At 38.1% G+C, this 72,089-nt stretch overlaps 1 protein-coding gene across 2 annotated transcripts; it reads left to right on the top strand.

Moving 5' to 3' along the window:
- The first annotated feature begins 38,893 nt into the window (after positions 1–38,893).
- C1GALT1 (core 1 synthase, glycoprotein-N-acetylgalactosamine 3-beta-galactosyltransferase 1) lies at positions 38,894–71,020 on the top strand. Of its 2 annotated transcripts, none has more exons than XM_090287206.1 (4): positions 38,894–39,055; positions 61,028–61,264; positions 64,488–65,155; positions 70,319–71,020. In XM_090287206.1, exons 1-4 carry the CDS (start codon positions 39,049–39,051, stop codon positions 70,520–70,522), a joined length of 1,116 nt encoding a protein of 371 aa, XP_090143332.1. In that variant the 5' UTR covers positions 38,894–39,048; the 3' UTR covers positions 70,523–71,020. The 2 variants fall into 2 exon arrangements, with proteins under 2 accessions (XP_090143332.1, XP_090143333.1); XM_090287207.1 differs by having other exon boundaries at positions 38,894–39,600.
- Positions 71,021–72,089: the final 1,069 nt, after the last annotated feature.

Raw genomic sequence — 72,089 nt, 5'->3', positions numbered from 1 at the left:
TGTGGCAGGGGCAATAGCTTCCCTGGCAAATCTGTTTGATAGTTATCTCCTGGGAATTATTTCTGGAGGCTCAATTTACAGACTGCTCCTCTAGCTCTCCAATTATTTGACAAGCATCCAATTATCTGTATTAAATCTCTTTCCACTTGTAATTGTTTGATTAATTTGTTTTCCTGGAACTATACACTGACATCATGAAAGACAGAGTGGGTTTTCAGTCATAATGGTAACTAAAATAATTACCAACATCATCAGATTAATAGCAACTCTTGCTGAATACTGACTTTCTGCCAGGATAAATGCAATGAGGTACATGCAGAGGGCAGCTTGATTCCTTTCTCCATCCCACTCAAACTCTGTGAGTAGATCTGTTCACCACTCTCTGAGTAAAATGAGGCAGATCTTCTAACTTTTTCAGTCACTCTCAGATCACAAAAAGTCCTCCAATTAATTTCAGCCCTCCAAATGCTCTCATTTCAGCCATTAAGATGTCCATTCCATTAGCATAGAACCCAATGCTCTCATTCAGTTTAAAGCTACCTCCCCTCTAGCTTGAGCTTTCTTGGGGTTGGAAAGCCTGTCATTCTGAGGAAGAGGACATGTTTGGCTTCTGCTCCATTTCTCTGGAAGATGTTTCTTCGTTTCCCTTCTCCTTCCCATGTCCTCTCCTCTGATAGACTCCTTGGGATCCTCTGGGGTTACAGTGCGGCAGGGAAAAGGTAAAGCTAATCTCTAAAAAAGTCTCTAAACTGGCCTGGCTATCATCTGGCATGGGAGCTCTCTGTGTATGGCAGATCCCAGAACTGATTTTTGCTCTCCTGTCCATGGGGCAACATTTGGGCCCAGACAGGCAACTTCAGCCACAGCCTTCCACATTTAATCTCCAAGACATGAGTCAAATGTCGATTCCTACTTCCCTTGAGTTCTCTGTGGGGTCCCTGTCAGCTAACTTGAGGTGAGACGGAAGCACTCCTCTCACTTCCCACATGAGGAACAGAAGGAAAATTCTCTCAAAAAGACACCTGTCTTTTCTGGCCTTATCAGTAGAAAATGGGTGATTGCTGCTGCCACCTCGAAAAGACTCATATTCTGTAGCATGTCTTACATGTGCAGTTCAGCAACTCACTTCAGAATGTGGAAATACTTTGCAGTTACTTACTTTGTTTTTGGTCTTTGAAGCCATGAAATTTTGGTCTTCATGGCCAAAATTGAGATAGAATGTCACTTAAGCATCACAACAACACTATAAGGTAATTTTAGAGACAAATTAAAGTTCAAATGGCAGAAAAGGGCATTCCAACACAAATGAGTATGACTCCAAGGTCTTTGCTGTTAACTGTTATGATTATACAGGGTGAGCAAAAGTAAGTTTACAGTTGTGAGTGACATTGAGTTAATAAGGCTATTGTAATAATCCTAACCTGCATGTCTTTTCATATATGAATGCTGGACAACAGAAAATTGAGTTGGTCATCAGGAGCCTTTGGACAGGCTGTTAAAGAGAAAGCTTCTAAATTAATTTCATTTCCCTAACAATAAAAGGTTACTAAATTTACCTTGAAAAACTTTTAAGAAAAGAAAAACCTCATACCAGAATGTTGCATAATTGTTTCTGGGAAAGCCTAAAGATATTTAGAGTGGGTAGACTAACAGGAAGTTGTACCTGTATCTTAATTCAAGAACTAGGAGTAAATGAAAGGGCAACACAGTATAAGCTTATATTTAATAGTTAATGTTCTTGATGGCTTTGAGAATAGGAATGCTAAGATGCAGGAATATTTTAATAAAATCCATTTATACATTCACAGGGCCACCAAACATATAAACAATTATAGAGATTTTTGAATTGCAATTCATACAGAATGTGAAGACATATTTGCATGTCCTAAATGAATACACACACACACATACACACACACATTGTTTTATAGACTTTAGATTTTAATTTCCAAAACTATTGACAGATACGCAATTAAATATTAATAAAAATATCCCAAGACCTCAGTGGCTTATAACCACATACTCTTACTTTTCACTCACACCCATTCAGTGTGGATCAGATGGCCCTCCTGCAGACTGTAGCTATGGCACCTGGAAAGCTTGGCTTCCACTGAAGGAAAGGGAGGGACAGAAAAAGTACACTGGCTCTTAATTGCCTCAGTTGAAGAGAGCGGCATACCACTTATGCTCATAGATCATTGGCCAGAGCAAGTTAAATGGCCCAACCTAAGTGTAAGTGAGGCTGGGAAATGTAGGAGAACACCTGGAATATGAGAGGAACACTAATTATCTCTGCCGTGAAACTATACAGGGAATAAATATATAAAATGCACTAAATCCAATGAGAATCTAATCTTATTAATCTTAACAAGAGGACTCTCTGGTGGCTTCCCAGGTATATGCAAATTATTACAGCATGACTAATTGCTAAAGTTAAGTGATGTTCAAGAGCCCCCCATTACTTCTGGTAGTTCCCAGAGGAGTGCCCCATATGTGACCCCTTCCACCAAACTAAATAAAACAAAAAGGAAGTAGGAGTTTCCAGGGCTTGGAAGAGAAGCAAAAAGCAGGGGAAGAGGGTCTCAACAGAGGGAAGGAGGTCTAGTCAGACAGCAGCCAGCAGGGGCTCTGGAGAAAAGGGCGGCTTATGATACGTCCCCCAGTCAGGGCAGTGATACTTAACATTCAAGTTTAAATCATTTACAATTCTTTCCTGAGCTGTAGTCCTGTCTCTCAGCCTCAATAATACTAAAAGTCTGCTATCCTAGAGGAAGGGTCTGGCATTCAGAATTAAAAAGGGTCAGTCCCATATTTTACAAAAATTCACTTCTCAGACCATGTGTCCCAACTCTTAAAAAACATATTGTCACTGCATAAGTCATCCCTGTAGGAAAATAGAAAAGAAAGGATTTTTCAGGGCAAGAGGAAAAGGCCTCGTAGAGTGAATGACAGCACAAATTTGAAAGCAGGTCCAGGCAGCATATTTTTCATAGCTTTTGCTAGCAATGTTCTATGAAAGGAAAAAAACACTTTCCATATTTTCATTGTATTGTATTTGTATAAATAAATCCTAAAGGGATACCAAAGAGGGTAATAAAATAGCTCCTTTGAGACTTCCGGCCAAGATGGAGGCCTAGACTGACACGCTCCATCTCCCTCCACAACTAAGAAGGACTACAACTACTGCAAAACCAGAAATAGCCAGAAATTCCGGAAAATAAAGCTACATGGAAGTCCAACATATGAAGTTATAAACAAGTGGTACTCATCCGGAGGGGTAGGAGGGGTGAAGTCGGGGTGGAGAAATCAAGCTGTGCTGGCGGCGGCAGCAGCGGCGATGTCGGCAGGACAGTGGTAAGCACAGACACCCATATCTAAGGGGAGGAGAGAAGCGTCTGGGGAGCACCCCTGGCTACAGACCAGACCCATCAGCTTGTGATTCCAACACCAGGGAAGGCAGACCTCCATTGCCTTGGACTGTGAGGCCTGGAGGGGTGGGGACAGAGGAGGCTCCTGGTCTCTCAGCAGAGAGTGAATGGCAGGAATCCATCTTGGACCCCTGCCCCACACAAAGTGCCACAGTGTGGTGAGAAGGGTCACCCAGTAATGACGAGTGCACAGGGCTCTGCCCCCTATACTGTAAAAGGTGTGACAGCCCTGCCCAAGAAGGAAAGGTAAACAATCATGTAGCTGACCAGAAAACAAATACACGAATTAATGGACAAACAGATAGATAATCTTTCTGAGGCTCAGTTCAGAGCTATAGTTATAAGACAGCTTACAGAAATAACAGTGGGACTTAATCAAGACAGGGAAGAAATGAAGGCTAGTCCTGCTGAAATGAACAAAAACACATATGAAACAAGTGGTGAGGGAAGGAAAACTAGGGATCAAATAAACAAATCGGAATATAGGGAAGGCACAAACAGTCAACCAGTGCAGAAAGAGGAAACAAAAAGTGAAGAAAATGAGGAGAAGCTCAGAAACCTCTGGGACAACTATAAGAGAGCGAACATCCGAATTATAGGGTTGCCAGAAGGTGAAGAAGAACTGGAAATTGAAAAATTATGTGAAAAAATAATGAAGCAGAACTTTCCTAACTTGGGGAAGGAAATAGACTTACAGATCCAGGAAGCACAGAGAGTTCCAGATAAACTGGACCCAGGGAGAACCACACCAAGGCACATTATCATCAAAATGTCAAAAATTAAAGATAAAGAGAGAATCTTAAAAGCAGCAAGAGAGAAGAGAAGAATTATGTACAAAGGGGTCCCAATTAGACTATCAACTAATTTCTCAGAGGAGACTCTGCAGGCAAGAAGGGACTGAAAAGAAATATTCAAAGTAATGAAAATCAAAAGCTACAGCCATGATTACTCTATCCAGTGAAGCTGTCATTCAGAATAGAAGGGCAGAGAAAGTGCTTCCAGGACAAAGTAAAACTGAAGGAGTTCATTAGATCCAAACCATTGTTATATGAGATGTTAAAGGGACTGGTTTAGAAGAAGGAGGATCAAAACTATGAACATCAAAATGAAACTATTTTATAACTATTTTAAAATGAAAACTGTATTACAACAACCAACAATAGAAGCTAGGGAATCAAAACAAAGGCAAACTAAGTAGGCAACGAGAGTGGAAAAAGAACTATAGGTATGGGGAACATTTTGGGGGGAGGTCAGCGGGGAGGGGGGAGGGGGAAGGGAAGGAGATGATGCAGGAATTAAGAAGCATAGTAGGAGGGAGTGGAGTAGACAGGAAGATGTTGAAAAGAACTATATGCACAACCAATAAGCATGGACTAAGGGGAGGGCTTCTGGAGGGAGAAGGGGCACTGGGTGGAGGGGAGAAGAGGGAAAAGAAATTGGGACAACTGTAACAGCATAATCAATAAAACATATTTAAAAATATAGCTCCTTCATATGGGGGAAGGGGGGAAAGAGGGAAGACAAGGCTAGGGGTAGGAGTGAAAATTTTCACTCTCTACCCTTTTATATCATTTGATTTTCAAACCATGTGAATATATTATCTATTTCAAACTATTAAAGCAATTAGGGAAAAAAGTCTAATCACCACAGCTTTGTGTTGAAGCTACCATGGGAGAACAAAAGAATCAAATCAGAATCCATCAAGAGTGAAACAGGGTAGAGAGTGGACATTAGCCACAAGAGAATGAACCTGCCAGCACAACCAGGCAATGAGAGCAAGAGGGGGTGAAGGGAACTGGGAGCTGCTGATTCAACTCCTCACTCCTTAAAGCTCCAGAGATATTTGGGGAAGAACCCAAGGAAGAGGATGGTGAAGTTGAGCTTTCCCTACAACACGGAACAGGAGTTTGAATCTGAAAATTTTGACATCAGAGGAAAGAGTGGTCCCAGAAGAATGGGAGAACTTGGGGACATCTAGGTGATTGACACTAGGATTACACCACCATGACATTCAAGGTTCTTGACAATTTGACTTGATCCTTTGGGGCTCTCACTTGTCTCCTTTACTGGAGCACTTCCATTAAGCACCAGCCCAGGGGACACACTGGATAAGTACAGAATTAAGAAGCTCACAGTCTGGTTGATAAAAGCTGACTTACGGACAACAAGGTGTTACTGATGTTCTACTAAGAAAGTGCACAGCTTCAGTGGGGGCACAGTGAAGGGTGGTCAACTGAGCCTCGGGGAGACCAGGTAATCAGGCTTCATAGCCAAGGCAAAGCTTGAGCTAAGTCCTGGACAATTAATGGATATACCGGGAGGTGGGGGAGGTGAGGAGGACATTCCTGGTACAGCAAGCTGTGCATAGGCTTGGAGGGATGACACAAAATGGGGTTTCAAATCTGTGCTGTGCAAGTAACTCCACACGGTGAAAAGATAAATAAAGGAAATGCTGAGATGGAGAAGCAAGAAGAGGCTTTGTTTGTGATGGACTTTATCCTATAGACAGTGGGGTATTTTAAGAGTGAGTGAAAGATCCTGTAGACATTTGATAACACGGGCTTCAGTAGTGGGAACTGATGGGATCTACTGTAGGGATGTTAGACGTGAAGTTCATGAGACGAGTTAGAAGACCACAGCCAGAGAGCGAAGAAAGTCGGAGGGAGCCTGAAATGAGGCATTTACATTACACCTTACCATTCTGCTGTGACAGTGCTACCTGTGAGCCCTTGAGCAAGTTAACTAACTTCTCTGAAGTTCATATTTTTCCTCTGCCAAATTACCTGCTTTACAGGGCTAAACAAAACAACATATATAAAATTCCAGGCACATAGAAAATGCTTGATTAATGGTAAAAACTATTGCTCCCCAAATACACTATAAGGCAAGGATCTCAATACCCTCAGTTTTTGTTGCAAGCTCTGGGTATTTCAGTTACCTATTGCTGCATAGTAACAAGTTATCCAAAAATGTAATGGCTTAAAACAACATCCATGATTCTGTGGGCTGTCTGGGTGGTTTTACTGCTTGTCTTAATGTGACTCCCTCATAGGGCTGCATTCAGCTGGTGACTAGGCTGTGCTAGGAGCTCTAGCACATATCTGAGGCCTTTGCAGAGAAGGTTGGAAGGCCGGGACTTAACTTTATCCACATGATCTCTCATTATTCCATTGTCTAATCCAAGCTTTTATATATGGTGGCTGGCTTCCAAGACAGTGAAAAGGAAGCTGCAAACCTTCTTATGTTTCATGGATTTATTGCTATGAAACAAACTATCCCCATATAATTCAACCATTTATTTGATTTACTTACTTATGATTCTACAATTTGGGCAAGAATCAGCAAGTTAACAGGAGTTGGCTGGGGCAGCTCAACAAAAACTACAGGATTTAGGGTGCGAGGCTTACTCACATGACTGACACCCTAGCTTGGGTGACTGAAATGTTGGGAGACTGGCTGGGTTTCTCTCTCTCCACTCCCTGTCTTATCTTTCAGTAACCTAGCCTTAGGTTTTTTATATGGAAGCCAGAACCTAAGAAGTCAAAAAAGGAATGTGCAAGGCCTCTTAAGATCTAGAACTGCTTAGTCATGCTCCTCATTTTCATGATACTCTGTTGATCAAAGCAAGTCCCATAGCTAGCCCAAATTCAAGGTAAGGGAAATAGACACCACCTCTTGGTGGGAGGACTGGAGAAGTCATGTTGCAAAAGGTCAAGAAGAAAGGGAGTGGTTAGCTGGCTATCTGGAAATGATCTACCCAAGTGCAAAAGCACTAGTTTATAAGATCTACATACTTGGCTACAGATTCTCATGCCATCACTCATTATCCATTTGATCCCAAATTGGGTGGACTCAGATTGACTACCCAATCTGTGGACTAAGTATGGGGTATAACCCCCTTGTGAGCACCTTAAGGGAAGGATTCTGTGGTAGCCATCCCTCTATATTCAGAATTTAGCAGGATGCCTGGCACTTACTATCAGAGTAAAACACTAAGTATATGCATTGAATTAACAAATAAGGAGGTAATACATAAATAAATAAATAACAATATTAGCTATTTACTGGGTACTTACCATATATCAGAAACTATTCTAAACACTTTATAGACATATTGATGACCCATCTGAGTATTATAATCCTATGTGGTAGTCACTGTTATTCCCTACATTCAGATTAGGAATCCGAGACACAAAAGGCGAAATAGTTTGGCCCCACTTGATCTGGTTCCAGAGCTTTGTCCAGAACTACCAGGCTTTGCTGCCTTCACGAAAGTGTAAATAACTAGAGTGAACACAGGATTAAAAATTGAAGAAATACTGGACTTGGGAAGGGATAATTATCCCAGACATAAATCTTCTAGAAGCATCACAGTATGCTGGTTAAGACCACAGTATATAGACTTCTGAGTCAGACACATTGATTTAAATTTCAGCTCCTCCAAGTACTATGCTATTTCTTTGGATGGGACACTCTCCAAGTTTTAGTTTTCCTCATCTGAAAAATAAATCTAAAAATAGTACCTATCTCACAGGATTGCAGTGAGGTTCAAAAGAGATAGGAAAAGTACAGTCCTTATCTCAGTGTTCATACCTAATGAAGGCTCTGTGAACATTTACCATTGATCACGCATTAAGGAATATGGAAGTTAAATGGTAAGGCAATGCTTAAAAGAAAAAATTAGGGTCAAATGCAGGTATATGTATATTATACGTGATAAAATTTCCCCAAAAAGTTTAAAACTTTTTTAATACAAAGAAATCTAAGAAGTGGGAAAAGGAAAAAACAAAACTCTTCATTAGAAAGCCAAGAAAAGTTTGAGTATTAAATATGTCATTCAAGTGTTAAAAATGTCATTCTTTGGTCAAGAATGCTGGGTTGATCTTTTGAAAGAGGTAGATTATATCAAAAATTTTTGAAAGGACTACCACAAGCAGAAAAAAGGCAGGGCTAGGTAAAATAGTAAAGTATTACAAATCCCAAGAGTCAAGAGTGCTACCCAAAGAGCAAAATGCAGAAAGTGATTGATCTTTATAAGAAAGGAAAAGAAAGAAAACCTTAGAATGCTAAAAAGCTAATGTCAGTTTCAATTTAAGGTTCAAGAACACCATAAAGAAAATCAATATGTAAATACCAAGTGATGAAAGGACTGAAACTTATTGACAAAGGTTTTATTAAAAGAAGATATGCTAGCTAAGTTGAATAAGCCTGTGATTGATATCTGATGAAAGAAAAGTTACATATATGGTCACTGGGGTTGTCTAAATCTTTTTATTTTTTATTTTTGCACATCAATGAAGCCTTTATTTGAAAATTAGCAAACAACTGCTATGGAAATAAAAAATGATGCATTTTATTAAATCTCATTGACAAAGACGACAGTTGAGAAAATCCTTCTGTAATCTTTTCCTCAGCCTACTGTGGCTTACCCTTCTCCTTTTTCTACCCTTATTTCCCTCCCTCGGGTGAGAAGGGGCAGTGGGAAGGAGAAAAATCCGAGTGGCAACAGCTGTGGTGAGGAGAAGATGGGTAGAAGCTTCTGAGGCTACTGTTTCCTTGTTTCTATCCTATATATAAAGCTACCAAAAACCAGGGTTTGTTTTTCATGTAGAAACTATATAATTTTTTGCTTCAAATGATAAATACAAATTGAATTAGAAGATTATAAAACTGCATAGATCTTTCATAGGAGGACTTTCATAAAAGAATTGGCTCTGCAAGGCCCTAGAAGACTAGAGACTCTTGTACAAGGTGTGCTGTGTTCCTTTTTTACATCAAGTGTTTGTTATATGGCTCTATAAATGATGCAGACTATAAATGATGCAGCACTATAAGCACTTTTGGGAAAAGAGGCAGAAAAAGCATCATTTATTTTAAGTATAAAAAATAAGGGTACTTCAGAAAGAGAAGATAAAGCAATATACAAGGCTACTTGGTTTTCATTGACTAAAACAATGAGATGCATTCATTTATTCAGCAATATTTGTGACACACATGATAATATGTACCAGACACTGGGGAGTCAGAAACGAACAAGATGAAGTTCCCGATCTCTTGGGCCTTTCACTCTAATGGGTGAAACACACAATAAACAAAGAGACGTATGAGTATAATACACAATTGAGTTCTATGAAGAAAGTAAGTCAGGGTAAAGAATAGAGGGGAAAAATTATGAACCGTTTTAGGTTTTGTCCTCCCTGTTTCAAAGGTCTAATCCCAGATGAAGAACTTGATGTATATTAAGAACACAATAAGGGACTTCCGGCCAAGATGGAGGCTTAGACGGACACGCTAGGTCTCCCTCTACAACTATACAGGAATAAAACTACTTCAAAACAAAGGATAACTAGAAATTCCAGAAAATAAAACTACACGGAAGTCCAACATATGAAGTTATAAACCAACGGTGCCATTTGGGCAGGTAAGAGTTAAAGTGGGCAGTGCTGTTTGCGGTGGCACCCGGAGCGGCGGGCGGCGAGGAGTCCCGGTGGCCAAGCCCCTGGCGGTGCGCGACCCCGGCGAGGAGTCCCGGTGGCCAAGTCCCTGGCGGTGCGCGACTCCGGAGCTGGGGAGAGCGGCCGCCGCATCGCCTTGAACAGTGAGGCCCAGGGGGGCGGGAGGACGGATCCCGGTCTCCTAGCTGAATAACTGTGTGAATCCATCTTGGACCCCCGCCCCCACAGAAAGCACCACAGGGCTGCGAAATAGGTCGCGGACAAGCAGGCGCCGGTCGCTAATTTGTGACGCGTACGCAGGCACTGCCCCCACAGCCAGCCCAAGAAAACAAAAAGCATCTGTCAAAATGAGGCAGGCAACTTTAGAAATACCGGTAACACAACTCACCAGGCAGCAGATAGAGAACCTGACAGATGAACAGATAAGAAACCTGTCAGAGGCTCAGTTCTGGGCCATTGTTATCAGGTGGCTTACAGAATTCACAAAAGAGCAGGAAAAAGATATGAAAGAAGCGAAAAACTTTCATAACGAAAGGAACAAAACCGCATACGAGATAGAAGGAAAGGAAATAAAATCCAGAGTTCATTTCAACAAACTGGAATTTGGAGAAGGAACAAGCAGTCAACCAATGCAGAGAGAGGAAATGGGAAGCAACAACGAAAGGATCAGAAACCTCTGGGACAGCTATAAAAGGCCCAACATAAGAATCATTGGTTTGCCAGAGAATGAGGAAGATGAACTAGAACTTGAAAAATTGAGTGAAAATATAATAAAGGAGAACTTCCCAGACTTGGGAAAGGGAATAGACCTGCAGGTCCAGGAAGCAAGGAGAGTTCCCAAGAGACTGGACCCAGGGAGAACCACTCCAAGACACATTATAATCAGAATGTCAAAAATTAAAGATAAAGAGAGAATCTTAAAAGCAGCAAGAGAGAAGAAAAGAATTATGTACAAAGGGGTCCCAATTAGACTATCAGCTGACTTCTCAAGGGAAACCCTACAGGCAAGAAGAAACTGGCAAGAAATATTCAAAGTAATGAAAATCCAAAACCTACAACCACGAATACTCTATCCAGCGAAATTGTCATTCAGAATAGAAGGACAGAGAAAGTGTTTCCAGGACAAAATAAAACTGAAAGAGTTCATTAGATCCAAACCACTGTTATATGAGATGTTAAAGGGACTGGTTTAAAAAAAAAACAACAGAAGCTAGGGAGATGAAACAAAGGCAAACTAAATAGGCAACGAGAGGGAAAGAGGAACTGTGGGTACGGGAAGCATATTGGGGGGAGGTCAACAGGGAGGGGGAATGGGGAAAGGGAGGGAGATGATATAGGAATTGGGGATCAAGGTAGGAGGGAATGGAATAGACGGAGAGAGGTTGGGAGGAACTGTATGCACAACTAATGGACATAATCTAAAAGGGGGGGACAACTGTAGGGAGGGGGGCCACCGGGTGGAGGGGAGCAGAGGGAAGGGAAATTGGCACAAATGTAATAATTTAATCAATAAAACACATTAAATCAAAAAAAAAAAAAAGAACACAATAAATCTTTGTTGGATGACTGCTCTAGCTGTCATTGGTCCCTGGTCAGCATGAGCCTCCAGGGTATTGGCTGGTGAGAATGCTAGAGTGTGACAGGTCACAGGGATCAGTGGAATCAAAGAACCTACAAAGGAAACATACAACTTCTGGGGTCCTTCTCATTCAGTTCCTGCCTGATGAAGACATCCCTCTACTGCCAAAAGTAACTCCAGGAATACAGGGCTGGGTAAGCCTCCTCATCTGGCCACCACATGGGGCATAAAGCAATACTCAGAGAAGTTATTTTTATTGTGCATAAATCCTGACACTTCCTGGGCCTCAAATAATTCCTAGGACATCCTGTCCTCCCTCCTATATGCCCTTAGGCACAAAGGATTTCCTATTTCCTGGAAAATAGAATTATACCACCTTTGGGAAAGGGCCCAGAACTTAGGAAAGCTGGTTTCTCCTCCTGGGATGGGGAGTTGGTAAAAGGGACTAGTATTTAGAAACTTTGAAAGACAAAGACCTTTTATCCTTTGTCAATACTTTGTGTGTGTGTGTGTGTGTGTGTGTGTGTGTGTGTACCTACAATTCCTCCCCTGGAGTCACCTGTTCCTTCTTTCTTCAAAATTTTAAGTTAATTCTATAAACTAACCAACATTAATTCCATAAATAGATATATAATATGCATTAATATTCAAACCAAGCAACTCTGGTCCCTATCTATCACAAAAACAAATGTTTTTGTTTCTTCCCAAAGAGGTTTACTCAGGATTGGGTACACATTTGAAATAAGAAAACCTAAAAATCTGATCTCTCAGCAAAAGATTTTCTAGATGTAATTTTATTTGTTTTTGCATCACATGTGGTATTGCCGTGGTCCAACAGTTAGGTGGCACTGTCCATAACAACGTCTAAGAGATAGAGTGACAGGAGGCACTATGTAATAGTGGGGCAGACTCAAGAGTCGGTTGCAGAAGTTTCCTATCCATTGCATTGGGCATTATAGGCACAGTGCCCAGGCCCCCAAGTATTTTAAGAGTACAAAATGACTTTGATGCTTGAAAAAGAAAAAAAAAAGTTATTGGGCCCACAATACATAAAAGAAAATATTGAAATTGATTAATATTTATTAACTATCTATAAAGGCAACATCAAGTCAAGTTTGTCAACTGCAGCTAAACCTTCATTTGGTTATATGAAAACATCTGTGGTGAGGAATGATTGCCTTTTAATATGTTTCATGTGATGTGAGGTGGAGCCAACACAGGAAAAGGGTCTGAATGGTGTTCCTCTAACCCAGCCTCTAAGAAGCCAGGCCTATGCTGCTCTCTGTAGCTACCTCTGACTTCTCCAGCCCCAGGCCTTCGGTAGGAAGCCTCTTTCCCAGAGCATCTCCATAAGAGGCTTGATCTACAAGGCCAAATATACTTTATTTCCAGTTTACTAGTTTCCTTATAGCTACTTTGCCCTCAGCACACAGCAGCCCTTTTCCCCTCTCATTTTCTCTCACTTTTCCCCATCCAAAGAGAAACTCCATCTGATGACACTGTCTTCAGGTTTTGAGAGGTGCTACGGAGTTGTAACTCATCAGCTTGGCAAGTTGAAGACTTATAACAACCAAATATAAAAGGAAAACATAAACTAAGGACAGACAAAATTTATACTATATATAAATGACATTGAATGAACTGAAATTATAAAATGCTAAGGAAAATAAAACATATGGTAAAAATTAAAATTTACATTTCCATTGAAATAAGACCCTTAAAGTTTTTTCATGTGATTTAGTTCTATATTTATTGATAATGAAAGATGACGATGATATATTTAGTAAAAGAGACTACAAAACAATATGACATGATTCTAGTTTTGTTTTAAACACTAGTGTACATTCGTTCAAAGAATGAAAAAGTATAAAAAGGTCAAGTCAAAAATGTTTATAAACAATAGTTTTGTCTGGGTGATGGGATTACAGACAAAGGATTTTTGTCCTAATATTTTTAAATTGCTATTGCAAATTTTAAAAAGTTAATGAAAAAAAAAATAGCTGTGGCCCAGTCTTCAAGAAACATTTTACTATGGAATAGAGAAAACAGAATTAATTTCTTTTGGGGAAAAGATAAATAATGCTATTCAAAGGTTATACTTTGTCAGTGAATACGTTGTTTTTTTTTTAAAGTTCACTAAGTGTTAGGGAACTCTGAATCAATTTCCTGGCTCACCCATTGGCCATTTGTGTATCTTAGGCAAATCACTAAAACACAGTGTGTTCATCTTTATCTAATAAATTTACCTAGGACTAATGTTCTTTGACTTTACATTCCTAGTTCGGTGGCCCTTTCCTTTTCCCTACCAGGTATATCCTGAAATTCATAAATTTATTCTTTAACTCATGTATCTGAATATCTATCCATTTGTTCAACTAACATTTATTGGCATGCTGTTATGGGCCTGAAACTTAGCTACGCATCTCCTATGATTTCTTGGTTGTCTGAAGCTTGGTTTCTAGGTAGATTTCTCAGGGAACACTATTCCATGAGTTATTGTATGTTCACAACTGCTTTATTTCTCTGCAGTTTTTATACTTAAAAAAACAAGTTTGAGTGTGTATAAAAATCATTGTTTCATGTTTTCTTTTCTTAAGTACCTTAACAATATTGCTCTATTGTTTTATGCTCTGGATTAATCTGATGAAAATATGGTTTTATTTTTCTTTTATAAGTGACTTGGTCTTTATGTCTAGATGGCTAAAGAGTTTATTCTCTATTGTCCAGTTTTACTAGAATATATCTTGCTGTTAGCAATTCTGGGTTAATTTTCCAAGGTCATCTCAATAGAGATGTTCAATTTATTTTAATTTTAAGAAAATCTTCTTGTATTATAAATTTTGTATTTGCTTTGTTCTATTGGTTTCATTGGTTTCAAGCTGGACTAGGTTATTTCAGAACAATGTGGAGGTATTGAGAATTCTTGTCCTGTCAGGTGTGGCTCAGTTGGTTGGACCATTGACCCATAACTGAAAGACTGTGTGCTTGATTCCCAGTCAGGACACATAGCTGGGTTGTGGGTTTGATCCCCAGTCCAGGTACCTATGATCCCCAGGCTGGGGATCTGGCACATACAACAGGCAACCAATTGATGCTTCTCTCTCACATTAATATTCCTTTCTCACCCTTCCTCTTTCCCTTCCTCTCTTTTTAAAAGCAATAAAAAAAAATGTCCTGAGGTGAGGATAAAAAAAAATTTTTTTTTAAATTCTCACTCAGGCAGTAAGGATTTATGGGGACATGATCCAGAAGATACAGGAATCCCATAGGGCTGAACTTGGCATGTGGTGTTGCTTTCAGACTTGAGGCACTTGCCTATTAGAGAATCTTTTTTGAAAGATTCAGGGGGTTGGGGGAAAATTGGAGTTCAGGGACATGTAGGGAAAAGGAAATCCATAAATTTGAATTGGGACCAAAAAGGGTAAATTGGAAAAGACCTGCTCTCACAGTGACTTAAGCCCAGTCTGAATCATCTCAGTCCCCAACTGAGTTCAGTCATTGCATTTCTGAGTTTCCTAGATCTAATACATGCTGTTCTCTTATAGTTTCTATTGTTTTCTTGAATTCTTTCAGATAATTCTATTATGTTAGTTAGGTTTTTATCTGCTTTTTTATTATATATTTTCTGGTATGCATTAATTATTCATTGCTGCATTGTTTCTTTTCTTTTCTTTTTTTATAATAGTACATTTGGTGTTCAATGATATTCTTTTCTGTAGTTCATGGAGAATCAAATTTGAATGTTCTGTGCTTTCAGGAAGTGGTTCCCTTATAGGGGATTGTGATGCAGTATAGTAGCTTTCTTAGTTTCACTGCTTGAGAGCTTTCTCCTCTTGCTAGTACAAGGTAGATAGATGATAGATAGATAGATAGATAGATAGATAGATAGATAGATAGATAGATAGATATAGACAGGCAAATATAAATGTAGACAACCTTCCTGTGTAGTCACACCTGCTTTCTGAAATCTCCATTCTCTGGAGTTCACCTCTTCCCTACAGTGTTTGATCCTTTTCTCCCCTTTGCTCTCAGAGTTCCTGTCCTGTATTCAGTTTGAATACTCTTCACAGTAGCATTTTCCTTAGGAAGGGAGTTTTATTAGCTAGCTCAGCTCTTTGAGGACTTAAGCCACTGCAGTGCCTTTGATCTCTCCATAGTCCCTTAGTGTGTAGCTGTGCTCTTTATATTCCATGCTTCCAAAATTGGAGTCTGTACCTTTCCTTTTTCACCGTTATTCTCACAATATTCACTTGCTGAGAATTCCATTCAAGGAGGGATCCTTTCTTCTCGAGCATTTGTTAGCAACTGAAGTATTGTGCTTATCAAACCATCAAAAGTCTCTTTCTCTCCCTTCTAATACCTCTGCATAGCTGCTAAACCTAGGTATGTCCTATATGGGTCCTGCACTGTCTGTGGTTTGGGGGAGAGCAAAATCCGGTGGTGTTATGAGGTTCATGGGGATGTTCTGTTGGTTGATTTTCTGGATGATGTTGTAAGTGGAATTGTTCTATTGCTACCCTAGTTATTTAGTATGTTTTTATGAAGGGATTGGAGAAATTCAAAACTATGCATCATGATCTTGTCAAGAAGGGTTTATTTTTAAATCATGACCCTATCGATCAGGTTAACAAAGTCACTGATTCTGCATTACTCCATTGCCTAAGATTAAATTACTTCCAATACAGTTTGCATTCAACTTAGATATGTATTTCTTAGCTTCCCTAAAGATATACTTTCGAAGTATAACCAGTCTCTGTACCTGAAAGGTGCCCACATTGAAATGCTGCTTTCATTTTCCTCACCAGCTCTCTTCACATTATAACGTCCTTCATTAGCTAGTCTCAGAGTATGTGCATATACATTCTGAACAATTCTTCTGAAAGCACACTTCATTTAAGAACCTTCTTATAAAAATTAAAAAATTTAAAAAAACCCAAAGAACCTCTTATGTTAAAATTGCTGTATTTTCCTCCTAGACATGTTTCAAGTTATTTTTTATAGTTCAGGAGCCTCAGTCAAAATACCTCCTTTATTGTTCAGAGGACTCACTAAATCAAAATTGGTTTCTTCAAGTTAATATTGCATTAACTTTGCAGTACATTTCTTCCTAGTGAAAACTGGCATATTCAAGCCTGCTACTCTCACAGTATGCTAGACTTGACATAGTTCTTTGATGAATAAAGTAAAATTATTTTTCTGTAATTTTGGACCGTCTCCTCTATTCTTCAGAACTGGTTAGAATGACCCCCTTTCTTTCTATAAAGAAATAAAATTAAAAGAGGGATGGGGAAATAGAGGTGGTCTTTAGTCTCAAATGATCTACTGCAGGGTTCTGTACTTGACCCTGTTTGGTTTAATTGAATCAACATTCCAACTTCCGATGAGTGCCTCCTTTGTGCTAAGTTTTGTGTTGAGTAGAAAAGATGAGAAATCATCCTTTAAGGGGGCATTAGAGTTAGATGTTGGTTTGAATCCTAATCTAGAATTCACTAGCAGGTGACTTGAGCTAGCTATTTGATTTTTCTGAGCCTCAATTTCCATATCTCAGTGTAATTCCTACATAATATATACAGTATTCCCTCACTTATCATGGGTATTACGTTCTAGACACCCCCGCGATAGGTGAAAATCTTCGAAGTAGGAACCTTACATTTATTTTAGTATTTATATATATTTTAAGGCTTTATAAACCCTTCCCACACACTTATAAACCATTCTCAGTCCCTTATTAACCTTTCCCACTCCCTTATTAACCTTTTCCACACTTTTATAAACACTACTTATGTTCTTAAACATATTCTACACTCTTAAACTTACGTAACTTTAACAACATACATATATAGTACCACAAAATCCCATGATGTAGCGAAAAATCCGCGATAAATAATTAAATATAATTTTTAAAAATCCCGCAATACATTGAGGTCATGATAAGTGAACCGCAATAGAGAGAGGGACTACTGTATAGCTATTATGAAAATTATATTGATATATACTTTTTATATTATATATGCTTAATATATTGTAACACATATTTGTTTACCTACACACATATATAATATGTATATATACACACATATAAATTTACATATATGTATAATTTTACAACAGCTGTATCATGCAGGAATTTTATACATAGATATGTGTGTAGTAGGCACTACTCAATAAATGTTTGTTCCTTTTGGCTAATGTTACAAGCTACTTGTAATTTGATAACATTTCTTTCTTTTACCTCTCCAACCACACAAAATGGCTCTTAAATACCTATTGATTTTCTTACCAAAGTGAATTAAAATTGGTGTTTCAAGACACTCCTCTTTTCTCAAAAATTGTGTGATATTTGTGAAATGTATTGAGACAACCAGCAGGATTCTTCTCTGAAATCATAAACTCCTTAGAGGTTCAGGGAGTTCTTGAACCTTCTGAAATAGTATGCGAATTGGGTAGTTTGTGACTTAGGCCTTTTTCATTGCTATCACTAGTTTTTTAATAGGACTGAGAAACAAACAAAAAAATTCAGGAGTCATAAGCATGTTATAAAATCAACAGCTGCATCTCACAGTAGGTTTTGTACTTTAGAAGTCAGACACTGTCTATATAATTTCTTTTTTATAATGGGTAGCACAGAGCCAGAAAGAGTTAAGAACTTAAACTTTAAAAGATAATGAAAGTAGTTCTATGACCCATGGAGGTGGACAACAGGGTGGGGATTGACTGTTGGGGTGGAGGGGGTGGGGCAGTGGAGAGCAATGGGGGAAAAATGGGACAGCTGTAGCAGAACAATAAGAAAAAAGAAATTTTTAAAAAATTTTAAAAGAATTAAAATCAAAATTCTTTAGGTAAGTCAAAAATTTTGTTGAGTATTTTTTTAATTAATAAAATCATATTAAATTTTATAAAAACACAACTATTTGCAATTTTAATTTTAATACCCACTTCATTGGTTATATTAAAATTAATACTGTGCTTCACATGTTATGTCTAGACATATACACATACATATAATTATATATGAACAAAGTTAAGAGTTAAAAAATGTTTAATATTGCAATAAAAATAATGAAAGTAATAATGACATTCTTTTTTCTACTAGTAGGGGCAGATTTTAAAACAAGAACTAAGAATAAAAAGGAAGAGATTGAAAGCAGGCAGGCCAAATATTGAGAGCAGAGAAAGAACAGGAAGGAAACAAAAAGAAGAGAAAAGAACACCCCTCCACACACATACCCTTGCTCCTAACGCACACACACACACACACAGACACACACACACAGAGGAAGAGGATGGGGCGAAGGAAAATCAATAGTAAAAGAAATAGAAATGCAATGCAGAAGAGAAATTTAGGGAGACAGACAGACAGACAGACACAGAGACAGAGACAGAGAGAGGTTAGTTTGTTGGACTGTGGTAGTTTGCTCCCTTTCTCCTGTCCCTTTCCCCAATAATCTTCTCAAGGCAAAGAAGTCTCCATAGAGATCCAATAAAAGAAGTTTTACAGACTGAAAGAAGGTACATGAAATTCTAATTTTAGCTTAATTTCATCATAATGCTCTTGGCAAGTCACTGTTTTATCACCCGAATTTTCATTATTTGCAACATCTATATGCTTAATGTTAGTAAACTAGAAAATGGCCCCTGTCTCCATGTGAGCTGTATTCCAAAAATTCATTTAAAGGTGATCCGATTTGAAGTAAGAATGTATTTTCCTACAGAAGCAGTACTTAAAACAGTATCACATCCATACATAAAAGCATATTTAACATTAATGGAAGAAAAGGAAACTGGCCTTTGGGTCATCAGCTGGGAGCTTGGTAAATGAGAACAAGGCATTATCTTCTCATTTCCTTTCTCACACCCTACAGAGCTTTGTACTCACCAGTGTTGATAATTTGGGGGATGTGTCTGTACTTCAAAGATAAAAGGCAGCAATACCATAAATGGCTGTTTGTACATGAGATCCTTATTTCTTCAAAGACTTCAAGACTTTCCTATCTCACATGTTTGCCCTTCTTGTCCCTAGTATCTCTCTACACTTTATACTGGGTACAAATTACAGTTTCTTCATAGTACTAGAGATCTAGTTCTGAACTCTGAAAGTTCCTGTCTGTTATGCTTCTGTGTATCATCTTCACTTTCTGTCTAGATCTGTTGGGCTTCAACTATAAAGTGCTACCTCCCTGCTCATTGGCTTCCACTTTCTACCCTCAACCTCTTAGCCCTTGCCATTTCGTGCCATTGTTTATATCCTTGATAAAAGTCTAATGTATAAGGGGATAGGTAATGTTATCTTGACTGACAATGCTCTGATGCATATATTAAATGGTTCAACTAGAGCACAAGGAAAGACAAAATGCTATCTTGCTTCTTATGAAAAAGGAGGTCAGACTCCTCCTCTTAGGCAGAAAGTGAAAAAATGGATGTAGAGACAAGTATTTAGAACAGGAGGAAAATAAAGATGGTCCTGTGCGTCTGCTAGTTTGGATCCACTCAGTAAAAAAGAAGGCAAGTGCAGCACACAGTGGAGGTAAGATCTGACTTTAAATAGATTCTAAAGTATTAACATATACATGCAACTCATTCTGAAGACAAAGGTGAAATACAGGGCACATGTCCAAGGACATGTCCAAAGATATGATGTAGCTGCAGGAATAGTATCAGAGAAACTAGTCCCTGGGACCAATGTTAACAGATGACAGAGAGAAAGCAGATTTGACTCCATATACAAACAGTACTAATCAGCAGAAGTAATTAGTATTAAGAAAATAATAATAAGCCATAATATATGATCAATTTAAATAGATTTAAGCAACAATAAGGCTAGGACAAAAAATAATAGACAGCAATTTCCATTTTTATAATAATTTAATCATTACTGACTACTTCTATATTAACAGGTATTCTGTACAAATAGTGGTATATTAGATTGAGGGTCTGAATTATTTGTAAGTAGAGTATTAGTCAAGAGAACTTAGAACTAGAGTTCTATTGACATGCAGCCACCCTAAACAGAGAGAGACTCAAATTCCCCAAAATAGTTGCTTCTAATTTTGGAGGGTCATCCTAAGCCACAGACTCATGAGGCTTTAACTTCTGTGGGGAAAAAAACACACACACACAAGAAAACACAACTTAGAAATCACTTAATCCAACTCCTTTACTTTAAAGACGATTGCTCTTTGGATAAAAAATCACTATGCACATTTCAATATAATAATCTATATAGTGACTATCTTTGTTTACTAATTAATATTTGCTATTAGGGGACTAAAATGTAGCAACAAATTAAAATATTTGTTAAAAGATATTTCCTTTAAAATTTTTTTGTCAATTCACTTATCATTATTATACTTGTTTATAAATATATATACTACCATTTACTGAGTACTTATAATTATGGTAGCTAGGCCCTTTGTAAATATCCTTTCATTTAAGTAACATGGTCACTCTAAAAATATGGGTATCATTATCTCCTTCCCTTTTACCATTGAGGACCATGAGACTCAGAAAGCAGCTAGTAAGTAATAGAGCCAGGATTAGAACACATTTTATCTAATACTAAGTATTTTATCAGGTTGAATCACCACGGAAACATTTTTTTAAGCATATTTTATTGATTATGTTGTTACAGTAGTTCCATTTTTTCCCCTTTGCTCCCCTCTGCCCAGTACCCCTTATCCTCCTGTATTCCCACCCCCCTTAGTTCATGTCCTGGGTTCGGCATATAAGTTCTTTGGCTTCACCCTTTCCTGTATTATTCTTAACTTCCCCTGTCTATTTTGTACCAACCAATTATGCTTCTTAATCGTTGCACCATATCTCCATTTCTCCCCCTCCCCCATCCCAGCTGATAACCCTCCAAATGATCCCCATACCTATGATTCTGTTCCTATTCTGGTTTGCTTAGTTGGATTTTGTTTTTATTTTTTAGATTCAGTTGTTGGTAGTTGTAAGTTTGTTGTCATTTTAGTGTTCATAGTTTTGATCTTCCTTTTATTAAGTAAGTCCCTTTGATATTCCATATAATAATGGCTTGGTGATGATGAACTCCTTTAGCTTTACCTTGTCTGGAAAGCACTTCATTTGCCCTCCCATTCCAAATGATAGCCTTGCTGGATAGAGTAATCCTGGTTGCAGGTTGCCTTTCATCACATTGAATACTGTTTGCCAGTCCCTTCCTGTCTGCTAAGTGTCCTCCAAGAAATCAGCTGATAGTCCTATAGGCACCTCCCTGTAGGCAACTTTCTGCCTTTCTCTTGCTGCCCCCAGGACTCTGTCTTTATCTTTCACCTTTGGCATCTCAATCATGATTCATCCTGGTGTAGTCCCCTGTGGGTCCAGCTCGCCCAAGACCCTCTGTGCTTCCAGGACCTGTATGTCCATTTCCTTCACAAAATTTGGGAAGTTTTACTCATTTTTTTCAGTCCTTGCTTCCACATTCTGCACTGGTTTACTGTTTTTTTCTTCCTTGTGTTCCAAATCATTGATTTGAACCCCGGTTTCCTTCCCTTCACCATTGGATTTTTCTTCATTTCACTTAGCATAGCCTTCACTTATTTGTTTGCCGTACTCAAGCATATCTGTCAAGCTTGTGAGCATCTTTATCACCAGTGTTTTGAATTCTGTGTCTGTTAGGTTGTCTATCTCCTCATCTGTTAGGTTGGCTATCTCCTCGTCGATTAGTTCTCCCAATGGAACCTTGATCTGTTCCCCCTTTTGGGCCATACTTCTCTGTCTCCTCATTCTGACAGGCTCCTGTGTTTGTTTGCCTCCACATCCCAGGTAGAGCTGTCATTCCTGTTATGTTGTAAGGGGCGGAGCCTTAGGGATTTGTTAGTATAGGGTGACCTGTTTCACCACGTTGTGGCGCTGTATGTGGGGGAGGGGTTCTGAGAAGGAACAATACCAGCTGCCCAGCACTCGCCTCTTTTCCAGGCACCTCTCCCACTTCCGCACCGGACTGGTGCCTCTCTAGCTGCTGCCCTGGCTGTCGTTCCCAGACTGGCTGGGTCTGCAGACATTCTAGGACCATGGAGGCCCTTTAAACAAGCGGACTCTGCTGAGAGACTGGCAGTTTCTGCCTCCACCCTAAACCCTCTGGTTTGCATAGTCAGAGGCAATGAGGCTTGATTTTCCCCTGTGCTGGGACCGTGAGCTGTGAGGTCTGGTGAGGAGCTGGGAACGCTCCTCAGGTGGCCCTCCCAACTTTTTAAAACATGTGACTATGCTTTCTGCCAACCTGCCACTGTCGCTACTGCTGCTGCCATCACCACTACACCGCATCCTCTCCACCCTGGCTCCGCCCCTCCTACCTGTCTGGATGAGTATTTCTTCTTTATGTCTTTGTTTGCTAGACTTCCATGCAGTTTGATTTTCTGGAACTTCTGGTTGTTTCGAGTTTTGAGGTAGTTGTATTCCTTCTTAGTTGTGGAGGGAGACACAGAGTGTCTGTATACGCCTCCACCTTTCTCGGAAGTCCCATGGAAACATTTTTTAAAGATACCAGAAAGATAGCAAAACATATACCTTTTCATATTTTGTCTAGTATGTGATCTTTAAAGTGTTCTTAAAATATGTGTGCAAGTAGAGTCTATTGAGGTTTACGTTCAGTCAAAGATGTTCATAAAAAGGGCTGACATACTAAAAGTATTTCAAAATTCTATCTCAGATTAATTGTGAAAAATCCAAAAGCTTTAGTAATTGTCCAAATCACCATGAACCACATGGTGAAATGATAATGGGCTCATTTGTTGGCCAAGAACAAGACTGATAGGTTGCCCTGGATCCATTTCTCTTAATTGCTCATGTGGAGCATTGATGTTAATGTATGAAGACCTAACTTTAGGTAGGCAAAATTCACTCAGAATTATAACACCTATTGACTATAGATACCTAAAAAGGAAGTTGAATTTCAAGGGGAGTGAGAAACAGCCTTCCTCTTGCTTTCTATTGTGTCATAGGATAGGTTTCCCAGAAAACAACCTCTGAAACAGTTTTATCACGCATACAGTTTATTAGGGAGTGTTTTGAGATTAATGCCTGTGAAAGGGAAGAGAAGGAAGCAGGACTTCACAAAGGAAAAAGCTGGGGTATAATGCAGTCTTAACAAAGGCTTTGCTCAACTGGATAGAGAACTCTGATGATGGAATGGCCCTAGAGAATATCACAGGTTGGTGTTGGGTGGCTGGGTTTTTAGAGTCTTGGGTTGATCAGTCAGTCACTAGACATGGATTCCCTTGAAGGGAGTGTGACCCTTGAGCTGAGGCCACTGACTACACCTGAGGTGATTTCCTGAGAGGGCTGGCAGCTGAGGGCTGTCTGCTGACAACACTCCCAATAGCTGGGGGAACAGATCTTACAGTCCAAAAGGGGGATCAGAGCAATGCATCACAGCGTCTAACCTCAGGTATGCTGCCTCCGACTGCATGTAGAGTATTGTTTTGTATTATTTAAGTTGTATGGGGTGAGTCATCATAAAATGCCCCTGAAATGCACAGCTTAATAAAGATTAACTTTGCCTGTCAATTTTATTGGGCACTTAGGAGCTTCCTTTAGACCTTTCTCAGTAGAAGTGTTACAGAAACAGGAGAGTCCAAAAATCCCCGGAGTTTGTGGCTGGGGGATGGGGAGAAGGAAGCAGCTTTCAGAATGCCTCCACATGCCTGAGGCTGATGGCCAGTGTCTTTCATTATGTAAAGTGCTTTAATGCATCCAAGGCCTCAGGTGGATGGGAGGAGTCTGAACCAGGTGATGGTGTGGAAGGCACACAGAGCCTACATGGGGTTCTGTGAATGGTCAGAACTATTGGCAACACCCACTGAGTCAGAGGACGCAGTCATGGATATATAGGCAGCTGTGAACACTTTAGGGGGGGCACGCTCTGGGGCTATCTCCCTCAGTGGTGAGTGTTTGCAGAGGTGCTCTGGAGAAGAAGAGGAGATCCACACGGTTTACAGAAAGAAGACAGTTCGCAAGGAGGCTGAGAATCCAGGTGGTCCTGCATTGAGAGCTGGAGGACACCACAGCACAGAAAGGACCTCGCCAATCAGATTGAGTGATTGGCAGCTGCTGGTAAAGCTGAACTGTGCCTAGGAAGTAGGGAAATGGTGTTTCTGACCCTCCCCCCTAAAACTGGTTAGGTTTGGTGGAGGGGAGGCAAGGATATGTGTAACTGTTAAATAAACAATTTTTCTTTTCACTCAAATATAATATTCAGAGTTGTAATTTTGGCGGCGGGCAATCGGACCCCTAATTAAAGAGTCCGTGGGTTTGTTTTCAATTGGAGCAGCCCAGGGGTTCTGTAACAGAAGGACTAAATGTTGTCTAGGAAGTTAAAACTTAAAGGGTTGAAACCACAGTGAGATATCATCTGACACTGATCAGAATGACTATCATTAATAAATCAACCAACAAGTGATGGCAAAGATGTGTAGAAAAGGGAACCCTAGTGCACTACTGGTGGGAATGCAGACCAGTGCAGCCACTGTGGAAAACAGTATGGAATTTCCTCAAAAAGTTAAAAATAGAACTGCCTTATGATTCAGCAATTCCACTGCTGGGAATAGATCCTAAGAACCCTGAAACACCAATTATAAAGAACCTATGCACCCTTATGTTCATAGCAGTGTTGTTTACAATAGCCAAGTCCTGGAAACAGCCTAAGGGCCCATCAGTGAATGAATGGATCAAAAAATTGTGGTACATTCGCACAATGAAATACTACTACACAGCAGAAAGAAAGAACTCCTCCCCTTCATGACAGCATGAATGGAACTGGAGAATATAATGCTAAGTGAAATAAGCCAGGTAGTGAAAGACAAATACCATATGATCTCACCTATAAGAGGAACCTAATGAACAAAACAAACAAATGAGAAAAATAGAATCAGAGGCATGGAAACAAGGAACAGACAGCCACCAGAGGGGAGGGAGGAAGGGGATATGGGTGGAAAGAAGGGGAAATAATTAGTCAAGGAACATGTATAAAGGACCCATGGACATGGTCAACGAGATGGGGGAATGACTGTGGGAATAGGGTGGGAAAGGAGAAGGCTGGGTGGAGGAGAGCAAAGGGGAGAAATTGGGACAACTGTAATAGAGCAATAAAATATTTAATGAAAAAACGATACATAAAAACTGTGGTACATTTACACAATGGAATGCTACACAGCAGAAAGCAAGAAGGAAGTCCTGCCTTTTGTGACAGCATGGATGGATTTGGAGACTATTATGCTAAGTGAAATAAGCCAGCTGGTGAAAGACAAATACCATGTAAACTCATTTTTAACTGGAATCTAATGAACAAAATAAATTAATGAGAAAAAAAGAACCAGAGACATGGAAACATGGAACAGACTGTGAGCTGTAGAGGGGAAGGAAAGAGAGGGGAAATGAAGGAAGGAAGGGGAAGGGCCTAGTCAAAGAACATGTATGAATGACCACATGGACATGGATAATGGAGAGGGGATTGACAGTTGGCTAGAGGGGTGGGCTGGTTGGAAGGGGGGGCAAGGGGAAAAATTGGGACAACTGTAGTAGAATAAACAATAAAAAATAATTTAAAAACCTTAATGGGTTGGGCTGGTACTTTTCTGTGAGCAGAACAAGAAATCACAGTAGCCAGTGAGAGAAGATGGCCAGAAAACTAAAAGACAGAAGCCAGGTGATGAAGGAGCTCAGACAATGTTGTGCCCACACATCTGTGTAAGAGAGTGGTGATCCTTGCACAAGTAGACCTAGGGCTAAATAGAGCTCTTTCATAGGCTGAATTTAGCCAAAAGGCTGTAGTTAGCTAAGGCCTGATTAGCTAAGCACCACAGATTTCTGTCTGTGTGACCTTGGGCAAGAGTCTAAAACTCTCTAGGTCTCAGTATCCTCATCTAATACATAGCTGTAATAGTAGTACCTATCTTACAACATTGTTCACTGTAGGTGATAGTCCAAGTTAAATATTTGAGTAGGTTGTCTATCACTTATCGGGTATTCAGCAAGCAATTTTTGGAACTGTGATTGTTGTTATATTTAACATAATTAGCACTAAATTAATTAAATATTTTCTGTCAAAGCCACACTAGCTTACATTTTGCAGGTAGGAGAATAACAGAATAGTTCAACTGAGTCATTAAAATTTTAAAACAATAATCAAGGACAAAGTTGTATAGACATTCTTTGCACTATTTTTGTGACTTTCCTATAAAACTGAATTTATATCAAAATAAAAATGAAAAGAAAAAATGTAAAACTTTGACTTTGCTAGGATTGTTCTGGATAGAAGCATTCATCTAGGCACCTCAGCTATTTTTCTTGTTTGGTTTTATGTAATTACAAAACCTTTACAAACCTTAATCTTTGTGAAAACATCACTCTAATTCAGCCATGCTACAGAATAAGAAAAAAAAGTCTCCATGTTTGTATTAGAGGGAAGAGGGGAATATAATTTTCATGGAGTGCAGATAAAATGCAAGCAGAGAAAATTAAAGTGAGAAAGTTTTAAGAAGGAGGTGAAATGCAGGAAGAAAGAGTACAAAAAACGTATTATGGTATATTCTTTCTTGGTTCTTTCCTGGAGATATTTTTTCTTGAGAAGAAATAAACAAATATTTATAAGCACCCACTGTGTGCCAGGCACAGTACTAGGTGCTTTCACATTATTTCATTTTCTAATGACAACCCTGTGGGAAATAATATTATTGCCACTTTACAATGAGAGAAACTGAGACTCTCAGAGAATAATTCTGTTTTCTAAAATCACACAGTAAGTTATGGAGCTGGGGAGAGAGTAGCACAGGTTTAGAGTCAGAAACCATTGGGTTAAATGTCCATCAGCAAGTAAATGGGTACACAAATTGTGATACATTCCTATAATGGAATACTGCTCAGCAATAAAAAGAAATGTACTGTTGATAAACTCAACGACATGGTTTAATTTCAAAGTAATTATGCTAAGTAAAAAAGATAAAAGAATACATTTTATGTTTCCATTTACATAACTCTAAAAAATACTAACTAATGTACAGTGCAAAAAGCAGGTAAGTGGTTGCTTAGAGATGGGGTGGGGTGGGGTGTGGCAGGAGAAAACTGTTGGGGTTGATAGATATGTTACTATCTTGATTGTAGTAATGGGTTTCATCGATATACACATGTCAAAACATCATATTATGCACCTTACATATGTATAGTTATTGCATGTTAATTATACCTTGATGAAGTGGTTTTTAAAAACCTGGGTTGAAACCCATGTTATACTACTTACAAGTGCTTAATCTGAGTCTAGTTTCTTTATCAGTTAATAGGGTTGATAACATCTACTTCAGAGGGTTGGTGTGAAGTTTAAAGTAAATCAGTGACTTAAGTGTTTAGTATAGTTCCTAAAACATAATATAGTGTCTAATATATAGTAAGCAAGCAGCAGAAGTCATATAAGATATCCTAGACTCTGAGTTCTTCCTTCTTAGAGCTTTCTCCAGTTTAATTAGTAATGTTAGTCATTGTTTTTATTTATGGCTATAATTTATACACATCAATCTTACTCCAAAGCCCTAGATCTTTATATTAAACCATGACAAATTTTATCATTTGAGTTAAGGGACACCATCCCCTGATGGCAGACCAGGCCCAGAGTCTTTTGTATAAAATCTGTTTTGTCTTAGAGCCAAGTTTGTCCAAGTTGTGGCTATTATTGTACTCTTCAGCTCCGGAATTTCTGTTTAGTTCCTTTCTTTCTTTCTTTTTCTTTTCTTTCTTTTCTCCCTCTCTCTCTCTCTCTCTCTCTCTCTCTCTCTCTCTCTCTCTCTCTCTCCCTCCCTCCCTCCCTCCCTCCCTCCCTCCCTCTCTCTTTTTCTTTCTTTTTTTTGGTCATTTTTCTCTGTATACAGCTCTCTCCTCAGTTTGTCTCTCCTACAAACTTTATACATCAATGTATTCCACATTCTCAGCCCTGCCTCCTCAACTCAGGGAGACAGCTGCATGCTGCCTGGGAACTTTCTCAAGACAATAAGGTCGATAATAAGGCTCTCCTTGTTTGCTTATTTCTATCTCTTTATTGATAGTCTCATTTTGTTCAGACATTATTTTCCACATTTCCTTTACTTCATTGTTCATGTTTTCTGTTAGTGCTTTGAGCATAAGACAGTTGTTTTAAATCTTTGTCTGGTAATGCCAATGTCTGAACTTCCTCAGAGATGGTGTCTACCAATTAATTTTGTTCCTTTGAATGAGCCATACTTTCTTGTTCCTTTGTATGCCTTGTAATTTTTTTAAAGTATATTTTATTATGTTGTTACAATAGTTCCAATTTTTTTTCCTCTTTGCTCCCTCTGCCCAGTACCCCCACTTCCCCCAGCAATCCCACCCCCTTTAGTTCATGTCCATGGGTCATGCATATAAGTTCCTTGGCTTCACCCTTTCCTATATTATTTTTTAATTAATTAATTAATTTTTATAACAATAAAAAAATAACAATTCCCCCCCCTCTCAGACTTAAGACCCTTTATAAGATTATAAAGGACAATGGGCGAAGGTGTCGTGCTCCTCTAGCTGCTTCAAGCTGGACATGGTTGTCGTTCTACCTACTCTTGGGTCCAAAAATCCCTAATAAGAGTGGGAGTGTAGAGAGAAGGGTGGCCTTCCCACATGGGGAAGGATCTTGCAGACTCCAGGTCATTTGCCTGTCCCTGGACAATGGCATGCTTGGTTTAACAGGCTGGCATCCTTGTTATATTATGTCTGGATGAGTATTTTTCTTTTTTATGTCTTTGTTGGACTTCCATGCAGCTTGATTTTCTGGGACTTCTGGTTGTCTCTAGTTTTGAAGTAGTTATATTCCTTCTTAGTTGTGGAGGGAGATGCAGCGTGTCCGTCTAGGCCTCCATCTCGTCTGGAAGTCTGAAGCTAGGATGACTCTGAATGATTTGAGGAAGATGGCTCTCTTCACTGAGACAGTCTCTGTAGGTGCTGACAGCAGAGAAGTAAGCCACTCATGTTTTATATGCCTTATATATTTTTTTTTGATAAAAACTGGATATTGGGCTGAAGAAATGCTCCAGACATTCTATTATATATAGAATGCCTTAGACATTCTATTGTATATTTCACTGCATTCTCTGCCCCAGCTATCTGAGGGTTATTAATTTGTTTTCAAGCTTTTTCTCCTGAGCCCTGAGTTAGGCAAAACACAGCAGGACACTTTGCTTCAGTCCCGCAGGTTGTCCTTTGTATTAATTAGTCTGATAGGGCTGCCATAACAAAATGCCACAGCGTGCATGACCCAGACAACAACAATTTCTCACAGTTCTGTAGAATAAAAAGTCCAAAATCAAGCTTCCAGCCAATTCAGTTTCTGGTGAGGGTCTTTTTCTGGTTTTCAGACAGCTGCCTTCTCACTGTGTCCTCACTGGACAAGAGAGCTTTTGGGTCTTTTTGTAAGGATACTAGCCTTATCAGATGAGTCTCTCACTCTTATGACCTCATTTAACTTTTATCTCCTCTTGAGAGGCCCTACAGTTACATTATAGGGTAGGATTTCAACATAGAAATTTTGGAGGATACAATTCAGTTTCTAGCACCCTCAGGCAGATTAGAACAGACATCACAACAGTCTGCACACCAGGTCAGCTTTGCTACTTCCAGAATCAAGGGAACAGTCCCATCCTGGGAACACAGGCTGCTGCCACTTTAAGGTTGTTACCAGTTTCAGACTGCTGCTTCTTTATGACTGACCACAGCAGCTTTATGACTATTGCTGCTTTAAGCTGCGGTCACTTTAAGACTACTGACATTATAAGACTGTTTCCATGCAGGGAGGAGGTAGGGGAAAGACAGGTAAAATCCCTGCAGAATTTTCCTACTGCTTTGAAGTGCCTTTTTCTTGATTCAGTGCTCACTTGGTTGCTATAAGCTTTTAAGTGTTTTCTAGAGTTCTCACAAAATTGGTTCTAACAAGTGCTGCAGGAGAAAAGAACATGGAGCTTTCTACTTCGCCATTTTGCTTTCTTTATACAAAAGATTATAATTTTTGCATGCTTTTCATGAGCCTTATGCTATTCCTCAGACCAAAGCTTTCAAAATGCTTTTCACTTCTTATAAATGAAAGGACTATTTAGAGCTCTCTTAAATGAAGTGATGAAATGTATTTTAAAGAATGGGAAAATTACCCATTGAAACTAACTTAACAAAAAAAGTGTAATTTAATATAAGAATACAGTGTAGGGATTCATGGAACTCAAGAGCAGGCAGGCTATCTGCAGGAAGGAGGTCATGGGAGTTATGTGAGAAGCTAGAAAGTGACTCCCTGTTTTTTCTGTTTCTCAGGGAGCACACAGCTCAGGGTCCTTACTCTTCTCAGATAATCTGCTTCATTTCTGTCTCTCCCTGTAGACTGGGTTCCCCTTATCTTGGCATTTATGTTTGGGTTACAAGCCCATGTTTGGGTTACAGTTTCAGTGTTCATTCAACAGAGAGTAATCCCAATTACAAATTCCCAGAGGAGAGAATCTGGTTGACTCATATTCCTTAAAGGATGAAAACCTGTTGAATCAGCTGTGGCCACAAAGGGAGAAGGGATTTCTCATATAAACATGGCTATATTTATGTTTATATTTCTCATATAAACATTCCTCCTACCCAACCTGTAGAAGGAATTGGGAAAATGGTTGAGAAAGGGGACACTTTTCTATCAAGGATGGACAGAAACCACCCCCAAAAGTATCTTTCACAATCCACTTTTAGATTTCAATACATTTGGATACAACTTAAAAGAATAAAAAAAAGTCCACATTATGCAGCTAAAATGTTTAAGCCAGTTCTTTACAACAATAGAGTTAGCATACATATTTACAAATCATCTACTGCATAGGGATTTTAAACTAAAGCCAGTTTCACCTATTCCATTTACAACAAGTGTTCTCTGCTTTTGTTGAGCACTAGGGAAAATAATTAAAGAACATCCTGATTCTTATTCCAGAGAACTAGAGAAACACCAAGTAACCCCAGGGCTCTCAACCTCGTAAGTAGAGAATATTTCTCTAGATGACATAAGTTCCTCAGCACACACGTGGCAGTCTCTGCTTTTAAACTAGTATGTTGAGTCAGGCTAAGTCCTCTTCCCTTGAGGCTACAAGTATTTCCTAGAATTTTTTTTTTCTTCTTTATCTCCTCCTCTGCTCCATTCTCCACCTTTATCCACTCCATGTGTCACTCAGTTCAGAAAATAACACTAACCTTTGCAACGATCTCAGAATCTTGGTAGATTTTGTGAAGATGTAACTGCAAGGAATAAAAACATTTGAAAAATGCTCTCTTAGGTTCCATAAGGTGAAAATACTTTATCCTGGAAGGCATTTTGATATGAGATGAGATGCTCAGTTGAAAAGCATATAATCTCCAGAAAAGGAAACTCTGTCCTTTTCTTTCTAGGATTCTTCCTACTCAAGTAAATAAAAATGGTAGGGAGCAGGGGTCATTTCCAACCACAAATAAACTGTCCAACTAAGCCAGTAGTTAGAGCTGATTTAAAGTCACAGCTGAAGAGCAGAAAACAAGAAAGAACAACAATACCTGAAACATCCACTACAAATCGGGACTTGAATCTTACCCTAAGGCTCTATCTTACTCATCCTCATACATTGACCTATAGGGTTAACCATATCAGCAAGTTGTACATTGTCAATAACTACATAATCTCTACCTCTGATGTTCCATTGTCCTCCTCTCTTACTCTGAAAAGGAAATACATGTAGTCTACCATTTATTTTCTTGCTTCCGGGTGCAATTTTGCTCTAGGATAAACTCAGACTCAGAGCAAATTATTGGTTAAATATATGTTTATTACTAAGTATGCTTAACTACCACTGTTACCATAAAGACAGGCACACACCCAACCACAATTACAAATTAATTCATGAAAAGAAAAAGAAGCCAGTCATAATTATGTATTCTTTTAAAAATGCAATAAATTTTCAATAGGCTAATAAAATGAGATCTGACATTTAATAACCTACCATCCTGCCATATTCTTAAACCCTAACTGCTTACTATAAATGACGCAAATATTTTACAAAGGAACGGTAAAATCAGTTATTACCTCTTGAAAGAAAAGTCTTCATGGTACACACACCTAAAATATTTAATGCTTAACTGTAGTTTGACTTTGGATACAAGAGTACAGCAAAAACTGATGAAAGCACTCTGTGAGAATCATTTGGCTATACAGAAATTTAATTTTAAAAAATTTATATTTTCTTATGCTTTATAAAATTGTGAGTTATACATCCTTCACATCAGTAAGATTTATAAATTAATGCACATCAATAGATATGTATATATACAAGTATATTTCTTTAGAGAGCTGGTTGTTAAACATTTGCCAGAAGCCCATTGTATAAAACTTTATTTCTAGCTTCTCCCCTTCATGTACACACATTCAAATTAAAGTGAATGTGTACTCTTCAAAAAAATAAAACCAAATATTCAATGCTTAATTGCTTAACAATAAAATAGGATAGACCTCTCGAGCCTAGCGTAATTACAAGCATGTGAAGGCTTTAGAATTACACTGTTATACATAATCTCATTGACTACCTTTTGAGGCAAGCTGGGTTATTTCTCCCAATTTATGAATAGGGGAATTAAGATTTAGAGGTCTTACAGAAGAACACAGCAGGAGGAATCACAACACCAGATATCAAACAATACTACAAAGCCACTGTAATCAAAACAGTATGGTACTGGCATAAGAACAGACATATAGATCAGTGGAACAGAATAGAGAGTCCAGAAATAAACCCAGGCCTCTATGGTCAACTAATCTTTGATAAAGGAGGAAGGAACATAAAATGGAGTGAGAAGAGCCTCTTTAACAAATGGTGCTGGGAGAACTGGATAGGGACCTGCAAAAAAATGAAACTAGACCACCAACTTACACCACACACGAGAATAAACTCAAGATGGATCAAAGACTTAAATGTAAGCCGTGACACCATAAAAGTCCTAGAGGAAAACATAGGCAAGAAAATATCAGATATCTCACGTAACAATCTCTTCACGGATACATCTCCTAAAGCAAGAGAAATAAAGGAAAAAATAAATAAATGGGATTACATCAAACTGAAGAGTTTCTGCTCAGCAAAAGAAAACAACAGCAAATTGAAAAGGAAACCAACCATATGGGAAAACATATTTGCCAATGACATCACAGACAGGGGACTGATTTCCAAAATATATAAAGAGCTGATACGACTCAACATCAAGAAAACAAACAACCCAATTAAAAAATGGGCAAGGGACCTGAACAAACACTTCTCCGAAGAGGACACACAGAAGGTCCATAGACACATGAAAAAATGCTCAACATCATTAGCCATCAGGGAGATGCAAATAAAAACCACAATGAGATACCACCTTACACCAGTCAGAATGGCCATCATCAACAAATCAACAAGCAACAAGTGCTGGCGAGGATGTGGAGAAACGGGAACCCTACTGCACTGTTGGTGGGAATGCAGACTGGTGCAGCCACTATGGAGAACAGTATGGAATTACCTCAAAAGATTAAAAATGGAACTGCCGTTTGAACCAGCGACTCCACTACTAGGATTATACCCGAAGAATCTTGAAACACCAATTCAAAAGAACTTATGCACCCCTATGTTCATAGCAGCACTGTTTACAATAGCTAAGTGCTGGAAACAACCTAAGTGCCCATCTGTAGATGAGTGGATCAAAAAACTGTGGTACATTTACACAATGGAATACTATGTAGCAGAAAGAAAGAAGGAACTCCTACCATTTGCAACAACATGGATGGAACTAGAGAGAATTATGCTTAGTGAAATAAGCCAGGCAAAGAAAGAAAAATACCATATGATATCACCTAATACAGGAAACTAAAGAACAACACAAACAAAGGAACTAAATAGAACAAAGAGCAGAATAGCAGTCAATAGGGGGGAGGGGAGAGGGAGAGAAGGGGGATAAGTAAGGGAAGGGTTTAATTAAAGAGCCTGTATAAAAGACTCATGGACATAGACAACAGGGAGGGATATGATTGCGGGAGAGGGGGTGGGCTGGGTGGGGGAGAGAAATTGGGGGAAAAGGGGACAACTGTAATTGAAAAACCAAAATAAAAAAAAAAAAAAAGATTTAGAGGTCTTAAATGACTTGCCACGGGCCACTCAGTTAATCAGTGATAAAACTGAGAACATTACTCAAGTCTCAAGTGTTCCATTGCTCTATTCACTATATATTTCTTCCAAGACTGTCCATGTTTAGATCTCAGCAAAATTCACAATTGATTTCTCTATGATCATGTCAGAAAAACTTTATGTAATACAGATGTCAGGGATCAAAGATAATACCAGCATTGTATGTTACTGTTTAAAGTGAAAAAGACATATTCTACTTCATTCAACTGTTTATTCATTCAAACAATAAATAATTAAACACTGAAATATGTGCCAGGCATTGTGCTAGGCACTATTATACCTGACTCTATTAGTTATCTTTGCAACATAACAAATTATCGCCAATTTAATGGCTTAAAACAACAAACATTTATTAACTCACAGTTTCTCTGGGCCAGGAATTCAGAAGCACCTTAGCTGAGTGGTTCTGGCTCAGGTTCTCTTTTGAGGTTCAGTAAAGATGATCAGGGATGCAGTCATCTGAAGGCCCGACTACGGCTGGAGGATCTGCTTCCAAATTCACTCACCTTGCTGTTGTCAGAAGTCCTCAGTTACCCACTAGCTGTTGGCTGGAAGCCTTAATTACTCACAATGGGGGCCTCTATGTGTTTTATAATGCCCCCTGTCCCCAAGAAATCATGCTGTGTCATTTCTAAAATGTTCTATTCATGAGAATAAGTCATTAAGTACAGTTCAAACTAAAGGTGAGGGGAATTCAGCTCCACCTTTTAAAAGAAGAAGTATCAAAGAACTTGTGGAGATATTTTAAAACTACTACACCAGTGGGCACATTCTACTTTACAGAACTAAATCTAATTATCACAAAATGATTTGTTAACCTAATTGTAATACTTGGGTATTTATAAAGAGAAACTAAGTCAATCAGAGAAGAGAGTGCTTTTTTATTGTTGTTATTGTTTTTTTATATTGTGTCCCCATTTTCACCTTACCCTGTTTATTAAAAATACTACATAGTGCTAAATAAATGATGACTTCTTCTATCTTAATATATTGATTAGGAATTGCATTCAGTGCTTAGAATAGAAAACCCAAACAACAAAACCTTAACTAGGATAAATTTGTTTTCCCTCACACAACAAGTCCAGACATGGGCAGTCCAGAGTTGGTAAACTGGCCCTCCAAAGCAATCATGAACCAGGCATCTCTGATTTTCTACGCTATTAATAGTGTGTGGAGCTTTTATTATTATGGTTGAAATATGGCTGCTCTACCTCCAGGATCATGCCATTGCTCCTGTTAAGAAAAAAAATGGGCACAGTTCTAATGGCTAAGTGAACATTTCTTCCATAAAGCTTTGAGCTCCTCCTAGAAACATCTACTTTAATTTTGTTGGCAGGCCACATGGCCAACCATAGCTTACAAGAGTCTGGGGAAGTAAAGATTTTTAACTGGACACATTGTTACCCTGAAAAAAAAAATATAATTCTACTAGTAATGAAGAAAGTCTATTGCTTTAAACTACTAGCAGTGTCAGTCATCCTGCTCCAAGGAGGCTTGGCACACATTACTCTGCTCAAAGGAGCTCTGCCACATGTTACTGAAACATCACCACACTGACAACAATACTGTCTGAGGTTTATCTGTGTTTCAAATTGGATAATCTGGTCATTTTGAGTCCCGCCTATAAAGTATATTTTTCAAAGGAGCCACACTTTCTTCTTTCTAGTTGATAATGCTGGTGAGTTGGCTGACAAAAATATCACTTCTAGAAATTTGTCCCAAAAGATAACTGTACAGTTGTGCAAAGGAACATATACAAGGAAGTTCATCAAAGAATTGTTAAAAAGAGCAAACATTTGGGAAAAAAGCATAAATGTCAATCAATAGAATCGTCGTCGTCGTCGGCAGCCGTCCGTCTTGAGAGACGATGGTGTAGCTTCCTAAGAGTCTATCTGCACCGCCGAGAATGGCTGTGCAGTCCAACTCGGGAGTGACATGGTATCTGTCTCCTCCCGTGTTGAATCGACATCTTGTGATGACGCTGAAGCTACAGAGCCTGGGCAGGGTAATATGGAGGGTCTGCTGTTGCCCATGCAGCAGACCCCCCCCTCTCTTCGCAGCTGAAGGGTCCAAGGGAAAGACGGAGTCGATACAGCTTGGGTTCAGGTGCGCCGCAGGAGTTGCCGGTGTTGACTACAACGTCAAACCGCCTTAGGGACTCCGGCTCCGGATTTTCTGTCGGGGTTTACTCCCTTAGCCTTTCCCCTGAAGAGGTATGCCGCAAGGCAGCGGAGGTTTTTTGGAGTCAGAGTTTTCCTTCTCTGATGTACCCTGACTGGAAGATCGAACCAGCGACACTTAGCTCACAGGCCGACGCTCAATCCACTGAGCTAAACCAGCCAGGGCCACAATCAATAGAATACTAGTTAGATAAATGATGGTATAACCACTTATTGAACATTATGCAACTTTTAAAAGTGATGTTATTCATGACATACTGCCCAGTGAGAAAAGAATTGTGTACATAAGATCCAATTTATAAACTGTTACACATATATTTATGTATTTTTTATTCTCAGAGATGTGTGGAAGAGTATAACATGAATTTTTAAAGTGGTTATCTCTCAATTTCAAGATTTGGAAAAGACACTGAATTTGTTTGAACAGTATGTGTTGTTTTTGTGAAAATAGTAGCTATTTCCTAAAATACCCAAGAGGGTGGGAGAGGCTGACCTTACCTAGTTTTCTTTATATCAACATTCCTTGTTGCCAGTAATTCTCTTAGACATCCCATGGCTCTGTTATCCTTAAATGGGTTTCTTTGCTCACTGGAAAATGTTATTCCTCATTCATTATAAATTTCAATGCAATTAAAATGAGGATTTTTGTTTTTTGAGGGTTTTTTTTTTTTTTTTTGCTTTACTTTCCTTTCTATTTGCAACAGTGACATCTGAAGGGTCTCTTTTCCCTGTTTTATAGAAGCTGTGGATGGGAAGGCTGGGGAAGAGAGAAGAGAATGGAGGTAAAGATGTAAGGGAGAGAAGTCTGGAGACATGGGCTAGGGAAAGAGCAGCAAACTGAACATCAGGATCCTTGTCATTGTAGCGTGAACCTATCAGTTTATCTTTCTGACCTGTTTTCTCATCTGGAAAATGAGAGGTTGGGATAAGAATTACCAGATGTTTTAAAATTTTTTTTGGATATATTTAATGGCATATCCTCGAAAACTACACTAGAGCATAATGTAAAGAAATTAAAGGAAAAATAACAGCAATAACTTTAAAACGTTGTTTCTTATTTCTCCCAGGCATGTTAAGTAACATGCTAAGTTTACACAACTAATAGGTAGAGGGACCAAGATTCCAGCCCAGGGTCTACCCTCCTAACAGCTATGCTAAAAGCCACTTAAAGGAAGCTAACTCTCACCTTAGAGTCAGGTCTTGTAGATAATGGTTAACCCCAATACAGCCAAGGCCTTCCCCCCATCTCCTGGCTGCTTTTAGGTTACCTCTATAGCTCAACAGGCTCCTCTCTCTAATTCCAAGATACTTTTCTGACTCAAAGTCCTTCTCCAACTAAAGAGGAGTTAAGTTTTGCAAAGTCCCAAGTAAACTCCTGACAGCACTTAAGTAATGGCAGAACCAAAGACCACGTGTGCCTACAGAAGGTTTGGTGGTATTATCAGGGAATTTTCAGCCCTTCCTAGTTCACATAACTGGTTACCCAGCACTCGTTCGCATACCTCATCTTGCTGTATTTCCTTTCATTAAGGCCAGAAAGATACGTGGTCAAGAGAGTATGAGGGTGCGGTTGGGGGAACGGGAAAAACGGGGTAAAAGCAGGTTAGAGGTCAAGACTCCTGCAGTACATCCTGTCTCTCAGACAAAGGTCCATAAGGCGCCCCGTGCCTCAGACACTTCTGTCTCACTGCTTTAGTTCCTCTCAAGGAACTAAAGGAAGCTAGTGCAACAACCTATAGCGTGACGAGGAAAGTGAAGGCCAGCAGTCAAGATCCGCCAGTGGGTTCAGACTATTGCTCACAGAAGACTCGACTTCCCAGACCCCTACGCAGAAGGGCGGGGCGTGAGCTCAGCAACCAATCACCGCATCCGCACGTCTCCGTAGCTCCGCCCACCATGCTCCCTCTTGCTCTGCCCTTCCCTGGGGCTGGTGCAGCGGCAGCAACGTAAGAGATAGGAGACCCCTGGGTGGCGCCTGCGCTGTCGGTGGGCCGAGGCCTGGACACGCTGCCGGGAGGGGCGGAGCGAGAGGGCGGGAGCGCGCGCTGGACGCTCCTGGGCTGCTGCTGCCGGGGAATAATTTAGGCGGCAGCAGGCGGCCCGGCTAGCGGCCGCAAGCCACTTCTGCGGCTGCTGAGGAGAGCGAAGGTCTCCGGTCTCCTGTCGTCCTCCTCTCCGCCCCCCAGGAGGGGCGAGAGGGGGCCGCAGCTGATGTCAGGTACAGCCAGCGGAGGCGCCCTCAGGCTGCGAGTCCAAGGTCTTGCTTCCTCTCGCCCTCCTCCTTGGACTGTGTGGGGGGAGCCTGGAGGGTGGAACCAAATCCCGGGCAAACCAAACAGGTGTCTCAGAGTCGCTGCAGGAGCTGGGGAGGTGCGGGCTCCTGAAGGCGGCGCGGGGCACTTCCTGCTCTGGGCGCCTCTGCGAACTGCCATTGGGTCCGCCTGTCCACCCGGCCGCTATTTGGTTGAATTGTTCCGTCCTCTTCGCGGTGGGTCCTTCCCTTTTGCCCTCCCGAGCCTCTCACCTCCTCGCGCGCTATCTGCCATCGGGCGGCGCCGGTGAGACGCCGGCTGCGCCCCGGTTACGGCGGGACCATTGAGCTGTCCTGCTCTGCGGTGCGCTCCCGGGCCCCCTCCGACCTGTGGGTCGAGCGGGACAGGTCGCTCAGGTGCGGGCACCCTCCCCGAGAGCCGCCGGGCTGCCGCGCCACCTGAGCTTACAGCGAGTGCCTGGGACTTCCTCTGAGCTTTCTTGGATCATCAGGTTTGTGTGTGAGAAATACATTTTTTTAAATTCTTCTGCCTTGGCAAAATGACCAAGCCCCGTGTGTGCTTTGAGCACTTGCAGCAGGTAGAAGTAGGAAAAGAGCCCCCCCCCCCAGTATGATTTGATTAGTAGGTACTGACAGGTTGGCCATACAGCTTTGTATTTGGATAAATTACATAATCTTAAAAGATGAACGTAATTTAGGGGTGGGGATTTATTTTTCCCTACGTCCATCGTTATTTTTTAAAATAACAGAGACAAAAATCACACGCTCCGTAAATGTTGACCAGATTCATAGTCTAGTTCTCTAAATTCATTACAAATACGTGATATATCTTTTTTACGCTTTTCAGATTGGAAACTAGTATGCTATCTGTGAATTGATTTCATTATGAACTTAAAAGTTAGTCATAACGTTTAGAACTTGAATGCGTCAGAGTGAATAATTAGCCAATGTGTAAGGGATAAAAATATGTTCATTTACTAAAAGTTGGGCATAAAACAGATAGCTATGTCTGGGTGCCGGGAAAAGGTGTTGGGCGTGATTTCAAGTTGTTTAATTCTGGTGTAAGTTTAGACAGTGGGAATCTTGAGTTTTTAAGAGGTAAACAACTTTTCACACCCTTAACAGATAAATGTCAAATGAGTTTTGTGTACATGATGATATATGTATTCTAAGTATTATAGTAAACTATTTTCTGCCAGTCTTAGTATATATTGATATACAATTTAAGTGAATACAAGTTTTCAAGTTACTAACTCTTTTTACCATATTTTAAGTAAAACAGTGATTTACTAAGGAAAATATGACTCATTTAAAGTTCTTAACAGAGAAGAGTATGATTTTTCAGTACTCGTGGAGAACTGTTAAATGTCTCTAAGTTTGCCTCGAATTTATGTTTTAATGCATCTTTTAAATTAGGACTTAGCATTTTAAAAATATTTTGTGGCTGCTACCGATTTAAAGGTAGGTATAGGTTTTATTTTTTTAATATGCTTTTTTTGGTATAGATTATATATTTCTTAGTAAATTCAATATTTAGAAGTTCTTAGAATTTTATTAAGACTTATTTAGGAATACATATAATGAATTAATGTTTACCTAAGTCATAGAAATACGAAAGTTTGCCACTAGAAATAGGCCTTGTACTATTTGTATACTGATTTTTGCTCACTAAGATAAAAACTGCATAATGTACAGCTTATGAACTTTACCATGGTAATTTAAAATAGTCTTTGTGGTAAAATCATTGATTGGAATTCTTGTGGCAGTGCAAGTATAAACAAACAGATGGAAAATGGACAAACATGCTGAACTTCAGTTCAGATTCACTTAAAATTTTAAACTCCCCAGTATAATTATGTGACTTGTAGAAGATTTGTTGAGATTTGGGTAAAAAGGCTAGTGTACAAACGAGTAAGATGGAAAGAAAGATATGACAGAATTCTTTTACCCAAAATTCAGTGGGATTAGGTCATTCTTTTAAAAGAAGAAGAAGAAGAGGAAGTTAACATTTTATCTTAAAATCTAAATGTGTATCTAATGTGTACTTAAATTTTCACTTTGCAGCTAATTCATATATGCAAGGGGAAAATGCATGCCAAGGGGAAAATGAAATGCCAAAATGCATTTCACACACGCATGCCAAAATGCATGTGTCAAAATATGAAGTGTCCCTCAGAGAGGAAAAAAAAACCAAACATCACAAGTAGGGGGAGTGCTACTGGCATCTAATGAGTATAGGCCAAGGATGCTGCTGAACATCTGACAGGAAACAGAACAGCCCCCACAACAGAGAAATATTCAGCTCAAGATGTCAGTTGTACCAAGTTAAGAAATGTTGGTTTAATGGGACTTATGTAAGTTGGGTCATAGGTGATGGAGTGAAGGTGTTTGTTGTATAGACAGAGAAGACAGTAGTAACAGGAGCTGACTGCCTTGGATGTTTAGCAAACGGTAGATAGTGCAGGATTGCCGAAGCATAAATTATAAGGCATGGCGTATTCAAATATGAGTCTGGAAGTCTGGATAGACTCTATATTAAAGACTTATCATGGGTTTAGTTTTTGTGTTATAGGCAATGGGGTTCCATGGAGGATTCACAGAGTGACATTTAGATAGATCATTTTGGTGTTAGAATGAGGATGAGTTGAGGAGACATAGCACTTGAGTCAGGGAAACTGGAGAAATATTGCCATATCTTAGGGGAGAGAGGAGGGTCTGAAACAGGACAAGTAGTAGAAATGGAGAGGAGAGGATAGATCAGAAAAGTATTTAGTAAATAAGATTGGCAAGATTTGGTAATTGGATATGAGGTAAGGGTAAGGAGAGTGTTAAAAATGCCTCCCTATATTTTACTTTAGGTAATCAATGACTCCTAGTAAAATAGGAACATATTGGTCAGTAACGTAGGGAATTACCGGTAATTAACCAGGCTTAAGGGAGGAAGGCAATGAGTCTGTTTTGGACATGTTGAATTTGAGGTGCCTGTGGTCCAGGTGAAAAGGTCTTGTGTATATATGATTCCGAAACTTGGAGAAGTCTGAAAAGGATCAAGAGATCTTGTTGTTTAGCAAGAGTAGGAAAATTAGTGCAATTTAATTTTTCTTATATTATTTCATTTCCTATGTAAAATAGCCTTACCTTTAATTTTTTGTCAGAAAATAGGTGTGTACTTGATTTAAAAATTAAAACATAAAAGGGTTATAAAATCTAAAAAACTTTGTCCTTCCTGTCTGTGTCACCCAGTCTTAGTTCCCAGAGGTATCTGTTGTTAACCATTTTGTATACAGTAGTCCCCCTTACCCACCAAACATATGCTCCAAGATCTCCGGTGGATTCCTGAAACTGGGTAATACCCAACTGAGTTATACAGACATATCTTGGAGATATTGCAGTTCAGTTCCAGATCATTGCAATAAAACCAGTCATAATCCTTTTGCTAATGGAGGGTTTTGTTAAAAAACACAACTTCTGTGAAGCACAATAAATCAGTAAAACGAGGTATGCTTATATATATTGTTTTTTCCCCTAAACGTATATACCTGTTCACTTAAAGAAATCAGTTTTTACAGCTTCTCTTTGAAAGCAACACTAGTCTTGTACTTTGGGGCCATTACTTAGTAAAATAAGGATTGTTTGAACATAACAATCAATACCAGTGGATCTGAAAACCTGACTACTAAAGTTGACTAATGGGAGGGGAGCATATACAGCCTAGATGGTGTACAAATGGATGTATCACATCCCAGGTGGTACAGAGCTGGATAGCATGAGATTTCATCATGTTACTTAGAGCAGTGTGCATTTTAAAAGTTATTAATTGTTTCTGGAACTTTCCATTTAATATTTTTTTGGACCATGGGTAACTGAAACTACAGAAAGTGAATGGATGAGGGGGCTTCTGTATTTTCCTTTCCAGAATTTTTAAAAATATATACAGAAGCATTTAATAAACCAAATGCAGTCATACTATACAGACTGTAGTGCTTTGTCTTAAAAAATAAATATTTTATCTTACATAGTTGTTAAACAAAGTTGTGTTAATGAGAGAAAATAAGTGAAACAGGTAAAGTGGAGACTCATGTATCTAGAGCATCATCTCTTTGATATAAATTAAAGGATGCACATACATATATGCTGATATAGGGATTACTTTTTTTCCCAATGATATACAAGAAACAATACTAGTTACCTTTGGGGGGAACTAGGTGTAGAGATGGAGAAGAAAATATTTTCTTTTCTGTATGTATGTATATTTTTCTATGGTTTCAATTGGGTGTGTTTTACCTTGCTAGCAAAAAGTGGTAGTCTTTGCTAGAAGTGCAAAGATTTTTATTAACCACATTAGGGATCATTGTTTTTAACAGCTGCAGAGTATTCAGTGGTATGGACTGTATTATTTTTTAAATAGTTCCTTGTCAGTAAACAAACATAGCTGTGGCTGTTGTGAACATCTTTCAGACTATGACCATAAGAAAAATTTCTGATTATGAAATGATGAGTCAAAGCATATTTATCTTAAAATTTTAAAAGATATTGCCAAATTGCCCTTCCAAAAGGCAGTAAGTATTGTGAGAAAGAATATGCTGAGTGCCAGTTTTCTCTCAAATCTATGTCAGTGCTAGGTGTTACTAAACTTAAAGTTGTTTGCCAGTATGTTAGGTTAAAAATAGTAACTCCACTTAATTTACCTTTCTTTAATATGAATGAAATTTGAACATCATTGAGCATTGCATTTTCTTTTTCTGTAAGTCCTCTTTTTAAAATATGTTTTTATATCAGGTTGATCTTTTGTTTTTTCTTTATGGTACTTTTTTTTCTGTACAGAGTTTTTTGTTTTGTTTTGTTTTGTTTTAAACATTGACTATAGAAACAAACCTTTGAACTAGGATTTCACTGCCAGAAATTTATCCAATGAATAACCTCATACAGTTTTTCTGTAGTCACAGATTTTGAATTTTGGGAAGATACAAATTCATGATATAAAAATATAAAAAGATGTTTTCTTCTAGTTTTGTTTTAATTTTATTTTTTTAATATTGAAATTTCAGAAACATCTGGAATTTGAAACAGAGAGATAGGGATCCAGCTGGTTGCTTTTAATTTTTCCCCAAAAGATTAATTTAATATTATTTTTTGAATAAGCCATTTTTTTCTTGATTTGAAATACTATGTGTATTATGTATTAAATTTCCATATGTACTGTTTTAAATTACATTTTATTGATTATGCTATTACAGTTGTCCTGATTTTTCCCCTGTTGTGCCCCCTCCACCCAGCAACCCCCATTTCCTCAGGCAATCCCCCCACTTTTGTTCATGTCCATGAGTCGTGAGTATAGTTCTTTGGCTACTCCATTTCCTATACTGTACTTTACATCCCCATGGCTATTCTGTAACTACCTATTTGTACTTCTTAATCCCCCCTCCTCTAAACCCATTCCCCCATACCACCCTCCCATCTGGAGTCCATCAAAATGCTCTCTGTATCCATGATTCTGACTTTATTCTTGTTTGCTTAGCTTGTTCTTTAGATTCAATTGTTGATTTGTATTTTATACATTTTATTGTTCATAATTTTGATCTTTTTCTTAAGTCTCTTTAACATTTCATGTAATAGTGGTTTGGTGACAATTAACTCCTTTAGTTTTTTCTTGTCTGGAAAACTCTTAATCTGCCCTTTGATTCTAAATGATATCTTTGCTGGGTACAGCAGTCTTGGCTGTAGGTCCCTGCTTTTCATGACTTTGAGTATTTCTTGCCAATCCCTTCTAATCTGCAAAGTTATTTTGAGAAATCAGCTGACAGTCTTATGGAAACTCCCCTGTAGATAACTACTTTTCTCTTGCTGCTTTTAGGATTATCTTTTTATCTTTAACCTTTGGCATTTTAGTTATGATGTGTCTTGGAATGGGCCTCTTTGTGTCCATCTTGTCAGGGACTCTGTGCTTCCTGGACTTGCATGTCTATTTTTTTCACCAAATTATTGAAGTTTCTTTCACTATTTTTTCAAATAGATTTCCAATTTCTTGCTCTGTCTCTTCACCTTCTGGTACCCCTGTGATGCGAATGTCGGTCTTCTGGAAGTTGCCCCAGCAGCTGCTTATACTATCCTCATTTTTTTGGATTCTTTTTCTTGTTCTCATTGGTGGTTTTTTCGTTCCTTATGTTCCAAATCATCGGTTTGAGTCTCGGCTTCTCCACTCTACTGTTTCCCTGTAAATTGTTCATTATTTCAATTACTGTATCCTTAGTTTCTGACTGGATCTTTTTTATGCTGCTGAGGTCCTCACTAAGTTTATTGAGTATCCTAATCACCAGTATTTTGAACTCTGCATCTGATAGATTACATATCTCCATTTTGTTTCTCTTTTTCTGAAGTTTGGATCTGTTCATTCATTTGGGCCATGTTTCTTTGTTTCCTCGTTTTGGCAGCCTCCCTGTGTTTGTTTCTCTGTATTAGGTAGAGTTGCTTTGATACTGTATCTTGGTAGTGTGGCCTAATGTAGTAGGTGTCCTGTAGGGTCCAGTGGCACAGCTTCCTCTATCACCCAAGCTGGGTACTGGACGTGCACCCCTTCATGTGGGCTGAGTTCACCATTCTCTTGTAGTTGAGCCTTGGTTGTTGATGGCAGACCAATGGGAGGGATATACCTAGGCCAGTCAGCTGCAAGGACTGGTTGTGACCAATGACCACCAACCTTTGCTGTCCGTGGAGGATCAGCTGTGTAGGAGCAGGGTGACGGGCTCCAGCGTGTCTGTAGCTGTCTACTGGGTGCACTGGCCCTGGGGGTTTCCTGCGTAGTGCAGGCCTAGGTCAGTCTCCACCTTTTTTTGCCCGGAACACCCTGCCTGAACAATAAAGCAATCTGAGATGGCTGTTACTTGTGCTGGACTTGGAGATTCCCAGGCAAAGCCAAGCTGTGAATCTAGGCTGGCTGTTCTAGTGCCAGGCCTGGGGCTCTTTGAGGCCAGCTGTTGCTTGTTTGAGAGGATTTAGGAAATTGTGAAGCATGAGCTGAGACCAGCCATTCATATGGAAAAGCAGCTTGGGTGGCTCCCTAAGTTGTGTGGGGCAGAGTCTCTGGTGACCTCCAAGGCAGGTCTTAACAGTGTTAGCTGGGCTGATGCAGTCTCAGATATGGGAGGGACCAGCCTGCTGGCTCTGTCCAGGGCAGTGCTTAGAAAAGAAACAGTAGCCTCTGCTCACCTTGATGCCGAGACACTTCAGTTTCTCCCTTTTAAGCTGCTGCCCTGGTGCTGGAGCTCAGAGGAGTGAGTCTGAGTAGGTGAGTCCATGTGTGAGTTCTTTAGGAGGAACTGCCTGGGGCTCCAGCAGTTTCTTCCACTGACCAGTCCCCACTGGTTTTTGCAGCCAGAAGTTGTGGGGACTTACCTAACTGGCCCTGGAACCCCGGGCGGGGGCTGGCGGACTGGTGTGAGGCTGGGACTCCTCATTCCTGAGATATCCCTCCCGAATTTTTATCCACCACACACGGGTGAGGGACCATCCTGTTGCACATCTGCACCTCTCCTACCAGTCTGGATGGATGTGGTTTCTTTAATTCTGTAGTTGTCAGACTTTCATTCAATTCAATTTCTGACTGCTCTGAGTGATGGTTGTTCTATATTTTAGTTGTAATTTTGATGTAGTTTTTTGAAGAGGGAACTATGTCTGCTTACACTGCAGTCTTGACCGGAAGTCTTATACTTGTTTTTTTTTAATAGATTGTTTGCTCTGATAAAAACCACCAAGGATATCTTTGGGCTTACAAAGGCAGGTTAATTAACTTGCTTCTGTGATAAACACCAGAGGAGCTACCAGCATTTTACTAAATAAATAAGGGGCAGGGTTATTATAGGATTTTGAAGGGTGGAGTTTAGATAAAATTTAAATGAATCAATATTTGATATGTTTAAAGTACAGCAAAACTGTGTGTCAGGGGGTTAATTAACATCAGAGCTGTTGCCTTGGAGATGACAAAGTTTAAATAAATGTGGAATTTTCTGTCTGAGAAACCGTTGTCTGACTGTGATTTAGAAATTGAGGCTGCTTCTGTTTCATTTAATGATCCATCATCTGTGCAAGAGTGGGATGTTGTAATATTTTTATACACTTTCTGACAGTTTAGGTGTAGAGACATTTTTCAGCACTGTCTTTAGTATTAATTAATGCACATTAAAAAAAGTGTTATAAAAATTCAGAGACATATTGATATGCCTGTTTTGCCTGAATATGAAATTATTTTTATTACTGTACCACTGTGTTTTTTTTAGGTGATATATTTTAATACCTGGTAGACCTAATCTATCCTCTAATCCCCAGTACCCTTTTCAGAAACTTTCCAGTATACTCACGTTTATTTTTCCAAACATTTATAGTAATGCTAACCTTATTAAAATTTTAAAAATCTTATATTTTAAGTTGGTTTGGTTAGCTTAGTTCACCTCCCCAAACCCCTTCCCAGAATTTCTCATGTTCACATGTTTATTTTTCCATACTTTTTGAACACTTTTTACCAAGTTATTTACATTTTTATAATCTTATATTTTTCTTGGGATACATTAATATATAGATTAATTTGGAGAACATAAAAATATCAATATGTTAGCCCTGGCTGCTGTGGCTCAGTGGATTGAGCGTCGGCCTGCAAACCAGGTGTCGCTGGTTCGATTCCCAGTCAGGGAACATGCCTGGGTTGCAGGCCAGGTTCCCATTTGGGAGCACGTGAGAAGCAACCACACATTTCTATTTCTCTCCCTCTCTTTCTCTCTCCCTTGCCATCTCTCTAAAAATAAGTAAAATCTTACATTAAAAAAAAAATATATATATCAATATGTTTTTTCCAATATTTTTTATTGTGGTAAAATACACATAAAATTTACCATCTTAACTATTTTTAAGTGTAAGTTTCAATAGTATTAAGTACTTTTTGTGTGTGTGTGCAACTGAAACTCTGTACTCATTAAACAATAACTCTATTGCTTTCCTCCCACAGTCCCTGGCAACCACCATTTTGCTTTTTCTCTGTGTGATTTTTACTAAGTATTTCATAAAGTAGAATCATATAGTATTTGTCATTGGCTTATTTCACTTAGCATATGTCTTCAAGTTTCATCTGTGTTGTAGCCTATTTCAAAATTTTCTTCCTTTTAAAGGCTGAGTAATACTCCGTTGTACATATATACCACATTTTGCTTATCCAGTCATCCATCGATGGAACTTGGGTTGCTTCCACATTTTAGCTATTTTGAATAATGCTGCAGTAAACTGGTATACAAATATCTCTTTGAGATCTTGCTTTTAATTCTTTTGGGCATATACTCAAAAGTGGAATTGCTAGATCATATAGTTACTCTGTTTATAATTTTTTGTGGAACTGCCATAGTACCCCCCAATATTTTCTACAATGACTGTACCATTTTAAATTCCCACCAACAGTGCACAAAAGTTTCTACTTTTCCATTTCATCACTGATACTAGTTTTTTGATTTTTTTGATGTAGCCATGCTAAATGAATACAAGGTGATAATCTCATTGTTTTCATGATCAGTGGTGTCCAGCATCATTTTATCCTCAACATGCTCACACTTACTGGCCATTTGTACTTCTTCTTTGTGGACGTGTCTATTCAACTCCTTTGCTCATTTTTTAATTAGGTGTGTTTTTGTTCTCTATGTATGCCAGATATTAACCTTTTATCAGATATATGATTTGAAAGTATTCTGCAGGTTGCCTTTTATTCTGTTCCTGTCTTTTGATGCACAAACTTAAATTTTTTCATAAAGTCCATTGCGACTACATTTTTGTTATCACATGTGCCTTTCATGTTATATCTGAGAAATTATTGCCACCTCCAGTGTCATGAAGCTTTTGTCATACGTTTTCTTCTAAGAGTTTCATAGTTTCAGACTTATGTTTAGGTCTTTGACCCAATTTGAAAAAATTTTTGTATATGGTATTAGGTAAGGGTCCAGCTTTATTCTTTTGCACATGGATGTACAATGTTCCAGCACATTTTGTTAAAAAGATTATCCTTTGCCCATTCTATGGACTTGGCCCCTTGACAAAAATCTGTTGACAATGAATATGAGGGCTTATTTCTGGGCTCTCTATTTTATCCCATTGGTCTGTACGTGTATCTTGATGCCTTTGCTACACAGTTTGATCACCGTAGCTTTTGTATTAAGTTTTGAAATGAGAAAATGTGAGTCCTCCAGCTTTATTATTCTTTTTCAAGACTGTTTTGGCTTTTTGGGGTATGTTGAAATTCCATGTGAGTTTTATGATGGATATTTCTTTTTCTACCAAAAAATATTGTTGGATTTTGATAGAGATTGCAATGAATTTATAGATCACTTGGGTAGGTAACCTTGAAAGATAATTATGCATCTATCCAGTAGACAGAATTGAGGAGGGTACTTCAGACAGAGAAAAATAGAATGGCCAAAGTCATCCATATGAAAGGCCATGACAGACTTGGCCGATGATGAACATAGGTTTATGGATAGGAAGTATCAGAAGTAAGAGGGCAGGAGGGTAAACTAGAGTCAGATCTGGTGTACCAAATAAGCAATATGGACTTGATCATGTGGCTTTAGAAAGTTTTTTTTTTAAAAGAAGACTGCTATGTGAAACCTCTATAAAGTTGTTAGTGAAAAGAAGTAAAATAAGTAAGCCTGTGGAAGACTGGTTAAGGAACGAAAGAAAAGTATCATCACAGAGTTGTGTCATTGAAATAACGTTTTGAAGACAAAGAAGAGAATATGCTAAAGAAAACCTCAACTTACCTTTTTTTTATAGTATCAGGCCACATGGCAAACTATTAAAAGTATTAGGAATTTATACAACTCTTTTATCCTTCATTATGTTTAAGTGAATAATGATTAAGTGAAATAATTTAAAGCACTTAAAAGAATATTTTTTACATGGAATAATTCATTGTTACCTGTTTTTATTTGCTAGATTGTACTTTAGATTTGACTATTTTTAATTTGTTAATCCAAAGATACAAATGAACAACTGTGAGTGTTTTCCCAGGGCTCCAGACCTGCATTTCAAACAGCTTGCTCAACATTTCTGCATCAGTGCCTTACTACTAGTACTTTCAAGTAGACACAGTATGATACACTAAATCAATAACCAAAGTCTGTCGTGTCTTTAAAATATCTTTATTCACCCCACTTACTTGTCGTGTAGTCCGGCTGGGTATAAAATTCTAGATTGGAAATAATTTTTCCTCAGAATTTTGAAGGCATTTCTACCCACCCCCCACCCCCAGCTTTCACTATTGTGTGAAAGTACAAAACCATTTAATTCCTGACCTCTTGTATATAGCCTTTTGTCCCTTTCTCTGAAAGCTTACTGAATGGTTTCCTAAGGTTCTTTGTTGCAGAGCCTACTTTCCCAATATACAGAATGGTTTTTGAAGTTTTGTGATCATGTATTTTTATGGGTCTTTATATTTGCTGTTCTGGGTATCATTGGATCTTTTCAGTCTAGAAACTTTCATGAAATATTTGATTGTTGATGTCTTTGTCCCTCCTTTTATCTGCACCTCTAAGCTGATCTTTAGTTATTAATTTTCTCTCTTATTTTTCATTATCTTGTCTCTTTGCTTTGCTCACTTTGGGGACAATTTCCTTAACATTATCCTACAGCTGCTTTATTGAGGTTTTGATTTTCTTAAGTTTTAATTTGTAGAAGTTCTTTTTGTTCTCAGAATTTTTTTTTTTTTTTAATTTTGTAACTTGTTCTTATTTTATGAATAAAATGACATGGCATTTTAAATTTCTCTCAGGATTTTAATGGGAGGTTTTGGGTTTTTTTTTTTTTTTTTAGTTTTCATCTCATTGCATAGTCTCTATAGTCTCTTCTAAGTTGCTTTAAATTTGACTAACTTGGTCTTTTTCTTTCATATTAGAGGCTTTCCTTAAAACATCTAGTGATCCTTAACTGGCTGTTAATACATTAGAGTAGATAACTAAGAAGTGAATTGAAATCTCTTTACAAGTTCTTGAGCTTATCACCAGTAGTCTTCACTGTAGGATCATCCAACTGGAATGATTAACTGCTGAACCTTTTGAAGATTCCATAGTGCAAGTCTAAACCAAGTGGATTTTAACCTTCCCTCTCTTGAAGTCACTGTGGCAGATTATGCTAATCTGTCTTTAGGCCTGTATCTCCTTCCTGTACACAGGCCCCTGTTTTGTTTTCACTCCCAGTCTCTGTCTCCTGAGGTTCTATATTGCAGCTGCTCTCACATTGCCAGAGCCTACTAACGTACAGGCTGTGGAAGTCTGGGAAATTTGTTTCCTGAGGACAGCCCTTAACCAATGGTTGATTGTGTGGGTACAACTCTGCAGTTTAGCCTACATTGCCTCCAGAACTACCCTGCAGAATGGAACTAAAAGTATTGTGGTACTTTGCTTGGTATCTTACCCTTGCTTGGCTTCCTTCCCTTCCCTACAAATTCTTCCAGGGAATATTTTCTAATAAGTCACTTTCACACAAATGCCTCATTTCAGAATTTGCTTCCACAGAACCCAACCTATGATGACCACTAATGACTGGGCTACATTCTCTTTGATAATGTATTATTTTGTAGTGAAATTGGACTAAGGTTTATTATGCTATCAATTTGGGGGGCTCATTTTGTCAGATATTGGTATCAAGCTGTTATAAATGAAGAATTGGTTAAAGTCTGCTACTTAATTTTCTAGAATGATTTATGTTGCCTTTGACTTGCTTTTTTCCTCTGAATAATTTGAGTTTTTATGTTCTTTTTTCTTTTTAAGTGTGAAGTTCAGTATCTCTTGCTTAACATTTTTCTGGGTTATATATGAGACCTTTAAATATTCAGGTCTCACTTCTGGTCAAGATGGCAATGAATGTAAATGTGATCCTTGACTCCTCCCACAACCACATCAAAATTACAACTGAACTAAGAACAACCATCATTCAGAACCACCTGAAATCTGGCTGAATGGAAGTCCTACAGCTAGGAATTTAAAGAATAAGCCACACTGAGACTGGTAGTAGGGGTGGAGACAAAGAAAGGGTGGTCCCACACCCGCATGTGGCAGATAAATAGTTGAAGGGATATCTCAGCTACGGAGGTCCCCTATGAGGAGCAAGGGTTCCCATCTCCACACGGGGCCCCTCAGCCCAGGATTCCAGGAAGAAAAGTCCCCTTAACTTCTGGTTGTAAAAACCAGCAGGACTGGAGGCTGAGGAACGTGGAAGCTTCTGGAGTCCCAGGCAATTCCTCTTAAAGGGCCAGCACATGGACTTACTCAGATTCACTCCCTCTGAGCTCCAGTGCTGGGGCAGCTACTTGAAAGGCACCAGAGTTATATAGGAAGGAACTGAATTGTTTGGCATCAGGGAGAGAACTGAGGGAACAGCTTTCCCCCATATAAGAGTGCCGGCACAGGCCATTGTGTGTCTTTGATGAGCCCACCTGCCTGCCCCAACACCACACCCAGGAGGAGGGTGCCATATCTGAGATTCCATCAACATGAGTCACTCTGTCCTACCCTGGTGATTCCTTGAGGCCCTCCCCCACTTAACCTTTGGGCCCACCCAAGCTGTTTCCAGTGGCTTTTCCATACAAATGGCTTACTTGGTTCATACTTAAGTTTTCCTAAATTCTCTCAAACAAGCACCCTCTGGCTTCAGCAAGCCCCATACTTATTGCCAAGTGGCCCCAGGTTGGGCACTAGCAACAGCTGGCCTTAGTTCACAGCTTGGCACCTCCAAGCCTAGCACAGGTAGCAGCCATCTGAAGATCTTTTTGTAGTTTATGCTCAGTGGCCTTGGGCAAAACACAGGTGGTGGCTGATCTTGGCCTGAACCTCCCAGGAGACCCCAGAGCCTTCACACCCAGTGGATAGCTTCAGACCAGATCAAAGTACCACCACCCAACTACCTCCATAAGAGACACACTCAAGGGGCAGAATCAGCAGTCACCAGAGCCCAGCTGAAGTAACTCCTGCTATGTGGGTTAGGCCTCTCCACAGCTGATCCCCAGGGTGGTCAGCGGTCAGCGGTCAGTGGTCAGTGGTCACAGCCAGTCCTTGGAAGCTGATAGGCCTAGGTAAGTCCCTTCTGTTGACCTGCCAAGAGCAATCAAAGCTCAGCTACAAGAGGTGGATATACCGCCCACTTGAGGGGCACATCTGGAGTGCCCTGTTTGGGTGATAGGGGAGGCTGTGCCACTGGACCCTACAGGACACCTGCCACATTAGTCCACTCAACCAAGCCTGGAAGATGTATCAGCTCTACTCAAATGTAGAAACAAATGCAGGGAAGCTACCAAAATGAGGACACAAAAAACATGGCCTAAAGAAAGAACATAACAAAACTCCAGAAAAATAACTAAACAAAGTGGAGACAAGCATTCAACTAGATGGAGTTCAAAACACTGATTATAAGGATGCTCAATGAACTTAGAACATCAACAGCATAAAAAAAGAACCAGTCAGAAATAAAGGATACACTAATTGAAATGAAGAGTAACTTATAATCAACAGTAGAGTAGACAAAGCTGAAACTCAAATCAGCAATTTGGAATATTAAAAAAAAAAAACCTAATCAAAAAAGAAAACAGAATCCAAAAATATAAAGATGGTGTAAGGAGCATCTGGGACAACCTCAGGCATACCAACATTTGCGTCATGTGGGTACCAGAACAAGAAAAGAGAGCAAGAAGTTGAAAACCTATTTGAAAAAATAGTGACAGAAAACTGCCCTAACCTGGTGATGGAAATAGATATATAAATCCAGGAAGCACAGAGTCCCAAAGATGGTGAACCCAAAGAGGCCCACACCAAGACACATTATAATTAAAATGCCAAAGATGAAAGACAAAGAAGAGAATCTTAAAATCAGCAAGAGAAAAGCAGTTAGTTACCTACAAAGGAGCTTCCATAAGACTGTCAGCTGATTCCTCAAAAGAAACTTTCAGGCCAGAAGGAATTGGCAAGAAATATTCAAAGTGATGAAAAGCAAGGACCTACAATCAAAATTACTGTATGCAGTAAAGCTATTATTTAGAATTGAAGAACAGTTAAAGAGCTTCTCAGACAAGGAGAAGCTAAAGGAATTCATCACCACCAAACCAATATTATATGAAATGTTAAAGGGTCTTCTTTAAGAAGATCAAAAATATGAACCATAAAATGGCAATAAACAGTATCAACAATTGAATCTAAAAAAGAAAATAAATGAACAAGCAGAACAGAAACAGGATCGTAGATACAGAGAATGTTTTGACAGTTGACAGATAGGAGGGAGATTGGGGGGGTGGGCAGAAAAGGCGATAAAAAAGTACAAATTGATTGTTACAGAATAATCATGGGGATGTAAAGTACAGCATAGAGAGCATAGTCTAATAACTATGTATGGTCTCAGATCAGTGCAAGACTTATTGGGATTGTCACTAAGTTATGTAATGTCTGATCATTGGGGTGTACACCTGAAATTAATATAATAATGTTTGTCAACAGTAATTGAAAATTAAAAATGATTAAAGGTCTGCTATCAAGAAGTCATTCAGATGCATAGCCTCCATTTCAGTGCATTTTCTTTTACTATATCTGACATTTTTTTCTATTTTATTTATTCTTTTTTGGGGGGAAATAAGTTACCTATCTGTTGGCTCTCTGTTCCTTGTCTTTAGGATCTATCATCTCAGTAATTGCTTTAATCTCTTCAATTTCAGAGATTGTAACGTAATTCTATGTAGTTTAAGATTTTTTTAATGCAGTATTCAGAAATGTGCTTTCACCTATCTTTTGCACCCTATGTTTAATTTTTTTCCCCTGCTGCAAGATTTTTAAGTAGGTTCTATGTATTTCAGTTTATTCATTAAAAAAATCAATTTTAGCTCATCTTAAAAATTATATAGATGGAAATCTCTCTAATACCTTCTACATGTAGATTGTTTTATGCACCATTTGGATCTTTCCTTTAGAATCTGAGGTGATTTTTTGCTGCTGCTGGTGATAGTTTCAAAGTAGCCATTTAGTTACTTGAGAGAGGTAATTGGGGGGCTAGGACCTTGGGCAAGTGCAAGTAGGGATTTGTCTCTGAGATATTTTCTGTGTGTGTGTGTTTTAAAAACTCGAGGAGGAAAGGGATACTTCACCAGGTTGGGGGCATATCATTCAGATGTGTTTGGCCATTTTCCCCATTTTGTTTGAGTAAGTTACTTTGATAAGAAGTTGGGTTTGTTTCATGAGTCAGAACATATTTTTCTCCACATACTTACTTTGATCCATAGTGGCCGGACAGCATTTTACATTCCCACCAGCAATATGTAGTGATCAGTTTCTCCATATTCTTAGGATTTGGTGGTATCACTGTTTTTTTTATTTTAGCCATCCTTTGGGGTTTGTAGAGATACTTCTTTTTAGTTTTGATTTGCATTTCCTAATGGCCAGTGAAATATGACATTTTCTCATTTGTTGGTTTGTCATCTGTACATCCTCTCCAGAGAAATGTCTGTTCTTGTCCTTTTCTCATTTTCTAATTTAACTTATGTTTGTTTGTTTTTTACTGTTAAAGAACCCTTTATATATTCTAAATACTAGTTCTTTTGTTATTAGATACATGGTTTGCAAATATTTTCTTCCAGTTTAGCTTCTCTTTTCAGTCTCTAAGTAGTATCTTTTGCAGAGCACAAGTTTTAATTTTGAAGAAATCCTGTTTACCAATTTTTTTTTTCCTTTTATGAATTGTCTTTTTGCTGTCGAGTCTCAGAATTCTCTGTGTAGCTCTAGATCCAGAAGGTTTTCTTTTCTTTTTAAGTTTTATAGTTGGCATGTTTTACATTTAAGTCCAAGATCCATTTGGAGTTAGTTTTTGTACAAGGTATGAGATTTAGGTCAAGATTTTTTTTCTCCTAGGGATGTCCAACAGCATTTATTGAAAAGTCTTATATAAATTTCCTCCACTCAGCTGTTTTTATATGTTTGTCAAAAATCAGTTTAGTATGTTTATATGGGCCTATTTTTTGGTTGTCTATTCTATTCCATTGATCAATGAGTCTTGTACGACAGATGGTACTCTACAGTCTTGATTTCTGTTGCTATATGATGTCTTAAACACAGGTAGACTGATTCCTCCTACTTTATTCTTCTTTTTTAACATTGTTGTGGTGATTCTAGTTTATTTGCCTGAACGTATAAATTTTAGAATAATCTTGTCAATATAAGAAATCTGGAAGGTATTTTCATAGAAATTGCATTAAACCTGTGTATCCAATGGGGAGAATTGACATCTTTACTATGTTGAGTCCTTCTCCCCATTTATTTAGTTAGATCTTGTTTGATTTTTTATCAGCATTATTTAATTTATAATTATACAAATTTTGCGAATGCCTCCAATTGTTTTATGTTTTCCATAATCTTTATCTTCAAAGGGATCATTAAAGGAGGGCTACTCAAGAGAGGTAACTGTCAGAAATGTTTAGCTGACATTCAAAGTTTTAGATTTGTTTAATTTCCCTTTTTTAAATACATTCAAGGAAATTAACTTAATATGTTAAGTCTTTAAAGTAGTATAGCTGGTATAATCCAAATTCTGTAAAACTGTAACAAAATGGTGAGTCTGAATTCTTAATTTAGATTGCTAGTGTGACCCTGTGAAGTTTACTAACCTCTGTAAGTTCATCAATGAAATGGGATTAATAGTCCTTAGTTTATGGTATAGGACTCCAATGTTAGCTATAATTATCTCTCCTTCTGTCTCTCTCTGTTATTTATGAAGATGCTATTCATATCTGAAGTGATATTCACCAAAAGTTGTTTCTGGTTGAGGGGATTTAGGGTAATTTCTTCATGCAGTGTTTTATTGCTTGTTTTTTTTTTAGTATATTTTATTGATATGTTGTTAAAGTAGTACCAGTTTTTTTCCCTTTGCTCCTCTCTGCCCAGTACCCCGCTTCCCTCCAGCAATCCCACCGCCCTTAGTTAATGTCCATGGGTCGTGCATATAAGTTCTTTGGCTACACCCTTTCCTATATTATTCTTAACTTTCCCCTGTGTATTTGTACCAACCAATTATGCTGCTTAATCTCTGCAGTATTTCTCCATTTATCCCCCTTCCCCCCTCCCAGCTGATAACCTTCCAGATGATCCCCATAGCTATGATTCTGTTCCTATTCTGGTTTGCTTAGTTGAATTTTGTTTTTATTTTTTAGGTTCAGTTGTGATAGTTGTAAGTTTGTTGTCATTTTAATGTTCATAATTTTGATCTTTTTCTTCAGTAAGTCCCTTTGACATTTCATATAATAATAGCTTGGTGATGATCAATGAGCTTCTTTAGCTTTACCTTGTCTGGGAAGCACTTTATCTGCCCTTCCATTCTAAATGATAGCTTTGCTGGATAGAGTAATCTCGGTTGTAAGTCCTTGCTGTTTTTTTTTTTTTTTTTTTTTTTTTTTAATTTTTTGATTTTTCAATTACAGTTGTCCCATTTTTCCCCCATTGCTCCCCCCACCGAGCCCATCCCTTCTCCCACAATCATATCCCTCCCCGTTGTCCATGTCCATGAGTCATTCATACATATTCCTTGACTAGACCCTTCCCTTACTTATCCCCCTTCTCTCCCTCCCCCTCCCCCCTACTGACTACTATTCTAGTCTTTGCCTATTTAGTTCGTTTGTTTGTGTTGCTCTTTAGTTTCCTGTATTAGGTGATATCATATGGTATTTCACTTTCTTTGCCTGGCTTATTTCACTAAGCATAATTCTTTCTAGTTCCATCCATGTTGTCGCAAATGGCAGGAGTTCCTTCTTTCTTTCTGCTACATGGTATTCCATTGTGTAAATGTACCACAGTTTTTTGATCCACTCATCTACAGATGGGCACTTAGACTGTTTCCAGCACTTGGCTATTGTAAACAGGGCTGCTATGAACATAGGGGTGCATACATTTTTTTGAATTAGGGTTTTAGGATTTTTCGGGTATAATCCTAGCAGTGGAATCGCTGTTTCAAAAGGCAGTTCCATTTTTAGTTTTTGGAGGTAATTCCATACTGTTTTCCATAGTGGCTGCACTGGTCTGCATCCCCACCAACAGTGCAGTAGGGTTCCCATTTCTCCACATCCTCGCCAGCACTTGTTGTTTGTTGATTTGTTGATGATGGCCATTCTGACAGGTGTAACGTGGTATCTCATTGTGGTTTTTACTTGCATCTCTCTGATGGCCAATGATGTTGAGCATTTTTTCATGTGCCTATGGACCTTCTGTATGTCCTCTTCGGAGAGATGTTTGTTCAGGTCCTTTGCCCATTTTTTAATTGGGTTGTTTGTTTTCTTGATGTTGAGTCGTATAAGCTCTTTATATATCTTGGAGATCAGTCCCCTGTCTGTGATATCATTGACAAATATGTTTTCCCATATGGTTGGTTTCCTTTTCAATTTGCTGATGTTTTCTTTTGCTGAGCAGAAACTTTTTAGTTTGATGTAGTCCCATTTGTTTATTTTTTCCTTTATTTCTCTTGCCTTAGGAGATGTATCCGTGAAGATACTGTTACGTGGGGTATTGGAAATTTTCCTGCCTATGTTTTCCTCTAGGACGTTTATGGTGTCACGACTTACATTTAAGTCTTTAATCCATCTTGAGTTTATTTTCGTGTGTGGTGTAAGTTGGTGGTCTAGTTTCATTTTTTTGCATGTCCCTGTCCAGTTCTCCCAGAACCATTTGTTAAAGAGGCTCTTCTCACTCCATTTTATGTTCCTTCTGCCTTTATCAAAGATTAGTTGACCATAGAGGCCTGGGTTTATTTCTGGACTCTCTATTCTGCTCCACTGATCTATATGTCTGTTCTTATGCCAGTACCATAGTGTTTTGATTACAGTGGCTTTGTAGTATTGTTTGATGTGTGGTATCGTGATTCCTCCTGCTGTGTTCTTCTGTTTCAAGATTGCTTTTGCTATTCAGGGTCTTTTTTGGTTCCATATGAATTTTTGGAGTATTTGTTCTAGGTCAGTGAAATATGTCATTGGTATTTTAATAGGGATTGCATTGAATCTGTAAATTGCTTGTAAGTCCTTGCTTTTCATCACCGTGAATACTTCTTGCCAGTCACTTCTTGCCTGCAAAATTTCTTCTGAGAAATCAGCTAAGAGTTTTATAGACACCCCTTTGTAGGTAACTCTCTGCTTTTCTTGCTACTTTTAAGATTCTCTCTTTATCTGGAAGCTTTGACATTTTAATTATGATATGTCTTGGTGTGGTCCTCTTTGGGTCTAGCTTGTTTGGGACTCTCTGCTTTTTGAATTTGTATATCTATTTCCTTTGCAAATTTGGGGAGTTTTTCTTCATTATTTTCTCACATAAGTTTTAAATTTCTTGCTCTTCCTCTTCTCCTTCTGGCATCCCTGTGATTCAGATGTTGGCATGTTTAAAGTTGTCCCAGAGGTTCCCAAGCCTCTCCTCATTTTTTTCAATTCTTGTTTCCTCATTCTGTACTGGTTGACTTTTTTCCTTCCTTATGTTCCAAATCACTGATTTGAACCCCAGTCTCCTTCCCTTCACCATTGGTTTTGTGTGGATGTTCCTTCATTTCATTTAGGATAGCCTTCACTTCTTCCCTTATGCGTTTGCCATACTTAAGCATATCTGTCAAGCCTGTGAGCATCTTTATCTCCAGTGTTTTGAACTCTGCCTCTGTTAGGTTGTCTATCTCCTCATCACTTAGTTCTCCCACTAGAACCTTGATCCGTTCCCCCTTTTGGGCCATACTTCTCTGTCTCCTCATCTTGACAGGCTCCTGTGATTGTTTGCCTCTGTGTCTTAGGCAGAGCTGTTGCTCCTGTTATGTTGCAAGGGGCAGAGCCTTAGGTATTTGTCAGTACAGGGAGACCTGTTTCACCACGTTTTGGTGCTGTGTGGGGGGCAGGGGGTCTGAGAGGGACAATGACATTTGTTCAGCACTTTCCCCTTTTCCAGGCACTTCTCCCACTTTCATATGGGACTGATGCCTCTCTAGCTGTTGCCCTGGCTGTTGTTTCCAGAGTGGGTGGGTGTGTGGACGTTCTAGGATTGTGGGGACTCTTTAAACAGGCAGACTCTGCTGAGAGACTGGCAACACTTTTCTTCCTCCATCCCAACTCGCACTGGTTTGCACAGTCAAAAGCAGTGAGGCTTTATTTTCCCTGACGCTGAGATGGTGAGCTGCGAGGTCTGGTCTGGTGCTGGGAGCACTCCCCAGGTGTCCCTCCTGACTTTTTAAAACGTGTGACTGCACTTTCTGCCAGCCTGTGGCTCCTGACGCTCCAGCTGCCACCACACCACATCCTCTCTGCCCCGGCTCTGCCCCTCCTACCTGTCTGGATGAGTATTTCTTCTTTATATCTTTGTTTGTTGCACTTCCATGCAGCTCGATTTTCTGGAACTTCTGGTTGTCTCTAGTTTTGAGGTAGTTGTATTTCTTCTTAGTTGTTGAGGAAGACTCAGTGTTTCTACCTAGGCCTCCATCTTGGCCAGAAGTCCTTGTTTGTTTTTTTTAAACAGTGATTAAGATAAAGCTTTTCCTTAAAAAAGTAAAAATGTAAATTTTGGTTGTTCCAGCACCTTTTTGCATCTGAAATCTCAATTTTTCAGCCTGGAAATCTGTATTTTTAAGATGTTCCTCAAGTGATTCTGATTGAATCATGTTTTCCCATTCTTGTATTTACCCATGTTCCACCCCTATAGTGATTATTCATTTTATCGACTTTTCCATATTGTGCTGTTTTAGTAGCATACAGAGGGATAAACTCATGGGTGGAAGTTAAATACCCTTAGATATGCTGTCATGTGAAACGAATTAACTTTCCAGTGTAGCTAAGTTATCAGACTTTTTCCTTTTGGTATGTATCGTGCTCTATAATTTATAACATACTGCTTTTTTTTTTTTTTTTCCTTACAGAAATTCACTTTCGGGAAATGGCCTCAAAATCTTGGCTGAATTTTTTAATCTTCCTCTGTGGATCAGCAATTGGATTTTTTTTATGTTCTCAGCTATTTAGTATTTTGTTGGGAGAAGAGGGTGATACCCAGCCTAAGATTCTTCATAATGATCCTCATGCTGGGCATTCAGATGAAAATGGAGAGAACCATCTACAAGGACAGATGAACTTCAATGCAGATGCTAGCCAACATAAAGGTATGGTTTACTTTATTAAGAAGTAAACATAAACAGTATTTTTCAGTCTATGTAAGTATTGAAAAAAATTGGAAAAAGTTATGTGAATTTTATTATTCTATATATCACACTATATTTTTGATAAAAATGATCTTAATTCCAGATATTAAATGACATTCCTAGTTGGCCTCAGAAAAGAAAATTGCTGAAACCTAGATGTATTTAGGTAGTAAAATATTAATTTTTAAATTATTTTTCAGTACAAACAGTTCAGAAACCATAATTTGGGGAAAGGCAAAACTTTTCAGTCTAGATTTCTTTCTAAAAATTTTTATTTAGTCTAATTTTGTAATCATGGTTTATATCTGTATCTGGATTTTGCTTTTGCCTTGTTTTGGTCTTAGTTTTTGCTTATCATCTTAGAGAAACACAAGTGATATATATAAATTTCAATTTATATTTTTATTAGTGGTCAATATCACTAATCTTTTTTTCTTTTGAGAAGCATAAAGAACTAGGGAATTAGAAAACTTGGTATGTGTTATAATGACTTAATTTTCTCCTGGGATCATAACTCTTAACTAGATTTTCTCAGTTGAGTCCTCTGTGTGCCCATTAAATGTAGGTTTTTTCCAAGTTTCTGTCCTTGGGCTTTTCTTTGCCTGTTTGATGTAATCAATCCCCATAGTTTTAATTTCCATCTCTTCCTTATTGCCTTTATCTTCAGCCCCATTTTAGACACTATAAGGCATTAACACAGTTCAAAGATCCGTGCAAATTTTTGTGGTTTATGTGACAGAAAAGGATACAAGCAACTTGAAAACAATTAGAACTCTTTGATACAGAGGGTCTCCATTAAGAGTTGTTTTTCTTTCTGGCTGTAAATTACTTATTATGTACTTCTCAAGCAGAGGTTCTAGGGCAAAGTGTCAAACTTTGGTAGAGTTTTGGGAATTAGCAAGCACTTGCATACTTTTACACATTATCTTATGTTTATACGTATAACTGACTTAGCTTTGAGCAGGTGCTCTGTGTTCTTACTGTAAGGCAGTTTAATCACTGTGCACTTGCTCTATAGCATTGCTCCAGGTCTTGAAATGATCAATTGGATTGAGGCTCCTCTACTACTAGTAGGCTGTGCTAGGTTGGTATTAACTGCAGACTTGTATACAGAATGAAGGATATGCTAAAATTGTCTGTTTCCTTCAAACTTAACATGTGCAAATGAGCTCCTTTACTTTTTCTTACTACTCCTAAAACTTCTCTTCCTCCTTTATTTCTTATTTTTTATAGCTCATTACCATCTGCCTACTCCAGAAGCTAAAGTCATGGTACATGCTTTTCTTTGCTTACCCGTCAATCTCATTTGTGATTCATATCTAACAGTTCACCTCTTTTACCATTTTCCAGGTTTCTTCTCTCAATCCATAGCGCATCCCCCCTAGTTCAGACTTTCACTTATACGCATGTACCTGCACTCCCCCAGCCTTCATCGTGCCTCTTGTCCTTTCTTCTGGTGAACTTCTCATTTAAAAACCTGTTTTCTGCATCATCTCTTACTTTTGCTGGTATTGCTTAATCTCTCCTTCTTCTCTTTTCTAGCCAAGTTCCCATTGCACTGCTTTCTTTTCCCAAAGCACATCAAACCCTCTGTACATACTTCCTAAATTATAGCATCTCCTTATGTGATGCTATATATGTGGTATGTGGCAAGTATTGGTTTGCATGTGTGTGTGTTATTCATCTTTTTATCTCCTGTGATAGCACATGCTTATTACAAAGTAATTAATGAGTGAGGATTTGATATGTCTGTTTAGCTAGGAGATTGGGCTCCCAAGTATAAGAACTGTGAACGCTCTTTGACTGGAAATGGAGTGATTTTGTGTGTTTTTAGATTGTAAATTCTTGATACTTAGAGGGGCATGAGTGTATTTTCATGCGCTGCCCCAACCTTGCTTTCTAATCTCTCTCAATCACTTAACTAGAAATTTATGTCTTTGTTGTTAATTTTTCATAGGACTGAGCTTTTATAACTCACTGGTTGACCTTAACTTTTAAGGATTTGCTTTCTGAGGATTCTGGTGAGAGCATGGCTACACAGAGTATAGATTTTTCAGACTTGTGCTGGTTCACAATTTAAGAATTACTGAAATCACTAACAGAAACTTTATGGTAATTCAACAGTAATTTTGTCTAAATCTAAATATAAAAACTTACTGGGACTTGTATTTTATATTTCTTTTTAAATTTTTATTTTTCAGTATTTCAGTTTTAGCATGTTTATAAAAGTATAGCTCTCTAACTATTGGAAATAAAAATTGGTCCTCACCAAAGACTGATATGGACTCTTATAGTTGGACTCTTCTTCTGTACCAGTGTTACTCAAAATGTGGTCCTGGCATGACAGCCTGTGAATTGTTAACCTGCTTGCACCCAGATAAGGTTTTCTTTGCAAACCCATACTAGAAAAACACTACTCTATATGACATTGGAAATACTACCTCTACCTATTCATCTGTTCTTTTTTCTGACTGGTGGATTTGCATTTTGTAATGAGGTATGTTACTATAGAAGTAATCTCAGCTGTGCATTAATGCCTCTTCATTAAACTGGGGTAGTTAGGAAAGCCTTTTTAAAGCTGCCTCAGCATACTCGTAGATATTCATACTAGTGGACTCTTGTGAGCTTCAGAATGAACTGCCACTTCAGCAGCATGTCTTTCCTGCCTTTCAGAGTTTAGTCAGAGCAATGAAAAATTCCTGTCAATTTTCTGTTAAGAACCAGCTGGATGGAGCTTTCTTTGTAGAATGAAGTGAAAAGCAGACTCTCTTAAGGCAGTGCTTAAAATGCACATGAATCACTAGGAGAACTTGTTAAAATGCAGATTCTGATTCAGTAAGTCTGGGGTGGGACCTGAGATGCCACATTTCTAACAAATTCCCGCGTGTTGCTGATGCTATTTTGTCAGTGAACCACTAGACCAGTAAGAATTTAATTCATAGTGACAACTCTTGTTAGTTCCAGTGATCTCCTGGATAAGATTGACAAAAAAATGCAATAAATCAGATGTCAATTCATATTAGGGTGAGTTTTGCTTTCTTTCAAATTAAATCACTAATGGTAGCTAGATAAATAGAAGCAGGGGTGGGGTGTGGTTCTTTGAAATTGTTTAAGAAAATTTCTTCAGCATTTGTTTGGATTTTACATGTACGCAAATATAACTTAAATTTTTTTTGTTTAATAGATGAGAATACAGACATCGCTGAAAACCTCTATCAGAAGGTTAAAATTCTTTGCTGGGTTATGACAGGGCCTCAAAATCTGGAGAAAAAGGCTAAACATGTCAAAGCTACGTGGGCCCAGCGCTGTAATAAAGTGTTGTTCATGAGTTCAGAAGAAAATAAAGACTTCCCTGCTGTGGGATTAAAAACCAGAGAAGGCAGAGACCAGCTGTACTGGAAAACAATTAAAGCTTTTCAGTATGTTCATGATCACTATCTAGAAGATGCTGATTGGTTTTTGAAAGCAGATGATGATACATATGTTATACTAGACAATTTGAGATGGCTTCTCTCAAAACATAACCCTGAAGAACCCATTTACTTTGGGAGAAGATTTAAGCCCTACGTAAAGCAGGGCTACATGAGTGGAGGAGCAGGATATGTACTGAGCAAAGAAGCCTTGAAGAGATTTGTTGAGGCATTTAAAACAGAGAAATGTACACATAGTTCCTCCATCGAAGATTTAGCACTGGGGAGATGCATGGAAATTATAAATGTAGAAGCGGGAGATTCCAGAGACAGCACTGGAAAAGAAACTTTTCATCCCTTTGTACCAGAACACCACTTAATCAAGGGTTATCTACCTAGAACATTTTGGTACTGGAATTATAACTATTATCCTCCTGTAGAGGTAAGTTTAAAAATTTTATTACAATATAAATACTCAACTGACTTTTGCTTACTTAAAAAAAACTAGCTAATATGTTTGTTTTTTTAGTACTACTAAGAATCTCCTTTAGTCTTTTTACATAGAGTGACTGTATAATAAAGTAAATGAGAATAAGAGTGTCAGCAATAGTCATTCAACAGATATTGGTACCACTATATTCCAAGCACTAAGACTATAGCAGTAAATATGGCCAAGTTCCAGTTCTTATGAACCTTATGTTCTAGATGAGATGTACAAGACAGACAGACTAATCAAGATGTAATACGATTCTAGGTTGTGGTAAGCACCCTGAAAAAAAATTCCAGGTAAGGGGATGGAGAGTGACTCATGGTGGAATGGGATACTCTAGTTTGAATGATTAAGGAACAACACATCAAAAGACGTTGAGGTTCAGAAAGACGTACATTCAAATCCTGCTCTCCCACTTAATAGTTGAATGACCTTGGCTGGAATTTGACCAACTTCCTAGCATCAGTTTCCTCATTTGTAAAATGGACATAATTACCCATCTCATCCAGCTGTACTTACAGTGTAGTACAGTGCCTGTCACACTCTAAGCACCTATAAACCGTAGCTCTTATTTGACAACTTACATTCCTGAAAACTTTATCTAAAGTGTATTATCTTATTAAATTTATCGACGTACAAATATTTGAGAAGAGCATAGTATCTTATACCCACAAATGAGCTTTACCAAATATTAATATTTTGCTATATTTGCTTCAGATTTCTTTAAAGAAGAAGGTATTGATTTAGTTAAGGCTTATGTATCCTCCCCAATCCAGTTTTCCTACCTCCTTCTTCAGATAACCACTATCATAAATTTAATATTGATCATTGCCATGTTTGTTTTTATATTTTCTACATGTTTATGTATCTATAAATAATATACAGTATTGTTTTGCAGTAATTAATAATTTCTTTAGGCAAGTTACTAGGTCTCTGTGCTTTCTTTTCCTCTGGTCCTGAGATACAAGTAAGATACTTCGTGCTCTTTGTCTTCTTCACAAGTCAGCACTTCCAAATCATCACCTAGAATAGTAGTTCTCAACCAGGGGCTTTCTTGTTTTTTCCACTGAAAGGACATTTAGCAAATCTGGAGACGTTTTTGGTTGTTAACCAGTAGGTTGCAGCTGGCATCTAGTGGGTAGTAACCCACAAGATTGTAAACCCACTGAATGCTAAACATTCCACAGTGCACAGTACAGACCCCAACAACAAAGAAATATAATTATCTGGCCCAAAATGTCAGTGTCACTGATGTTAAGAAACCCTGACCTAGAATATCTGACCCAAGCTTCAGGTAATCAGCTGTAAAAGGAAACTTTGAAGCAAACCATTACTACTTCTGCTATCACCCACCAGAGGGGTGTGTTCTTGGTACTTATACAGACATGATAACTAATCCTTACAGTAATTATGCATTTAATATGTGTCAAAGCTGAGGTCAGGAAAGTAAAATGATTTGCATCTCCTGATAAATAATGTAAGCATAATTGCAAACCACTATGATTCTAAAAGCTCTTATTTTCATCCTGAGCTCTCCTTGATGATTAATGGGATATGTGGCCCCAGAAGGGTAGGGGTAGGAAAATATGTTAGAATAAGTATTCGCTTGTTGGGATAAAATTCCACTTTCATAAATAAACTTTTTAAAGTTCAGTCATATGTAATGAATCTGTCTGAAACCTTATGCTAGCATTTTATTTCTATTGTAGATGCAACATTTTCTAGACTATAAAACAGATGCATTCCCAAGCCTGTGTTTTGATAGTCTATTTTTGTTTTGTTTTAATGAGGTGCTACTTTGGATGCTTTTTTTTATTTAAACTTTTCTTAGTGTATTCTGACCATTCCAGGATTACTTGACCTCTTGTCTTCTTAATTATTCACCCTTTTGCATACAAAAATATACCCAAACTCAAAAACATTATAAACGAATGTAACAAATGCACCTAAATGCATAAAACTTCACCAAAATGATCTGCTACTCTGTACACATACAGTAACAGAAAAGGGGTATTATAATTGTCATTATTTTGTAACCAGTAAAATATCCTCCTTTTCCTTTAAGAGTACTGCCCACAATTCCCACCAACCTAACAGTATGCTTTATATGAACAAAACAAATATTTCTATCGTGTATCTTTTATTTAAATTGTAGTAGTTTTTTAAATGGGTGGCAAAATTTATGTCTTTCTCTATAAAAATTTATCCAGTTATGTTAAAGACTATAAAATAGACTTGAGAGTGCCAAAAGTGACCCAACTTTCTAATGTTGCCTCTTCTCTCTCATCCAACTTCTATTATTACTCATCCATCACTTAATAAATTTCTTCTCCCTGAGTGACTGATTTTAAAGCCATTCTAAATTTTATACATACATTCTCTGTGGTAATCACTAAAAATACAGTGTAGAAAATTTTTATATTGTTAGGAAGTGAGCTATTCTAGTTGATCAAAGAGTTATGTTCTTCAGTTAGTTGTTCAGAACTTACCCTTTACAAAGTTCCCTTCTCAGTTCCCTATAATTTAGTCTGTTCCCTAGGCATAGAGTTTTCACCAGAGAATTTGTAGTCATAATACAGTGGATTTAAGAGAGATGTGTTGTATATTTATATATATAATTTCATATCTTTCTGCATGTGAAATTGCCTTTTTCATAGGTCAGAAGTACTCAGATATGACTTATTCTATCAGTTCTTCAGTTTTATTTACATTAATTCATCTGAAACTTAGGTAGAGAGCTCCTGATTCTTTTAAATTATTAACTAATTATTCTAATACCGTTTTTAATGAGTCTTATTTTCATTATTGATTTAAAATACCTCCTTTATCATACACTATAGCATACTTATAGTAGACTTGGTGTCTGGATTTCAGTTCTGTCCCTTTGTTCTATTTGGTTTTGGCTCAACACCATATTGTTTTTAACCTTATGGCTTTACAACATATTTAGGTTATTAATCTAAGAGTATGTATTTCTCTTTTATTTCTTTCAAATTGTTCTGGAAGCTCTTATGTCTTTATCCTTATGTATAAATTTATTAATTTAGGGACAATGGACATCTTTGCCCAGGATTTTTTAACTTTCCTTTTAGATCCCCTGGTGAAGTTTTACAGTTTTCTTCAGAACTTTATTTCTTCTTAAGTATTTCCCTAAATATTTAATATTTTTGTTACTATTCCACTTAGGCTGCTTCTTAAAACTTCTTAATTGGTACATATGAAAGCTTTTGGTTTTTTAAAGCATCTTTAAAATCTGGCTCTGTTCTTGGGATTGTTTCAGATAATTTTTCACTTGCCTCTCAAGTTTTTGAAGTAACCATAATCATATGCAAAGGACTTTTATTTTTAATAATTATAGCTGTTTTTTATTGCTTATAATGCTTAATAATAACAGTATGCTGGTCATGCATTAGAAAACAGTGCAGTAGAGTGTAACATAATTAATACAGTAAATCTTATAAAAATTTTACAATATTTCAGAGTAAAAATTGCTTCCTCAGAGGATCAGCAATTTAAAATTAACTACTATTATTCAGGTTTTTTAGTTTAATATGCATTGGCCAGTATAGTAGCCACTAAGCCCATTAACTGTTGAGCACTTGAAATGTGGTAAGTCCACATTAAGGTGTGCTTTAAGTATAAAATCCACACCTGATTTCATGGTTTTAGCACAACAAGAATTATTTCATTAATAACTTTTAAAAGTATTAATTACATATTGAAAAAATAATAATATGGGTTTATTCAGTTAAATGCTTTCAAATTAATTTTACCTATTTCTTTTTACTTTTTAAATGTGGCTACTAGAAAATATTAAACTACATTATGTGATTTACATATACCTAGTGGACAGAGCTAGTTTAGATAATCACAAGTTGACTTATGTGTTTATTTTTCATATATTTGTTTCTATTATATTCTCTAAAGGTATAAAAAGTAGACACCAGATAATTTTTCAGTGCCTACATAATTGTCCATGATCTCACAAACAGTGTTTGTTTCAAAGGAAAAGTTGCAAATCAGGCCAGAGAAAATATAATAAACAATTTCTTGATAATTTTTACAGCATTGTAAGCTACATACTTTAAAGTATGAATTATTCAATGTTCAACTTAATACGTCAATATGAATTTTCTCTGGGAACTTGTCAGGCTATCTTTCTCCCTAGGTCCTTGCAAAGACATTATATAGAATCTGAATTTTGTTGGAGTCGCCTAGATGAAGCATTCTCCAGATACCATTCTGATCCCCAAATGACCTTGTGACTGTTTAATTCTTTAACCAGTTTTTGTTTGTTTTCTTTATTTTCATTTGTTTATTTTTTGTCTTGTTTTAAACTTGTTCTCATAGCAGCTGTATTAGAAATGTATGAGAATTCCGTTAAGTGAACAAAGGTTTAACTCTTACTGAGGGCTCCCTGATTGTGATTGTTCTATCAATAATAGCTGACATTTATTGAGCATTTACAATAGGCAAAGCTTAGTCCCAGGCATTTTATACACATTATCTCCTTTAACCATCTTTTGCAGATGGGGAAATTGAAGCTTATAAGAGATTCAATAACTTGCCCAGTGCCATACGCTAGTAGGCAAAATTTGAATTCAAACCTAGGTTTGACTCAGAACTTTCTCTCTTACATACTATACTGTTTGGGTTAATGTGTAGATAAAGTATTAGGTTGCAGACACATAATGGGCAAGGCTCTAATCATTGAATGCTCCAAAGGTATCTTTCTGAGACTGAGCCAAGAGAAAATTTATAATGAGAAAATTAGATAAAGAGGAAGCAAAATTTGAAGAACTAGAGCTTTATCTTTTGTATAGCTGTCCCTTTCACTAAAAAAAAGTCTCACGATTTTTTTCCCTACTAAAACACTGTAGGGTATGAGAGAATATTATTTCAGTTAGAAATGCTTCAGCAATTTCATGTTTGGTTTTAAATCGCTAGGGACTCTAAAACTCCTTTCTTACACTTGTCTAATAAATTAGGTGCTTCTTTAAACCTTGCCAGCTTTAAGTATTGGATTCTGTTAAAATTAGTGTATATCACTATGTGCATATTGTATTTTAGCAATGTGCTACTTACTAATAATGCTTGTTTTCACTACTTTTTTAGGGTCCTGGTTGCTGTTCTGATCTTGCAGTTTCTTTTCACTATGTTGATCCTACAACTATGTATGAGTTAGAATACCTCGTTTATCATCTACGTCCATATGGATATTTATACAGATATCAACCTGCCTTACCTGAGAATATACTAAAGGAAATAAGTCAAGCATACAAAAATGAAGATCCAAAAAATAAACTTGTGAAACCTTGAAAGAAAACATAAATGAACGGAGGTAAAATGTCTAGCATTGCACTGAAGAACTTCTGCATTTCTTATATAGAACACTGGACTCCCAGTGAAGAATTCTTTCTATAAGTGAACATTCCTCATTAGAAATCTTTCATATGAATGACTACAAACTGAAGCTTTAATGAGCTGTGAAGTCTGTTAAACTGTGTTTTGATACAGTAATATATATATGAAAAAACTTGTGTTTTTATAATGTTGGCCAGGCAGAGGGACTAGAAAAGAGATTTTGTTGCCTGTTCCTGATCACATGTATTATTTTCACTGGGAAGCTAAAATAGTTAAATTTGCTTAAACAACACACAGTACCATATTAGTAACACACACATGATGTTAAAACAGATCTGCCTTAAAATTTTAGAAGGAAGTATTGTTGTTTAGTGCAGTTTATAAACTCATGACATGAGTTTATATTTGCAGTGTGGTATAAATGAACAAAACTCAAGCCCCCCCGCCCCCGCCCGCCATACACGCACACACACACCTGTGTGCAGTTTTGGCTATTCAAAATATTGCTGTGACTATTTAAAATTGGCAGTATTTCTTTCAGAAGTAGATAGAATAAGAATGCACTTTCTTAACGTGCATTAGTAAAACCACATTTTGGAATGATCATGGGCCTTGACTGTAATATATACATACTCAGTTCTAATTGCTAGTTAATCTTTCACAGGCATACCTCGTTTTATTGCACTTCACAGATGTTGTGGTTTTTAAACAAAATTGAAGGCAAGACCTTCCACAAGCAAAAAGATTACAACTTGCTTTATTGCAAGACTTGTTCTGTTGCAGTGGTCTGGAACAGAACCGCAGTGTCTCTAAGGTACGCCTGAACTGAGTCCCGCTGTCTCTTCTGAATATGTTTAATCGTTCTTGGATACCATTTTCGGCTATTAACATTTATTTACTCAAAGCATTAATAGCATTTGGTAAACATGGATTTTTAAATATTTTGTTCCCATATTTACACATTGTTAATTATGGGTTACTACTAAATAGTCAATTTAATGCCTTGAGGAAGTGCTTTTCTTATATCAGTGCCACTCTCAGAAATTACTAAGCGACATTTTTAATTCATTATTTAAAACTTTTTCCAACTTAATTATAGTTCCTTTCATTCTTACCTTGTTGTGAGATGAGAGCTTGTTTGTGCCTTTCATAATTTGTTTAAAGCAGTTTTGAATTCATTTTTAGGAGCTGAGGTGGTTATTAGTTACACTGGCAAAATAATTTAAATGTAGGATTTTGACCAGAGTTAATTAAAAACATTAGAAAAGGCAAAGTGCTTAAACAAGCTGAAATATGTTAGATATTAAAAAACCAAATACTTAATTTATGAATAGCATCTGAATTTTGATGCTGACTACTATGTACGGCGGGGGGTCGGGGGGCGCTAAAGTAGATTTACAGTTCATATGAAAAATAATACAATAATTAATAAATAATAACAAAAATAGATGCTGTTTCAGTACTTATAACTGTAAACCTACTTTTGCTGCACCCTCCATTTGGGGATGATTATTTTGCTTAA

This window comes from Furipterus horrens, unplaced genomic scaffold, assembly GCF_987537825.1.
Source record: "Furipterus horrens unplaced genomic scaffold, mFurHor1.1.pri manual_scaffold_9, whole genome shotgun sequence".
NCBI lineage: Eukaryota > Metazoa > Chordata > Mammalia > Chiroptera > Furipteridae > Furipterus > Furipterus horrens.
Note: the sequence above shows the minus strand (reverse complement) of the source record. Positions and strands in the feature narration are given on the sequence as shown.

Bases quoted from the DNA above. Each gene is read 5' to 3' on its own strand.
- C1GALT1 (XM_090287206.1), top strand. The intron at 61,265-64,487 runs GTATGGTTTACT...TTTGTTTAATAG, and splicing joins AGATGCTAGCCAACATAAAG to ATGAGAATACAGACATCGCT. The intron at 65,156-70,318 runs GTAAGTTTAAAA...CTACTTTTTTAG, and splicing joins ACTATTATCCTCCTGTAGAG to GGTCCTGGTTGCTGTTCTGA.